Source organism: Geotrypetes seraphini, chromosome 8 (assembly GCF_902459505.1).
Source record: "Geotrypetes seraphini chromosome 8, aGeoSer1.1, whole genome shotgun sequence".
Lineage (NCBI taxonomy): Eukaryota > Metazoa > Chordata > Amphibia > Gymnophiona > Dermophiidae > Geotrypetes > Geotrypetes seraphini.
Genome location: NC_047091.1, coordinates 119,572,137 through 119,633,084, shown reverse-complemented (window position 1 = coordinate 119,633,084; position 60,948 = coordinate 119,572,137). Strand labels below are relative to the sequence as shown.

The 60,948-nt window shown below is 42.9% G+C and overlaps 1 protein-coding gene across 2 annotated transcripts; it reads left to right on the top strand.

Annotated features, from left to right (window-relative positions):
- The first annotated feature begins 20,108 nt into the window (after positions 1 to 20,108).
- Positions 20,109 to 52,849, top strand: CCDC124 (coiled-coil domain containing 124). 2 transcript variants are annotated; one of them, XM_033955312.1, is made up of 5 exons: positions 20,109 to 20,239; positions 31,577 to 31,754; positions 49,142 to 49,316; positions 49,671 to 49,785; positions 50,979 to 52,849. In XM_033955312.1, exons 2-5 carry the CDS (start codon positions 31,596 to 31,598, stop codon positions 51,181 to 51,183), a joined length of 654 nt encoding a protein of 217 aa, XP_033811203.1. In that variant the 5' UTR covers positions 20,109 to 20,239; positions 31,577 to 31,595; the 3' UTR covers positions 51,184 to 52,849. The 2 variants fall into 2 exon arrangements, with proteins under 2 accessions (XP_033811203.1, XP_033811202.1); XM_033955311.1 differs by lacking the exon at positions 20,109 to 20,239 and adding an exon at positions 20,749 to 20,860.
- The last annotated feature ends 8,099 nt before the right edge of the window (positions 52,850 to 60,948 follow it).

Genomic DNA, 60,948 nt, shown 5'->3' with positions numbered 1-60,948 from the left:
AGCTTCCAAGTCGTGTCCGATTTCTTCCGGCGTACCAGGTGGGCGATAGTACAGCCCCAGTTTTATGCCTGCACCCTTGTTTCCCGGCAATTTGACCCATAGCGATTCCAGCCCCTCTGCCTTCTTTGCCATATCCATCCCGACCGAGTAGATAGAGTCCTTTATATATAGTGCTATGCCTCCCCCCTTCTTGTGGGTCCTGTCTCTCCTGTAGAGCTTGTACCCCGGCAGCGCCACATCCCATTGATTCTCCTCTGTCCATCATGTTTCTGTAATTCCGATTATATCCAGGTGTTCCCCCTTGACTACGACCTCAAGTTCACCCATTTTGGCCATGAGGCTTCTTGCATTTGCGTATAAGCACCGCAGGTTCCGTCGTTTTTCCTCCACCTCCGCATTTACCTGGGCCGCCTCCCCTTGAATTTCGGGCAGTTCTCCTGTTCCCTGTGCTTCTGCTTTGCCCTCAGCCTTTACCCTCGTAGCTTTCGGCTTCCCCACATTTCCGCCACCCCACTCTCCCGCTTTTCCTCTAGGTTTTCTAGCCCTACCGGCCCCCTCCTGGGCTATCATCCCTTGAGCCTCTGTTTGATCCCCCTCTCCTTGTGGCACCCCTATATTGCCCTCAGTTTTCGCCCTCGTGCCACCCAGTCTCCCTGTGTCTCCATGCCCCTTAGTCTCCTCCCAGCAAGCTCCCTTTACCTGGTGTTTCCCTCGCTGTCTGATCATAAGATTTACCGGACTCTCTACTTCCTCCTTGCAGTCAGCCCGTTCAGCATCTGTTCTGGATACTGTTGTCCGAAGCGTCATCAGATCAGCTGTCGGCTTTCCCCCTCTCCTCAGTTTAAAGCCCTCTCGATCTCCTTCCTCACATTTGCTGCCAGTAGTCTAGTTCCCGCTGTGCTCAGGTGCAGGCCGTCTCGCCGGTAGAGCTTGCTCTTTCCCCAGAAGGACGTCCAGTTCCTCACAAAGTGGAAGCCCTCCTCCTGGCACCATCTCCTCAACCATGCATTCACAGCCTGGAGGTCTGCCTGCCTCTTTGCATCTGCTCTCGGTACAGGCAGGATCTCTGAGAATGCTATCCTCCGGGTACTCCGCTTCAGCTTTCGTCCCAGGGCCCTGAACTGGTCAGTCAGTGTGGCCATGCTGAAGTTCCTCCAGCTCACATCATTCATTCCGACGTGGATTATCACCGCAGTCTCCTCTGTCTCTGCTCCGTCCAGGATCCTCTCGATCCTATCAATGACATCTCGTGTCTTGGCCCCTGGGAGACAAGTCACTAGCCGGTCCTCCCTTCCTCCAGCTACGTGACTATCTACCTCTCTCAAGATCGAGTCTCCCACCACAATAGCAGACTTCCCTTTCCTCAGCAACCTCCTCTGTCTCAGGTCCGTGTCCTCAGTGTAATGTGGTGTCTCTCCCTCGGGGTCCCGGTGAGTCACGGTCTCCTCCTCTTGCGTGATTTCTCCGCTAGGTCCTTCCCCGGTGTCGCCCTGAAGGAGGGCGGGCATAGGAAGGAAGGAAGGGCATAGGATGAAGTCAGGTGAAAGGCTCAGGAGTAATGTAAGAAAATACTGTACTTCTTTACAGAAAGGGTGATAAATGCATGGAATAGTCTCCTGGTGGAGATGAAGACTTTTCTGAATTTAAGATAGCGTGGGACAGGCATGCGAGATCTCATAGGGAGGAGATAGTGAATAGTGTGGAAGGGCAGACTGGATGGGCCATTTGGCCTTTATCTGCTATCATGTTTCTATATAATTCTCATCCTTATCCATGTATGTGATAATAAAAAGAACCAAAAAACTCCCAAAAACTGAACTTCTGTTGCTCTTAAACTGACATGTTTGTTTAAGACAGTTTCCAGTCTGCTTATCAGGCTATCCCCTGTTAATATGCATAATAAATATATCCAAAAACTGGTCTTTGTATTCGTGTGGGCTGGATCCGACACATTCCGTGTTTTGAAAAACACTTCTTCCTCGAAAGGAACAGGCGTAAAAATCTAATTCAGCACTTTGTGTTTCTTAGTGCAGCACCTAAACAGGAGATTTTTACGCCTGTTCCATTCAATTTTGTTTGTTTTTTTCCAGGCTGGCTTTTTGATATGCTACGTACCAATATCCAGGACCCCTGAGGGAGAAGTGTTTTTCGAACCACGGACCGTATTGGGTCCAGTCCACACGAATACAAGGACCAGTTTTATTACATTTTTTTAATGTATGTTATACATGTTTTTATGATTTTTATTGAATAATTTCCTGTACTTTGTACATTCCACTGCAGTTTTGTTTTTTATATGAAAACCAGACCAATTTATAGCCCACCAGACCTGGAAGCAAGGCTCCTGCTACACATACCCATCCAGGCAGGGCTATATTATGACTTCTGTGGCCCCAGACACTTTTAACTTTGTGGGCCTCTTCCTCAGTGGCATTTAATATGACTTAGCTTTTAATTTTATTTGAATGTATATTTTATTTGCATTTGTATTCTATTCATTTGTATTATTTTCAAGGCTGAAAGGCATGAAAATAAATATCTTCTACTTCAAGTTTATTCTTTTTGATTTAAAACAAATGAAAACATTTTCATGGGCTCTAGGCACTGTGCCTATGGTGCTTAATGGATGTCTGCCTTGCACACTGGGTATCATTGCACCAAATTCAGATGACAATGTCATACAACTGCCTCACTCCTGCTGCTGTCACCCTGTCTTCTATACCGAGTTTGGATTTCAGGGTATCTATAATGAATAACACCCACAAAGATGTGTAAATACCTGCAGCACTGGGACAAATACTTCTTTATTTCAAATGAAAGACCCAACACTGCCAGTGTTTCTGCTGTTGGCCTGCCTCAGGGGTCTTTTTAATTATCATGCAATTTTCTTTTACGGAATTGCTCATCCCAATTTCAGATTAAACTTGGTTTTTATACCCTTGTTGCACACCCAGGTCTCTGTGATATTTCTCCAGCCGGCAGCTGATTAGTCTTTCATTTGCTGTGTGTTTGGATTCCATTTTTTGTGTGTTGTATCTATAATGAATATACATGAGACAAATTTACATGTAAAGCCTTCACTATATGCGCAGCATTCATGATTAATGTTCTGTAAACAAAACTGGTTAGATGTGTCCCAAGTACTGGGGTTCAGAACTACTGGTATACAGAGATGGTATGCACACAGTCAGCCTCCTGTGAAAATGTAGGGAGGCGTACCTAGAACTTTCAGGAGGGATATGGAAACAAAATACTGTAAATGACTCTTGAAGCACAAAAGCAGGTCTTCAGGTAGAATTCCTGTAGTGAGTAGTGGAGTGGCTTAGTGGTTAGGGCTGCAGCCTCAGCATCATGAGGTTGCAGGTTCAAGCCCAGTGCTGCTCCTTGTGACCCTGGGCAAGTCACTTAACTCCACTGCCCCAAGTACATTAGTCAGATTGTGAGCCCACCGGGACAGATAGTGAATGTAAACTGCTTAGACTATAAGTAGTGTATAAATACTTAAAGTAAATAAATTCCTCCTCATTCTAGAACCAGGTTCACTCCAAGGGCAAATGTTGCTAGTGTCATCAAAGCAGTGAAACTATGAGAACACTTTGGCCAGGATTTTTGCAGTGCCCCTGGGTCTTAAGAGGCCAGACACTCCCATTGGTCAGGCAGCAATGATCCCTCAAAGAGGTATGGTGCTTTCACCAAGACAGCCCACCACTATATATATGTTCAAATCACACTTTGTTCCTCAGAATGCCATACGATAGAATTGTGTGGTAGTCATCCTCACTGGAACTTTTTATATTGTGACATATTGAACAAATGTGCAATTATTTACTTTTTAAGTTATAATAATTTATAAAGTGTCAGTGCTTGTTTCTAAAACATGATAATCACTGTAAACTTATTCAGTACATGATAAATGACTTAGCTTTTAAACCGGATCTGCCTCATTCCCCACCGACGCGTTTCAATATTTCCTCAGGGTCGGGGACAGAGAGAGCTACAAAAAATATATAAAATAAATCAGTAAACCGGTAAAAAAGTATTCAAGCTAAGAAACAATTCTAGATATAAAATATTTACCAGAACTATCCGGTACTTTAGCAAACGCTAATTCTGTATAGTATTCGCTGGAGCTGTAAAATGGCTGCAGCGTTCAAAATGGGACTGATATAGTCACACCCCCCTGTCATGTGACCCAAACTGACCAATGAACTGACTGACAGAGCAAAAGTATGCAAGTTTGAATAAAGATCTCTAAATGAATGAAAAACTACAACAGCAGGGCATAGTCATGTGACAGATGTCATCCAGTCGCTCGTGAGGTTGAGTCCATGAGGACTCATGGTATTCAATGTAAACATCCAGCGAAGTTCTTTAATGTTTAACTTATGTTCTATATTGCCTCCCTCCCACCCTATGTGTACAGTATCTATGATCCACCATCGCAAGTCAGCGATCTTATGTTGTAGTTTTTCATTCATTTAGAGATCTTTATTCAGACTTGCATACTTTTGCTCTGTCAGTCAATTCATTGGTCAGTTTGGGTCACATGACAGGGGTGTGTGACTATATCAGTTCCATTTTGAACGCCACGGCCATTTTACAGCTCGGCAAAAACTATACAGAATTAGCGTTTGCTAAAGTACCGGATAGTTCTGGTAAATATTTTACATCTATAATTGTTTCTTAGCTTGAATACTTTTTTACCGGTTTACTGATTCATTTTATATATTTTTTTGTAGCTCTCTCTGTCCCCGACCCTGAGGAAATATTGAAATGCGTCGGTGGGGAATGAGGCAGACCCGGTTTAAAAGCTAAGTCATTTATCATGTATTGAATAAGTTTACAGTGATTATCATGTTTTAGAAACAAGCACTGACACTTTATAAATTATTATAACTTAAAAAGTAAATAATTGCACATTTGTTCAATATGTCACAATATAAAAAGTTCCAGTGAGGATGGTTACCACACAATTCTATCGTGTGGCATTCTGAGGAACAAAGTGTGATTTGAACATATATATAGTGGTGGACTGTCTTTTGAATACTTGATATTTAAACTCTAGTGCATTTCTTGAGATTTTGAGCTTTCACCAAGAGACATTCAGATTTGATTCCTAGATGTCAGCCAGGCCTGTCTTGGAGATGCTCCTGGCTTTCACTATTTTAAAGTTATCTTAATTACCTACCAATTTTCTTATTTGCTTTGTCTGCCTCTAGGACACACCCTTAATAGCTAAACTCATCCTTAAATTAAGCCCATGGGGCTGATGAAATCATTATAGAGAGGTTAATGTTAGGGGAGTGAAGCTGAAAGAGCTGAAATTAGCTCCTGTTCATGGAAAACGCGGGCATGCACCTGCACATCAGCTTAGCATGCCAAAGCATTTTCTGCTACCTCCCTGATAATTCAGGAGCCTCGCAGTCCTCCAAGTGCCACAGGTTTACTTAGCATGTCAAAAAAGTCCGTGCTGCTTCATCTCACGAGAACACCCAGTCCTTGTCATTATATAACCTACCAAAGTGAAATATGCACGAAACTAAGGATATTAAGACCAAAAGATCATGACAACATTGTGCTGGTTGTGTGTTAGAAGTGACACAGAAAAACATAGTACATGTATGACAGAAGTCTTCACACTCCTCTAGATTCATGTATCTGATGCAGCTACTCCAGGATAGGAAACAGCTGGGAAACAGAAAGAAAAAAACCCGCCCAAATCCAGGCCCAAGACTTCCTGTTTATTAATGCATTCTTAGAGCAGCCTCAGAAACAGACACTGTCCCAATTCAAGAATGCAAAACACCACTCTTCGGTACAGCTTGGTGCTTTTGATCAGGCCCCAGGCTGCGTGAATGCTGATGTTAAAGAGATTTAAACTTTCAGGGATGGAAATAAGAAGGAAAATGGTAGTCTGTGATCAGGGACAGCTCAACCTCTGGACAAGGTGAGGCCCTGGCCCAGGGCACCAGTAATAAAGGGCGCCAAAATCCTAGTCCGGTCTACTTTCAGACTTCTAGAAAGATAGATTTTGGCACCCTTTATCATCAGTGCCCTGAGCTAATGCCTCACCTGGTGCAGCAGAAGAGGGAGACCTGAGAGAGAAGATACCAGATCGCAAGTGGGGGAGGAGAAAGATACCAGATGGAGGGGGGGGGGGGGGAGCAATACAAAAGTAGGCTTAGAGCACCACAGTCCCTTGAGCAGGCCCTGTCTGTGACCTGGGGAAGCAAAAGATGGGGACTGGAAAATGACAGAAGTGAAAAAGTCACAGTGCTCCTTTATTTCCAAACAGAAATTCACATTAGGAATTCTTGAGAGTGCTAGCCAAATGCTTCCAATTTGATGGATTGAGCACATTTTGTACAAAAAAGGAAGTAGAACAGGGTGCCTACAAAAGTTTCCAAAAAACCCCCACCCATGCTAGCTATGTGTTTATGCAGGGCAGGATTTAAGGGTAGTTCAAGTAGGCACATGCCTTGGGCCTGAAGAGTTTAGGGGGGACCCAGTGTTCTGTAATACTCTGATGTCAGTGCACCTGCCTCCAGGCCAGACTCCAGACATCAAAGCACTGTCTCCTCCAGGCTTGTTCATTATTCAGTGCAATCAAACTTGCAGTCTTCAAAAGGCCACAGGCTGTTCCTACATGCTTTCGGTATCTGACCCGGAAGCCTTTCCTCCGATGCTGGGATTTTGCATCAGAGGGAAGATTTGCAGGTTAGCCACCAGCAGCCTTTTGAAGATTGCAAGTTTGGCTGCACTGAATAATGAAGGAAGGAAGAGGTGCTACTTGGATGTCTGGAGCTGGGCCTGAAGGTATACTCTTGAAGGAGGTGGGACATGGGGGCAGAGCCAGTGAACTTGGGTGCCTAGAGCCCACCAAAGAAATAATTCTGCCTTGTGTCTACGCTTCTTTATAAAATAGGTACCCAGAATCAGCCCTAATAACTCACAAATCCTCTGGACAGATTTACAGCTGCTCCCAGGCAGGTGCAGTAATATATATACGCTCTCTGAAATGCACATGTACATCATAACTTCACTTCTGCTCAAAGTACAACCCGGGATACCTCTGCTGCTGTGTGCCTACTTTATATACATATATGTCTCTGTGGAATATTCCATGCAGAAGATTCTTTACAAAATCACCCCCAAATGAGCAAAGGCAGCTTGGGATGCCAGAGAAAATCTTGATCCCAAGGAGCAAAAGAGGAAGAGACTAGGCTGCAGTGTTACTCTATTGTATCTGTCTATAAGTTCCATCTTTGCTACACCCCATTGTATTAAAATGTTTTATTGTGTTGACACCATACTATAGCATACTGTGCCATACCTTGTATTTGAATATTTGGTGACCTGTCAAAAGTGCGCCGCCAAAGCCACGCCAGTTGTGCACCGCTGCCTGAAGCCGTTCTGACCATTCCCATTAGCGCTGTGAGAGATGGTGTGGGGATGAACCCACCCCCTACATGAGAAATACTCATACTCACGTTGAGGGGTATGTGTGTGTGGGGAAACCCCCCAATACACCAAAAATCCCACTCTCCTCCCACTTTTCCGCGCTGAGGGGCGCATTTCTCAGTGTACTGGGGGCTCCCCCACCCCCCTTCACAGCGCTAACGGGAATGGTCAAAGCAGCTTCAGGCGGTGCACATTTGTCCCTGCATGCAACTGTCAGCGCGGCTTTGTCGGAGCGCTTTTGTCCTGCGCTCAAATGTCAGTGTACTGATTATTTTTACTGCTATAATTGTCTATTGCTTATGTTTGACTTAATCTTGCTGTACACTGCCCCGAGTTAATTCCTTCAAAGAGGTAAATAAGTCCTAATAAATAAACATATATACATGTAAGAAGGCTTAGGGGAAGGTAGACACCAGATGTGTGATCTTCCCATATGATCCAACCATCACACACTAAGAAACATAAAGTCTCTCCACCCCAGCTGTCTGCTCCACAAAGCAGATTACTCAATAACTAAAAATGGGAAGTAAAAACTGGCACACATTATATCATCTATTATTGTTTGAAAAAGATTGAGTTAGAAGTGTAATTTTTTCACCAGAGGTGTTTACACTACAATGTTTTTTGGGGACATTTGCTCCACAAAGCAGACATTCCTTTGTCACAGACCAATTGAAACACAGGGCATACATTGCATATATGCACCTATAACCACAAGCTCCTTGCCAAATTCAAAGGAGTCTACTCCATCTTCATCCTTCTTGATCTATCTTGGCGGGCTTCAGAAAAAATAGTTAATGTTTTATTAAAGAAATGACAATGTTGCATGAGGTAAAACTCTTTATAGTTTATAAATCTTTCCTTTTAGCTAAGTCTTAATAATAATATTGTAAGTTATCGCTAAAGAGACATATGATGAAGAAACTGTTTTATTTTACTTTTGTGATTATGATAAACACACCGAGGGCCTCAAAATAGTACCTGGCGGGTTAAATGTGGCCCCCAGGCCACAAGTTTGAGACCACTGATCTATGTGCAGCTTTTGACATGGTAAATGACCACCTACTCATCAATAAAGCTGTCCTCACTTGGATTTCAGGGCTCTGCCATCTATCTTTCTTTTCGCACCTTTACCATATGCTACTGTGGATTCTCCTCCATCTCCCTGTTGGTCATTCTACTACTTCAGGGTTCTGTCTTGGGACCATTTCTTTTTTCTATCTAAACTTCTTCCCTTGGTGCTCTAATCTCCTCCCATGTCTTTTATGTAATATCTCTATGCCGACAATTCACAGATCTCTCTCTCTGCACCTAAAATCTCAACAGACATTCCAATTCAGGGTTTCAATCTGCTTATCTGACATTGCTAACTAGATGTCTTGCCGCCATCTAAAAGAAACATGGCCATGACTGAGCTCCTTTTCTCTCCACTTAAACCTGTCTCTCCTCTTCCTCTGTTCTCTATTTCTGTGAACAACACTCTCATCCTCCCTGTCTTTTGTCTGCGCGCAACCTCGGGGTAATATTTGACTCCTCTCTTTCCTCTTCACATATCCAACAAACTGCCACAACCCATCATTTCTTTCTCTTCAATACCACTAAAATCAGACCCTTCCTTTCTGATCGCACTGCTAAGACCCTCATCACCTCTTACCTAGACTACTGTAACCTGCTTCTTATTGGCCTTCCACTACACCATCTCTCTTCCTCTCAATCTGTTCAGAACTTTGCTGCACGCCTCACATTTTGCCAATGTCACTATGCCCAGATTACCCTTCTCCTCAAGTCACTTCATTGGCTCCCTATTTATTTCTGCATACAGTTCACTCTTCTTAATGACCTTCAAGTGTATTTGCTCGGTAGCTCTTCAGTATCTCTCCTCTCCCCCCATCCAGGCACTCAACTCATTGGGTCTCTCCTATCTATACCTTTCTCTTCTATGGCCAACTCTAGATTCTGTCTCTGCATGCCTAGAACAAACTGCCTGACTCGGTACATCAAGCTCATTACATTTCTGGCAGTATTCAAATCCAGACTGAAAGCCCACTTCTTTGAAGCTGCTTTCAATTCCAAACTCCAACCCACCTGCTAAGCACCAATATCTGTCTTATCATTCTCTCTGTAATTCCCCCCCCCATCTGAGCACTGTGTAAAGATGCACCTTCTTGTCCAGTTTGTCTGACTATAAAAGCTCTTTTGAGCAGGGACTCTCTCTTCTATAGTATGTTTTGATGTACAACACTGCTTATGTCTAGTAACACCGTAGAAATAAGCAGTAGTAGTAGTGATTTCCTTCTGCTACTGATTCTTTGTGTTCTGGAAAGCTTTTCAGGCAATAGGCTCAACTATAGCACATGCTAAATTGGGGAATAAGCATGTGGAATGAATGATCAAGGTAGCTACAAAAGTCACAGGGGTGCCTAGATAGCAGACAAGCAAGTATCAGTACTTATCAGGACCTGCCATGCGCACACAGCTGGAATATTTGTTTTTCAGGTTTAGTCTGCATGCCTACAGGAATGATAACTACATAAGATACCTACACAAAACAGGTCATGATACCTCTGGCACTGTAAGCCCTACAGGGATGGGACCTCCCTCTCGTCCAATGTAGCCTTATTGTAAAGTAATCATTTATTGCAGTGTGTACATTGTCAGCACCCTGTAAGAACACAATGAGATCAACTGTTCAAGGAAATGTCCCAGAAAACACAAAACAGGATTTAAAAAAAAAAAAAACACCTTTGATAATTTAGCTCACTTCAGTCATTTCAGACTTTCAAACTGAAGGCAAAGTGCCAGATTCTCTGTAACACTGTCCAGCGGTTCCAACTGATTTATGGTTAATTACCTTGGTAATTGATAAAGCACAATTACTTACCATAACAGGTGTTATCCAGGGACAGCAGGCAGCTATTCTCACATATGGGTGACGTCATCTGACGGAGCCTCGATACGGACGCCTCACAAGCAGACTTGCTTGAAGAAACTAGAAGTTTCGAGTCGCCCGCACCGCGCATGCGCGAGTGCCTTCCCGCCCAGTGCACAGGGCGCGTCTCCTCAGTTCAGATAGCTAGCAGAGAAGCCAACCAGGGGAGGTGGGTGGGTTGTGAGAATAGCTGCCTGCTGTCCCTGGATAACACCTGTTACGGTAAGTAATTGTGCTTTATCCCAGGACAAGCAGGTAGGTATTCTCACATATGGGTGACCTCCAAGCTAACCAGAATGGGATGGTGGGAGTGTTGGCAACTTAAGAGAATAAATTTTGTAACACTGTTTGGCCAAACTGTCCATCCCATCTGGAGAAAGTATCCAGACAATAGTGAGAAGTGAAGGTATGAACCGAGGACCAGGTAGCAGCCTTGCAAATCTCCTCAATCGGTGTCGATCTGAGGAAAGCTACAGAAGCTGCCATTGCTCTGACTTTATGGGCTGTGACTTTACTGTGAAGTGGTAATCCAGCCTGGGCATAGCAATTGGAGATGGTGTGTTTAGAAATTGGATGTCCCAACTTATTTGGATCAAAAGAGACAAAAAGTTGAGGAGCAGTTCTGTGTGGTTTGGTGCGTTCCAAGTAGAAGGCCAAAGCACGTTTACAGTCGAAAGTATGAAGAGCTGATTTTCCAGGGTGAGAATGAGGCTTTGGAAAAAACACTGGAAGTACGATAGATTGGTTGAGATGAAATTCTGAGACCACTCTAGGTAGGAATTTCGGATGAGTAAGAAGAACCACCTTGTCATGATGGAACACAGTGAATGGTGGATCAGTAACCAAAGCTTGTAGCTCACTGACTCGTCGAGCAGAAGTGAGGGCAATGAGAAACACCACTTTCCAAGTGAGATACTTCAGATGAGCTTTATCAATTGGTTCAAATGGAGGCTTCATGATGTGAGAAAGGACAACATTGAGATCCCAAACCACAGGAGGCAGTTTGAGAGGAGGTTTAACATTGAAAAGTCCTTTCATGAATCTGGAAACCACCGGATGAGCAGAGAGGGGTTTCCCTTCAATAGGCTGATGAAAAGCTGCAATTGCACTGAGATGGATTTGAATGGATGTAGACTTGAGTCCAGAGTTGGATAGGTGCAAAATTAATCCAAAACAGATGATAAGGAGGAATGTTGAGGCTCCTTATGATGAGAGAAACACCATGTGGATAATCTAGTCCATTTTTGGTGGTAGCATTGTCTAGTTGTAATTTCGAGAAGCTTCTAAAATATCTCTTACAGATTGAGAAAATTGAAGAGGAGTTTCAAGTTTCAAGTTTTATTAGGATTTGATATACCGCTTATCAAGGTTATCTAAGCGGTTTTTACAATCAGGTACTCAAGCATTTTCCCTATCTGTCCCAGTGGGCTCACAATCTATCTAACATACCTGGGGCTATAGAGGAGTTATGTTGAGAGGTACCAGGCTGTCAGGTGTAGAAACTGCAGGTTGGGATGAAGCAGAGAACCTTAGCTCTGTGTAAGTAGAGAAGGAAAAACTGGTAGAAGGTATGGCTCCCTGCTGCTGAGCTGAAGTAGAAGGGAGTACCATGGTTGTCTCTGCCACCGAGGAGCAATGAGAATCATGGTGGCATGATCGTTCTTCAATTTGACTAGATCTTGAGAATGAGAGGGAATGGAGGAAATGCGTAGAGGAATAGATTCGTCCATTGTAGGAGAAAAGCATCTGCCTCGAGGCGGTGAGGAGAGTATATCCTGGAGCAAAACTGAGGCAGTTTGAAGTTGTGGGGAGCTGCAAAGAGGTCTATCCGAGGCGTTCCCCACTGTGAGAAAATGTGATGAAGAGACGAGGAATGGAGAGTCCATTCGTGAGGTTGTAGAAGACGACTCAAGTTGTCTGCCAAGCAATTCTGATCTCCCTGAATGTAAACAGCTTTGAGGAAGGTGTTGTGACGGATCACCCAGTCCCACACCTCCAGAGCTTCCTGACAAAGGGAGGCAGATCCTGTCCCTCCTTGTTTGTTGACATAAAACATGGCGACTTGGTTGTCCGTCCGAACGAGGACTACTGTGTCGTGAAGCAGATGTTGAAAAGCATGGAGAACTTTGAGGATCGCTCTGAGTTCCAACTGATTGATATGACACTGATGCACTTGCACAGACTCTACTCTATGCGTTTCGTGCTTGGAAGCCCGACCAGACACTCGCAGAGACTCCGCTCCCTGCATCGAGTGTGGAGGATCAGACCGGGGCACAGGCGGCTCGACCTCGCGGGAGACTTTTGTATGCCCAGGCTGAAGCAGATTAAGCAGTGTAGGTCCCATGGTAGTGAGGACTTTAAGAATCTGCTCCTCCAAAGAGGTCTGAAGCACAGCCGGTAAGGAGGGTACCGTGTCTGAAACTGGCCCACCTGCCTTGGCTGGAGGTTCTCGCACAGTGGTGTGAGAGTGTTTCGATTTGAGAGGCTTCGAAACTTTAATCACCACTGGCGGAATCGAGTGCTGAGCTATTTGACCTGAGGAGATAGGAGAAGATATGGCAGCCGAGGACGTCGAAACAAGAGCCGCTCCAAAAGACGAAGGTCGGAAGAGGCTCAAGGTGGAAGCAGTAGAAGGAGAGGTGTCGACCGGGGCCGATGCCGAAGACACCTTCAATGCCGAAAGAGGAGAAGACTCCATCTCGAAGACATTATCCACCAGGAAGCAACGACGCTTAAAAGCACGAAGCTTAAGTGTTTGGCAAGGCAGGCACGAGGTAGGATGATGATTTGGCCCAAGGCACTTGAGGCAGCGTCCGTGAGGGTCCGTAAGGGATATCGTGCGCTTGCACTAGCGACACCATTTGAAACCGATAACAGGCCGGGGCATAGACGAAAAGACAGCCGACACAAAGTCGAAGCCCGCGGGCTGCGGCCGAGCAGCCTGTACCGGACGAATGGATGGAAGTAAAATTATTTATTTTTTTTTAAAAGAAAGAAAATAAGTAACACAGCGATTTGTGAGAAAAATAAACACAAAACTGTGGTGAGAGAAGGCACGAACGACGAAGTAACCGGAGAGAGCCAAAAAGACGGACTTCTCGGCTCCGCGGAAAACTAAGAACTGAGGAGACGCGCCCTGTGCACTGGGCGGGAAGGCACTCATGCATGCGCGGTGCGGGCGACTCGAAACTTCTAGTTTCTTCAAGCAAGTCTGCTTGTGAGGCGTCCGCATCGAGGCTCCGTCGGATGACGTCACCCATATGTGAGAATACCTGCCTGCTTTTGCTGGGATAAAGTGAGAATATACCTCTGGATTCTAACAAGGTCACCTAAAATTAGGCATGGATCCCTGCTCATCACCCAAAATTGTTAATGGGCTCCAATGTTTTAAACTATTGAAGCTAACAAGCACTTAACACACTAATTACAATCTAGGGGCCAATCTGACTACATACTACTCTATAACAATGGTGTGACCATAGGAGAGGCATGGGTGGGTCAAGGGTATTCACATAAGATATGCAGTGTTGCAAAATAGTGGGGATCTGCACCGAGTTTATGCAACAGAATTTACACGAGATTTCAGCTTATATTAAGTCCTCACGCTCAATGCTATTCTATAAAGAGTGCTCAGCCTGGAGCGCCAAATTTTTGGCGCCATTTCTAGAATCTCATCCATAATGATGTTTCTGCATGCTTCAGAAACACACACAGGGATGCCCTCACTTAGGTTATTTCCACTCTGGCCATTTTCCTATGAGGATTTATTTAACAATTTATATACCACATAAAATTATGTGGTTTTTACATTTGCTATATACATATTATCCTGCTCGCCCTTTAGTTGCTTAACATTTGAAACAAAAGACAAACATAGATTTCCCATCCCCCAAAGAAAATAATACTATCTCGAAACAAATAGTAACAAATCATAATATCAATACAGACATAGTGCAATCATAATTTCCACGAAAAAGAATGCAGAAAAGCATTGAAATTACATTCAAGGCAGAGATATTCTTAACACTATTTCTAGAAGCTGAAAAGACTATTTAAACATAGGAAGGCATTGACAAATAGCTGCATTTTTAACATTTTCTTAAAGTTGATCCTCCCCGCACAGAATTGCAGAATGCCAGGCAGGGCATTCCAAAGTTTCACACCGGCCACAGACATCATTGATGCTCCAATCCTGACATGCACAATAGACATCTGGCCCTCCAAACTCAATTTCATTGTGTTTTCAGATCTTAAATTTCTTCTAGGTTGGTAAATTTCAAACATCTCTTGTAATACCTTTGGAGAAACATGATACAATATCTGATGAATAATTGCAAGAATCTTAAATTGCACTCTTTGCTACATAGGCAACCAATCCAACCATTTCAATACAGGAGATATATAAGCACTCCTTGGAACCCCCATAATCAATCGAGCAGCAGAATTAATCAACATCTGCAATGCCCTCAAGTTTCCCTTTAGCAACTCCAAGTAAAGAGGATTGCAATAGTCCACTCTACTCAGGATTAAAGCTTGGACAACACTGTGAAAATCGAAAGAAGGCAACAAAGGTTTCAATATATAAAGTAATTGCAATTACATATAGCCCTGCTGGATCGTTTTCAGAATTTGCTTTCTCATCATCAGACAGTTATCCAGATACGCTTCCAAAACAGTCATCTTCTTTTTTACTGGCAATTTCTCCCCCATCACAACCACATCTTCAATCTCAAAATTGTTTTTCTGGCTTTTTACCACCATTACCTCCATTTTATTAATGTTTAACTTCCAATCGTGCTCATCCATCCACTTCACAATCATTTCCATATATCTTTGTAAACAGAGTTGCATGTCAGAAGCATCATTAATTGGGAAGAAAAACAAAATGTCATCCGCATAAATTCTATATTGTACTCCTATCTCCTGAAATTCCCTCCCTAAAGAAGACATATAGATATTGAATGTAAGAACATAAGAATTGCTGCTGCTGGGTCAGACCAGTGGTCAATCGTGCCCAGCAGTCTGTTCTCGCCACGGCCCTTAGGTCAAAGACCATTGCCCTAACTGAGACTAGCCTTACCTGCGTACGTTCCAGTTCAGCAGGAAATTGTCTAACTTTGTCTTGAATCCCTGGAGAGTGTTTCCCCCTATAACAGCCTCTGGAAGAGCGTTCCAGTTTTCTACCACTCTCTGGGTGAAGAAGAACTTCTTTACATTTGTACGGAATCTATCCCTTTAACTTTAAAGAGTGTCCTCTCGTTTTCTCTACCTAGGAGAGGGTGAACAACTTGTCTCTATCTACTAAGTCTATTCCCTTCATTATCTTGAATGTTTCAATCATGTCCCCTCTAAGTCTCCTCTTTTCAAGGGGAAAGAGGCCCAGTTTCTCTAACCTCTCACTGTACGACAACTCCTCCAGCCCCTTAACAATTTAGTTGCTCTTCTCTGGACCCTTTTGAGTAGTACCATGTCCTTCTTCATGTACGATGACCAATGCTGGACAAAGTATTCCAGGTGGGGGGGCATACCATGGCCCGGTACAGCGGCATGATAACCTTCTCTGATCTGTTCTTAATCATTCCTTCTCCGATCCCCTTTTTAATCATTCCTAGCATTCTGTTTGCCCTTTTTGCAGCCAACGTGCATTGCACGGATGGCTTCATCGACTTGTCGACCAGTACTCCCAAGTCTCTTTCCTGGAGGGTCTCTCCGAGTACCGCATCAGACATCCTATTGGTGTGTATAAGATTTTTGTTACCGACATGCATCACCTTACACTTATCCACGTTAAACCTCATTTGCCATGTTGCGGCCCATTTCTTGAGCGTGTTTATGTCACATTGCAGGTCTTCGCAATCCTTCTGTGTCTTCACTACTCTGAATAGCTTCATATTGTCCACAAATCTAATCACCTCACTCGTACCAATTTCCAGGTTGTTTATAAATATTTTGAAGAGCAAGGGTCCAGAACTGCAGATAGGGCTGATCCCTCTCTTAACCTCAATTATTCTGGACACAGTTTCCTTACTTCTCATCCGCAAAACTCTTTCTTTTAAATAGGATGTAAACCATTTCAAAACATCACCTGCCAGTCCCAACTGTTTCAACTTCCCCAAAAGGGTATCCAAATTCAGTGTCAAATGCCCCAGAAACATCAAGGAATATCATCATGAATTTATTCAGTTTATCAATCCCCTCTCTCAAAACCTTCAATACTGAGAGCAGCACCAACTCCACACTATGTGCATGACGGAATCCAAATTGGAATTCGTCTAAACAGTTTTTTTGTAAGATATATTCATTTAGTTGATTCAACATTACTTTCTCAATTATCGTCCCCAAAAAAGGAACAATCTCCACATCCAATCCCTTTTTCTTTAACACTGGCGTTATTATAGATTCTTTACACACCATAGGTAATTCTCCTCCAACCAATGACTTATTAACAAAAGAGACCACAAAAGAGCTTAACGTCGAAGGTATCTGCGTAGAATGCTTGAGTTACAGGGATCCAAAACAGCATGAGTTGGAGAGATACGAGTAATTATATCACAGATCCCCTTCTTATTCACCAGCTCAAAAGTTCTCCACTGTTCAACAGATTCAGAACCATCAATCTCTGTACAAATCCCATTGATGGAAGCAGTAGGACAAGCCTCCCCTACCTTATTCTGTAAATAGCTAGCATAATTATTAGCATCAGATTGTTTATCACTATTCACGAGACATTTCCACTGTAGAAGAAATTTAATCATCTGAAATAATTCCTGAGACTTATTCTTTGCGTTATTAATTTTATCCCAAAAATATTTGCTACGTTCATTATCACACAGAGACTTACGTATATTCCATTAATCTAATGCTAAATCCATCTTTATTTCCCCCTGGCAGTTTTTGTTTCATTCAAAACATTTTTTTCCTATTTTAATAAGTTCTATTTATCTTGCATGCTGTCTGTAAATAATACAGGCTACAAAAAAAAAGAAGAAATGTAATGAATGTGATTTTTTTTTAGTTTATTTTGAGATGAATGCACACTTACTCTCTGGGATGCTAAATGTTAATATGCGTTGCATAGTCTGGAGCAGAGGCCCTAAGATTATGCAGCATCTTATTACTGATCAAAGCCTCATTTATGGCATTTGAGAAGTTGCTTTTACACCAGTAAAAATTACTGAGACCCTGAGGTAGTACACAATTTATATACTACCAAACTGCAATACTGTTCAGATCTACTCACATTACTCATTACAGAAACATCAAAATGATGTTTGTAACACACAAGTGACTCCACAGAGGAACTGGATCAGAAAGCTTAAGATGTGTTCGTTTACAAGAATGTATCAGACCTCTAAACTTGAATTCTGCTACAACAGATTATTCTAACAGAATAACTTTCTTGGTTTCCAGTTTGTTGGATGCCCCCTGTATGCCAAGGAATGTGTCTGCAGATTATCTGGCCTCACAGTGCCCTATGGTCATTGTACTTCACTGATCACTCTAGGCATAAAGTTAATCTAGGGAGTAAAATACCCATTTTGGCTCCAGTTTGCTTAGTGTTTATAAAAATATGTTCCTTTCTCCTTTTGCTAGAAAGTTGGATACTCTGTTGATAGCTGAGGTTTTACAAACATGTGCACTGAGTCAGCCACTAAGTAACAAAGACTCTATAATCCACTTTGGTCTGAATACCAAGAAAGTTTGCTTTTTGTAACCATCCCTAGTTATATCAATTATACTCTTCTTTCCTCCACCTATGAAAGTGAAAGTATGCTGCTGCTTGAGATGAGGGTTCTGCCCTTCTATTCCCAGCTGGAGTTTCACTCTAGTATATTAGCTGGTATGTCCACATTCTAGGGAATCCTCCCATGGCCTGGAGGGAATCGCTCCTTGTTATACGATTGTAATATGCGATTTACACCTTCCATCCAAAGCTGATTCCAATATGTCTCAGAATGCCACCGGCACTACTGTGCTATTTAATATAAGAGCTTGACTGATGCTTCTCTTCTGCAGGTTGTTTTTTTTTTATTATGGAATGATACATGAAGTTTATTATTGATTTGTCAAGGTTGTTTTAACCCACTTCCTGGTGTCAATAAATGAGTTTGTTTTCAGTTCCTGCCTATTCTCAAGTGACTCTATTGGAGACAGTTTATTTTTATTACTTCCTGCTTTGCTTGTAATACTGTTGGATGTTGTCATATTGCTCCCCATTTTTTTTTCTCTCACATGCTTCCTGTTGGTCCCCCCTATCAATGATGTTTGACAGGTTTGGAATTCTGCACAACTAGCTCCACTGGTTCACCAACATGCTGATAGAATGTCCACTTGAGAGCTGAGTTTGTTCTATGTTGTGTAAGATTTTGTCTCATTCAAATAAACACATTCAGTTCTGCAAAATCTAAAACATCCTTTTGCATATCTTCTAGATAGAATGTATCTTTCTTCCTAAAGCATGCCAGGAGTCTCACTGGAATTAGCTCAATGCAAGGTATCTCTCTTTCTTCCTTGTGAGCCCCCATTAACCATCCCTTGATTGATGAGATGAAGGTGCACTCCTTTCACTTCATCACCGAGTACTCTTCTCAAAGAAAATGTCTCCAAAAGTTAGTTATGCATATAGCAAGACAGTGATAAACCTCAATCCTAAATCAGATTATGCCGAGTATGATATTTGGGGAGAAATACAGGGATTACCCCACCACTCCTGTGGCATCCTGTTGGAGTGGAGTCTTCTTGCAGTGAGTGGTGTTAAAGGCTTCCTTCCACCACTCTGGCATTGTTGGTGACCCATGGGGTAGGCAGGGTTGTAGAGGCTTTCTTCACCAGTCATCTTATTTAAGTCCTGGGTTCTCTTTACTATTCTTCTTGCGTTCTATTGCAATATCTCCAAATGAGTTAGTTTTGTGCATAACATGATAGGAATGAACCCCACTCCTAAGCCATGGTATGTGGCATATGATTTCAATCTCTCAAATTTACTGTTAATGCTCACAGCAGCAGAACTTGCACTGTGCCAGAGGCAGCTTCCTTCTGGAGTTTATAAGATTAGTGATAGGCAGCTTATCCAGGAGTGCTTGGAAATTATTTTTGATCAAGCCTGTGATATCTAAATCAATGTGACAGAAAGATACAAAAATGTTTCCCAATTTCTTAGTACTGGATGATCTTCTTTCTCTCCATATGATTCACAGAATAATTACTCGGATCTGACACCTCTGTTTTTCTTGGGACAATTCTTCCAAATGGGTACTATTCCTGTGGTTTCCAACCTATGGAATGGAGAACCCAAATTGGGTCATATCATTAGTGGATGTGGTCATAGAAACAGGGCTGTTCCTCCTCCTTCTCAATCTACACTGTAAATGTATGCTCAGTAGTAACAGTGTGGAGTCTGTTGAATTAGGTTCTGCTCCCTCCTATATGGGCTTCACATCAGGGTGTGCAAATGCACACTGACAATAGGCAAGGCCCTTTGAGATCACTGCTGCTAGCAGTGGTAGGAGCAATACTATGGGTTGGATAGATGGGGGGTGATTTGAGGGAAGAGAATGCAGGTCTGCTAATTTTTTTCATCATCTGGGGTTACCTGAATTTTAAGTATTAAGATGGTGGAATCTCAACTAAAAGTTTGGGAAGTAGTTGTGGCCTCTCTTCTCCCACTCCCAAGAACCGCCTTCTTTTATTGGGAGTGGAAGGCCCTTCTCACCAGTCCTCCTGCACCTTATTGGAGTCCTCCCCTTCCTGCAGCTCCTGCTGGCTCTGCAGCTGCTGGATGCGGTTCAGAAAGTCGCCCTGGGCCTGGTTGAGCTTCTCCTGGAAGGAGAGCAGAAGCCGCTTGTTCAGGTGATCAGTCAGAGTCAGGCCCGTCCCCTCTGCCGGGGCATCCGAGCTGAGGCTGTTCTGTAGAGCCGTGTTCTCCAGCTCCTTGTGCCGCTTACTGCTGGGGGCCCCCTCCATGCTGGCCCCGGTTCCCAAATTCCAATAAACTACCTGCGCGGGGCCCGTCAAGTTGCCCAGGAAGCTGGCGCCATATTTGTGCGTGGCGTCCCTTCTCCGGTTCGTTTTACATCCTGCGTACAGAATGATTCATGCTTCCATATAGCTGTGGGCCAATTTCACTTCCAAGCTGTAAAATCAATAATGAGCAAAATAAAACTAAATAAGATACTAACGGTGGAGAACCAGTTTTCCCTCAGTACGCCCTCTACAAAGATGGCGGCGAAGGGCCCCGGCAGCAGTCCTTAGCGTTCCTCTGACCACAGATTCGTGTTGCGCCTTAGCAGCGGAGAGAAGGGGAGTGAGTGGTGCACACACACAGAGAGAGAGAGTGTGTGTGTGTGTGTGTGGTGGGGGAGGGGGCGTGCGGAAAGAGCGAGGGTCAGGCAGCTCTCAGGACAGCTCGATGATGTCATCAGCAGCGCGACAGCGCAACTGGCGGCTTCGGCAGCGGTGGCCGGGCAGGAGGTAGGAGGGGGGACTGCTGGTATCGGTGGTGGCAGTGGCTCGCCCTGGTTTACCTGTAATGTTAATAATAAGTATACCGGGCCGGGAGTCTGTGCAACCATTTCGGGGGAGCGGGAAACTGGTGGCTGTGCAAGAGCTTCTAAGTTATTCTTCTTGCACTAGCCTTTATTAGTGTATTGTGGTTTCAATGTGTTCACGTTTCGTGTTTAGTACTACAGGGTCCAGCATGCTTCTGGCCTTGGCAGAGTGCGTCCACACATATCTGACTCCCTCTACCCCCCAGGAGCTGAGGGGTATGTCGACTTCAGAGCTTCACTGGCGTCCTTGTCGTTTGCTATGTGAGCACAGTTTGATGCTTAAGATATAACAATTGAAAAGCTATGCAACAGTGTTTAGTTCCACTTGTGGGACCTATTCCTTTAGGCTAGTTAAACGTCATTTTACCAGTACTCAAACTGATGCAGTTTATCTGTCAGCCGATGGCTTTGGTCTCTCTTATTGACTTTATAGCTGTTCAGGGGAAGGGACAAGTCTGTGAAGGAAAAGCCAGCAAGAGAAAATGGTATAAAGGCTTTATAAATTTCAGAAGTTGTAATATTCTTATCATAGTTTTCCAGGAGTTCACTTACTCCCACCTAGCTTAACCTGCTCATCCTCTTTGTTTTCCTTAGCAGTTGCCCCAAATCCTTTTTTCTGCCTGATTTCAGCAGAAAGGTTATTTTTAAATACTGTTCCATGTTTCAGACAAAAATGGCCATGCTTTTTTAGTGGAAGCTGAAAACTTGTGCTTTGCACTGTGTATCTCCCTCCCCTTTCCCTTGAATAAGAGTTGCCTTTCCTCCTGGACACCCCCCCCCCCCCCCTTATACACATACACGCCTTGGCTTCCCCTGAACTTATCTTACAATTGATCACTAATGGTCTAGGAGTGTAGTTGGGATATGAGTGATTCCAAGTTACTCTTGCCCATTCCAATTCTCTCAAGATGCCTGCTGTGACTGGAACATTGTTCCTATCCTGACTATACCACTAGATTACCAGGGATTGTTTTTTTTTACTTTTGTATTGAAATTGCAAGTAATGAGGAAAGGGTTAGGGCTCTTCAGCTTGGAAAAGAGACGGCTGAGGGGAGATTTGATTGAAGTCTACAAAATCCTGAGTGAAGTACAAGTGGATCGATATATATTTATATATTTTTTTACTTCGTCAAAAATTACAAAGACTAGGGGACACTCGATGAAGTTACATGGAAACACTTTTAAAACCAATAGGAGGAAATATTTTTTTCACTCAGAAAATAGTTAAGCTCTGGGAATGCGTTACCAGAAGTTCTGGTAAGAGCAGATAGCTTAGCTGGTTTTAAGGAAGGTTTGGACAATTTCCTGGAGGAAAAGTCCATAGTCTGTTATTGAGAAAGATATGGGGGAAGCCACTGCTTGCCCTGGATCGGTAGCATGGAATATTGCTACTCCTTGGGTTTTGGCCAGGTACTAGTGACCTGGATTGGCCATGGTGAGAACGGGTTACTGGGCTTGATGGGCTACTGGGCTTGATGGACCAATGGTCTGACCCAGTAAGGCTATTCTTATGTTCTTATCTTACAAAATAAAATTTGTCATCAAAAGTGTTTAGCAGGCATTTAAGTCTTCAAATGATAAGCTCCATAGGAATTAGCCTCTCTGTGGAGTATTGATGTCAGCTGTCATTCTGAACATGGTGTAAAGTCAGTCACTGTAAAAACCCCATGGCTTTTAGTTTGTTTTCATTAGCTGTGGTCCATGTGTATGGAGGCTTTTTTGCTTGGAGGTAAAATACAGTCTTTCATTACAGTATTTTAATTATTATATTCTGGCTTGGATACTGTGGGTTTTTTAGCAGAGGGGTGCAGACTGCAAATTCTGACAATCCCAAGTAGCACTCATTGGTCCACATTCATTCAGCCAAACTTGAATTTTTTGTTTCAGCTTCATCTTCAGCTTTTGCTGCAGTTTCAGTTTTGGCCAAAAGCTTTCAGACAGTTTCCGTGGCAGTTTCAGTTTTGACTGAAACTGAAAAAAAGCAGTTTTGGTCATCCTCTGTTCCTTAAATTTTTATTCACTTCTATCTAATGCATAAATGATGGAGCTTTTATCCCCAAGACCCTGGGTGGTGTTGAAGGGCTTGATTAGATTGTGTACATTTTTGGTTGCTAGAACGCATTTCCAGGAGTTGCTGATGGATGTAAAGGCTGAAAAAATACCCACAGCCAGTTTGGGCACACTCCCCATTGTGATACAAAGGCTAGGAAGAGAAAAGCTGAGAGATCTTGGGTGTAATTTTAATGCTTGCAATTAATCTGCATTGTTTGGTGCCCCTTGTGTTGCTTTTAGTACACAAAATTGGTTCCTAGAGGTCATGAGCCTGCCAAAGTATGAGCCTTTCAACCATTTTTTTTTCTTAACTTGACAGTTTCCATGGGACTTTCAGCTTAATTGGTATTATGATACCATAAACTTAGATTTTTTTAACTGCTCCAGAAATTTTCTTCTTTATTAATTAATCCCCTATCAACTTACTTTAATCCAGTCTTTGGCACCAGTCCTTGACCAGCTTATCACAGGCCTCTAGGTATCATTGTTACACAATAACTGTGATTCTGTTCATAGGCCTGTAGGTGTCATTGTTGCACAATAATTGATTCTGTGCAAGGCTTCCTCTTTAGCACCCCTAATCTTGGTCAATTGGAGGAACAGAAGACCTAAGGCAGTAACTGAACCCAGTGACAGCACTGCCACTGAGCTTGTGGGAAGGACCCCTACTAGCCTTTGCTACAGGCTTAATAACCTACTCACTTTGTGTGTGTAACACATTGCTTCAGAATTGTAGTTTTCTAGTAGAAACTGAACTGAGTACAGTTGGACTCAGTGACTGAAGGTTCAGGAGCTCACACGTGGCTCTCTTACATTCCAGAACTTTTAAAACACCATTGAATGAAACCAGGGCTTAAATCAGGAGATTAAAGTGAAGAGAGAGAATAGCAGGCATTCAGAATTGGAATGACAGAAATTGAATGTTGTATTATACCCTAGGATGTCTCAGAATAATTTCCAGTTCTTCATATGAGCAATTTTTGGAAAGGCAGTAAAACTGTGATTGAATAAATAAACTTATTTCCGCTTTCCTCAAAATATCTAAACTTTGGTCTTCTGCAATTGATGGCTTGTGTGGGTTGCTTGTCTGAAATTGTCTGAGTATGGTGCACTCTGCTATCCTGCGTACAAAGGCTAAGAATATAAGAATAGCTATACTATGTCATATGGATGCCCATCTAGCCCAATATCCTGCTTCCAAAAGTGGCCAAAACGGGTCACAAGTACCTGCAGAATCCCAAAGACTAGAAAGATTCCATGTTGCCAAACTTGGGAATAAAGTAGACACAGTGAAAGTATTATTTAATAGTCGTTTATGGACTTTTTCTTCAGGAATGTGTCCAAATCTTTTTTTTTTTTTTTTTTAACCTTGTTACTACATCCTCCAGCAAAGAGTTCCAGAGCTTAATTCTTTGTTACATGAAAATATACAGTATTTTCTCCTGTTTGTTTTAAAGGTATTACCGTGTAACTTCATGGAATGTGCTTCTCATCTTTTTATTTTTTGAAAGAATAAACAATTGATTCAGGTCTTTCTGCTCTACTCAGGATTTTGTAGACCTCTGCATTATTCCTCCTCAACTGTCTGTTCTCCAAGCTGAAGAGCACTAATTTCTTAAGCCTTTCATCATATGGGAAGAGTTTATCATGGTCTATCATTTTTGCTGTTCTAGTTTCTGCCTGAGGTTGGTGGGGTGGAGAAGGGACTGAGTTTCGCACAAAATTTTGTCTTGCTCCTGAACCAGGAACAAGTCATGCTGCAGACTTTATTACAATCCCTGTAGGCTTTGTGGATCAAACAGAGCATTGGCCTAAGGTTTAACCCACTGAATGCAGGGACTTGCTTTTCTGAGGGAATACAGTGTATGTAGAAAATCAGAACTACAAATACCTGCAAACAGTGGGGTAAACCCGACTGGATCAACCTGGTGGGCAAATTGTGAGCTAGTTGGCAATCCTGGCATGTAGAAATATGTTCTACAACAGAAGATGGAAACTCCTTGACCATTATGTAATAACATTGATATGCTATGTCCCTGGAAACAGGAACACATAACTCTGTTCTCAGAATTAACAGTTGGTTGTTTTAGTTTTGAGCAAAGCGTTGATGTTTAGAGATTCTCTGACCACTCGTATTAAGAATTTGTATTTTATTTGGATCAAATGACCCCTGATGAAGGCATTTCTGCATGCCTAAACATGTCCTGTGTAGGGTCCTATTCATCCATCTGGTTACCAATTTACTACACCATTTTGTCATCTGATTTGCCATACTGCGCTTGGGAATTCATTGTCTGCTTCAATTTCATATAATAAGGTGACATCATCTGCATACGGTGATTACTCCCTTTCAGAAACTGGAAACCTAGGACTATTTGCCAGCAAAGCCCAAACAGCCAGAGACACAACTTTGTGGTTTAAATGTGAGAAAAGCATGCTCACAGACTTGAAGCCTATGCCCTCATCCCACCTACCCCTAGGTTCACATTACACTTATACTCCCATCTATCAACCTAAAACCTGCTAATCTATTCCAACCTAATCATTACTTCAAACCAAGTCCCCTTAGACTCTCTAAATTTGTCAATTACCTCCCATTCCAGCAAACAGAAATCAGGAACCAAGACCCATACTCTACAACTAGAAGCCTTACATCTCCCTATAGCAAAATAGCCACCACACTCCCAACTCATCATACCTCTCTCACCCATCAGTGGCTAAACCAAATCCATGAAGTGGTCTCATGCATTACCCATCTTCCTACTTTGGCTATTCAACCTAGCTCTAATGATCACCTACCAATTAATACCTCTTATCCAACATGGTAGCCTACACATCGCAACTACTACCCACACAGACCCTCACTACCTATTGACTAATACACCATGAATAAACGAAATTCAACTCATAAAACAATCTGCATAATCACTGGAAACCATCTAGCCAAAAAAAGAAAACCCCAAACTCCACCATACAGAATTGTTACCAACTTGCAAAAAATTCCCTTGAACCTATCTCCCCCTAAAGAAAAAACTACTATCCCAATTCCATGCATTTATATCGATGCCAGGTCAGTAGCCAACAAACTGCTACTAATAAATGATTTGATTTCCACAAACAATGCAGGCTTTGCTTTCTTTACAGAAAACTGGCTAAAAGAGACTGCAAGTCCAGAACTCCCCTACCTATGTCCACCAGGTTAAACAAACAGGGCCTCGCTTTGATCTACAAAAGTTCCTTCCACATTTCACTATCCAACCAGAAATAGAATACATGGTCTGTAAGTTGGAAGATAAAATCAAGCATACAGTCTAGCAGCATTGGATTATTACTGATGCATCCCCCTCCGAATCCTATTCCAACAGCGCCACAAAAATACAAGAAATTATCTCAAATATAACCTGTCAATATACCAGACAGATAGTCCTAGGAAACATAAACATCCCACTTGAATCTCAGGACAACACAATCTCCACAAACTTCTACAGTTTCCTATTAGACAGCCAACTGGACCTTGTCACAAGTCCGGCACTAAGACCAGCCTTAGAAACATAGAAATCGACGGCAGATAAGGGCCAAGGCCCATCCAGTCTGCCCACCCTAATGACCCTCCCCTGCCTTTACTTTGCGAATAGAACCCACGTGTCGATCCCATTTGGCCTTAAAATCAGGCAAGCTGTTGGCCTCAATCACCTGAAGTGGAAGACCATTCCAGTGATCCACCACCCTTTCAGTGAAAAAGAATTTCCTGGTGTCACCGTGCAGTTTCCCGCCTCTGATTTTCCACGGGTGTCCTCTTGTTGCCGTGGGACCCCTGAAAAAGAAGATATCTTCTTCTACCTCGATGCGGCCCGTGAGATACTTGAACGTCTCGATCATGTCTCCCCTCTCCCTGCGCTCCTCGAGCGAGTATAGCTGTAATTTATCTAACCGTTCTTTGTACGGGAGATCCTTCAGTCCCGAGACCATCCGGGTGGCCATTCTCTGGACCGATTCTAGCCTCAGCACATCCTTACGGTAATGTGGCCTCCAGAATTGCACACAGTATTCCAGGTGCGGTCTCACCATGGATCTATACAAAGGCATAATGACTTCAGGCTTACGGCTGACGAAACCCCTGCGTATGCAACCTATGATTTGTCTTGCCTTGGAGGAAGCTTGCTCCACTTGATTGGCAGCCTTCATGTCCTCACTGACGATCACCCCTAAGTCTCGTTCTGCAACTGTTCTTGTTAGGATCTCGCCATTAAGGGTATAAGTCCTGCATGGATTCTGGGTACCCAGGTGCATAACTTTGCATTTTTTGGCATTGAAGCTGAGCTGCCATGTCTTAGACCAGCTCTCTAGTAAGAGTAGATCATGCATCATATTGTCGGGCATTGAATTTTTATCTATTGTGCTTTTGCCCACTACATTGCTTAGTTTGGCGTCATCGGCAAATAATGTTATCTTACCTTGGAGCCCTTCTGCCAAGTCCCTTATAAAGATATTGAACAGTATCGGGCCCAAGACAGAGCCCTGGGGTACTCCACTGATCACCTCCGTCATTTCAGAGGGGGTTCCATTCACCATTACCCTTTGAACCCTACCTCCAAGCCAGTTCCCAACCCACTTCATCAATCTGTCGCCCAATCCTATGGAACTCATCTTGCTTAGTAACCTGCGATGAGGCACGCTATCGAATGCTTTGCTAAAGTCCAGGTATACGATGTCCAGGGACTCTCCAACATCTAGCTTCCCCGTCACCCAGTCAAAGAAGCTGATCAGGTTGGATTGGCAGGATCTCCCCTTAGTAAATCCATGTTGACGGGGATCCCGTAGGTTCTCTTCATTCAGGATCGTATCTAATTGGTGTTTGATAAGAGTTTCCATTAGTTTGCTCACTATTGATGTGAGACTCACTGGTCTGTAGTTTGCCTTGTGCCAGACAAATCTAAACACACACGTGTTAAGACAACAAGAGCTGATCAGTGTAGGTATGAAATCCGGTTATCTGAACTGAACCACTATCCTGAGATAGAGAGAGAATCAGGGGCTGAGCAAGACACTATACCATTCAAAAATAGATTGTCTGGTAAACAGCCAGGGAATGCCTACAGAAATCCACCTAAAAAACAGGGATTGTCTCCTTTAAATTCCACTTTGAGATTGCTGGCTAAGCAGGGGAAGAGCTCAGCAGAGCAGAGCTGCAGCCTTCCCCCAAGCAGAGCTGGGCAGGGCACCTGCACACACAGCCCGGTTGAAGACTGGCAGCTTCATTCAGAGAGTGAATAGGTTGAGGGAACAGATTCTCTTGGAGGAGTTCCTGATATAGCACAGCCAGAGCATATTGTCATGCTGGAACCTGAGGACTCTGTGCTGCTAGAGCTGGTGAATGTTACTGAACCAATGGAGATTATGAGCACTCCTGAGCAGCAGGACTGTGAGTCAATGGAAGTGAGTTGATTCTTTTTTGGTTTAAAAGTGTTTTGTTTTTTTGACTGCTGTACTGAGGCAGTGCTCAGTTTTTGGAGCTGTATTTTTGGACACAAGGACTGTAAGAATTATGTGAGCTAGTGAAACTACTAAAGTTTGTTTTTGTGAAAGCTTTGTTTTTGCTTTTTTTGAAGATACTTTTTTAAACACCTTTTTCTTTTTGGGTTATATACTTATCAAGTCATTCTATTTGTTTTGCTTAAAAACTCTAGAAAATTCACCTGAGCAGGGTCTTCCTCCTTCTTGGGGAAGCACATGGGCCTGGGAGTAGTGGCATCTGCTGTACCCTGTCAACGCCTAAGGGACGGCTGCGCTACAACCTGAAGTCATCACAAAAAAGGTCACACCCTATACTTCATATCTTCAAACCCCCCTAAGCTTATAACAGAAACGAACTGGATAACAGTCCCTTAAGAGGCAAGATTAACACCAACCAATTCTGAACAAGAACACCTGAAATGCTAAACACCGCTTCAACGAGCACCATAGCCTCACTCGATAACTGTAACAACACAATAGAGAAAGCCCTCAACTTCATTGCACCATTACATCCTAAAGCTGAAAATCAACCATAGTTCACAGATGCCCTAAAAACAGAAAAACAGTTTTGTAGAAGACTAGAAAGACTATGGCAAAAGAGCAATCTCCCAGAACACAAATCAACATGGAGATCGGCTATGAACAAATACAAATTCCACATTGCAGAAGCAAACCCCTCCCCCCCACTACACTCTTGTCAAAATGATTGCTCTAAGTTATTCTGTCCAATCCATACCACAACTTCACCCCCAGTCCTAGGTCAATCAGACATTGACTCCCAACCTAATGCACAGATCTTAGCAGACTTCTTCCAAAACAAGATTAAGAAAGTGCAATCAGAAGTCAAAAAAGCTACCACCACTGCCCCTATATCCCTCCAACCAAATCATATACCTCCAATTGAACCCAGAAAACCGAATCTGGAGCATCTTCCAGCCTTTATCCTAAACAGCCACTGCTACTCTCCTTAAAAAAACTATCAACTTGCAGCAGTATACTCGACCGATGCCCCAACCGTCTACTTGCAGAAGCCCCTGACCACATCATAGACTGGCTGACAAATCTCTTAAACAGTCTTCTTTATCAAGGCCAGCTACCTTCCCAAATGGGGCTAATTGCTCTCATGCCGATCCCTAAAGCCCAGAAGGTAGACCTCTGTAACCCCTCAAATTACAGACCCATAGCTGGAATCCTGACACTAACCAAACTTCTTGAAGTACACATTAGCAAACAGCTCTCTGCCTATGTTGAAGAACATTCTTGCCTCTGTTCTACTCAATTTGGCTTCTGCTCAATTCACAGGACAGAGATCCTGTTATTGACATTAACTACCAAAATCAAGCAATACTTGAGCATTGGTCACCAGGTGATCCTCCTCCAATTTGACATATCTGCTGCCTTTGATTCGGTAGACCATCAACTATTACTAGCCAGACAACAAAATAGGCATCATAGGAACCGTCTTGAACTGGCTCAAGGACTTCCTTCAAAACAGACAATATCTTGTATACAAAGATGAAGTTTTTTTGAAAAAACTAGCACGTGTTCTGTGGCATAAGGATCACCGTTATCACCAATCCTCTACAACCTGTACATGATCTTGCTAGGCAGTATCAAATTCGACAACAAGGAATGTATATTTTTATATGCAGATGACATTCTACTTATCCCAATTATCTGTGACTCTAATGACACAACACTGATAATATCAAATGGAATAGACAAAATACAGACTTGGGCCACATCCAACAAACTTAAACTAAATGCAGACAGAACCAAAATTTTGTGGTTTCATAATATTATACACATGGTTCCTAATGCTGTAACTCTAACCTCGGGATCAACGCTGGATATCAACAAGACGTCTAAGGTACTAGGTGTCATTCTTGACTCCACCCTATCGTACGAATCTCAAGTATCCAATCTAAGGAAGAAAACCTTCTACAATATGAGAAGACTAAGACTCATCAGGCCCTTTTTACAAGAGTGCCACTTTGCCGTGCTAACGCAAATGCTTATACTATCCCAGCTAGATTATTGCAACTCCCTCTATTCTGTTCTAAACTCTCCTGAACAAACTACAAATGATTCAAAACATGGCAGTTGGACTAATATTCAAACTAAAAAAATTTGACTCAGTCTCACCCTACCATAAGAATTTACAATGGTTTCCTGTCAAAACTCGTATCTCCTATCAGGCATAATGTAATGTAATGTAATTTATTTCTTATATACATAATGTTTCGAATATTATATGCAAAAACTGCTGAACCACTCTTAAACTTATTTGTCAACTAGAAAACTGAAATCACTTCAATTGCTACTCCCATCTCCCAAAGAGGTTAAATACAAATTCGTATTCGACTTGCTCTTCACATATCTTGGGACAAAGACCTGGAACAACCTCCCAACTGACATCAAGATGGAAATGTTCTACAAACGATTCCAAAAAAAATGAAAAACTCTCTTCTCTGAAAGTATACATACCATATAAACAACTAACTCAAAATATCTAATATTACTGAATCCTACCCTCTACTCAGTACAATCAAAGAACCTCCATTCTCTCATCTCTATTACCCTATTCATAATTCTGTCCTCAAACTACTATAATGTAGTATATTAATTCTGCAAATTGAAATATTGTAAGTCACTTTGTATCTGTTTAGGCATAGCGTGATTAGATTAGATCTGCAGGTCCTCTAAAAAATACAAAAGATATAATAGAAATTTCTTCCATGTTCAGAATCTTCAGCATTTGTTACTTAAATTCTGTGTACATTTCTACTGCAGTTTTCTGGAAAGTTGAAATGGTACATAGTTTAGTTGTAAAACCTTGGCCATCTCAGTTTGAACAGATTACAGATTCTCGGCTGTGGGTGGCCATTGCAGCCCTAAAACACAAGCATACAGTGCCATAACCTTCCCAAAGTGTCAGCTGTGAAATAGCCTTGTGCTTCAGCTGTAGCTGAGGTAGGTCTGTTGAGGCTTGAGGGCCTGCTGTCCTAAACTAGACTGAGTGGGATTATGGGTTTGCTCTGCTCATTACAAGTGTTGACCTAATGTCTTGCAGCTGCAGCACACCCTGAGGAATGCCCAAGAAGTTCCAGGGGGAGAATACAAAGTCTGCTGCTGCCCGGGCACGGAAGGCAGAGGCCAAAGCTGTGGCTGATGCCAAGCGGCAGCAGGAGCTGGAAGATGCCTACTGGAAGGACGATGATAAGCATGTTGCAAGGAAAGAGCAGAGAAAGGTAAGGAGGTGGAGAGGGGAAATTAAGTCTGAACAGCATTAAGCATGAGATAGTTGTATGTTTCTGAGCATTTTTAATACATGATGGGAACAGTTTGCATGGATGGTAGTTACTTTTTGTATTTATTAATCTTCTATACTCAGTACAGATTCCAGCTAGTTTTCGTCCTCCCCATTTTTCCTAATTTTTACGTACCTTTCTTTTTACCAGCCAAGGACTGGATGGATGGACCATTTTTGTTTTTTAGTTTAAACCTTTCTATGCTGCTTTTCACTAGCAAGGACTGGCAGCTTTCCCCCCTCCCTTTCCCTTGCCAGTGTTCGGGCCTTTTGTTTGATGTGATGCAGTATTGCAGCTGTGCCTTGGCACCCTACACAAATATGTGTTTAATCGTAATGTGTTCTGTGTTCTGTCACGTGGCACTCCTGGTGGAATTCTGTGTAAAAAATTTGCAAATCCTGCAAGTTTATATGACGACATTTAAATAATATTTTTGCTAATTCTTATCCAGAATTTCAGTAGAATTCATAATTTTCATTAAATTACACTAGAGAAAACAAAGAGCCTTTTAAGCTTTTCTCACTTTGGAGTGTGTGGCGCAGTGGTTGAAGCTACAACTTCAGCACCCTGGGGTTGTGGGTTCAAATCCCATGCTGCTCCTTGTGACCCTTGGCAAGTCACTTAATCCTCCATAGCCCCAGGTACGTTAGATAGATTGTGAGCCCACCGGGACAGATAGGGAAAATGCTTGAGTACCTGATTGTAAAACTGCTTAGATAACCTTGATAGGTAGTATATAAAATCCTAATAAAACTAGAAACTTAGGCCCCCTTTTATCAAGCTGCACTAGGGATTTTTATCGCCAGCCGCTATGGTTAAAGCTCCGACACTCATAGGAATTCAATGAGCATCGGAGCTTTGAACGCAATGATAGGTTTAACCTTAATGTGGCTTGATTGATAGAAGGGGGCCTTAGTGACTTTCTTCTAGCAGCACACCTTTGTAAAAGCCCACCTTAGTGAAGTTTGGATGATTTGTGTTCATAGTACTTCATTTTGCCTTTATGTTGTTGAAAAATATTCTGAAAGCTGACATTTCAATAAATTCAGAATAAAAAACTTTTTTCTATCTTTTGCTGTCTCAGCAGTTTTCCTTTTCTTTGTTTTTTCTTAACTACATTCCCAGGATCTCCTGTCCATTTTACATTTTATCCCTATCTGTCCTGTCAGCATCTGCCCCCCTTGTCTCTATTCTGAGCTTCTCCCTTCTGTGCACCTCTCCCTCTGCATCCATCCCTCAGTCAGAATCACCCCTTTTCAATCAATATCCCTGTGTCTAGCAGCCCTTCTATGCCCCTGTCTCAATGCTCTTTCCCCATCAAGCATTCTTGTTGTCTGTCCCTCTTCATGCCTAGCAATACTTCAGTGTCCCTGTCTTTACACTCATTCCCATCTAGGATATCTTCTTTATTTGTGTGCATCTCAGAGTGTAGGATCTTCCACCCCTGAGCCAGCCTCTCTACCCTACTCCCTCAAGTCTGCATCTCTTACTCATCCCCCCCACTCCCAGCCAGCACCTCTCATCCATGCGTTCCCCCCCACCCCCAGCCAGCACCTCCCTTTCCCTTGCTTTCCCCTCACCCCCAGCCAGCTCCTCCCTTGCCCCTGCTTTCCCCTCACCTCCAGCCAGCACCTCCCTTGCCCTTGCTTTCCCCTCATTCCCAGCCAGCACCTCCCTCACCCCATTGTCCACATTGTCCCCAATCCAGCAGTACCACAAATATGCCAATTCCTGAGGTAACCTGCTGCTGGCTCTGCAGGCTTCCCTCTACCACAGTCCGTCTGAAGAAACTGGAAATAACATCAACAAGGGTGGAAATACAATAAAGGGAAGCCTGCAGAGCCTTCTCAGGCTCCTGAAGATGTCGCCAGCAGTGATTCTGGCTCAGAGAGGAAGTAATTCTATGCAGAACACAGGTATCTCTGCATGTCTGAAGAATTCTGCACAAATTCTGTATTGCACAAAGTTCTGCCAAGAGTGATGGACATGTGATATTCCTTTAGTACAGGGGTGCCCAATACGTCGATCGTGATCGACAGGTCACTCGCTCAGGCGACCCCAGTCGATCTCAGAGCGGGTTCCCTTCTTCCCTTCTTTTTTTTCCCCTCCTGACTGGCCCGCTCCTGAATTCTGCTGTTGCCGCCGCTGCTCAACATTAAAAAAAAAACCGGCTTGGAGAACTTATGCTCTGGGGGCTAACGTGTGCTTGTACCAGCTTCCCTTCTCTTCCCTCTGAAACCGGAAGTTATGTTGGGAGGGGGGGAGAAGGGAAGCCGGCACGCACATGTTAGAGCACCGTTCGCGGGCTAAAGCGGGAGACAGGTCAGTGAAGTTTGCGATTTGCTCTTCTTGCTGCCAGGTCCTGCCTACTTTCTGTTTCCTCAAAGGTAGGACCCAGCAACATTTTTCCCAATAGGTCGATCTTTGGCCGATCAGCCTTCTTCTCCCCGACGTCAATTCTGCCGTCGGAGAGGAAGTTCTGGTCAACGGAATTTCCTCTCCGACGGCAGAATTGACGTCGGGGAGAGGAATGCTGGTAGGCCCGAAGCAGGGAGAGCTTGGCCGGCGGCGGGCGGCTTTTGGGGCCTGTTATCCGATGGCAGCGGTAGTGGCAGTGGCTTGGGGGAGGGCAGGGAGGGAGAAAGAGGGCAGGTAGGGAGACAGAAGGAAAGAAGAGAAACAGAAAAAAAGAAAGGGGGCATGAAGAGAGAAAGAAAGAGAGGGCAGGGAGAGAGAAAGAAAACATTGGGGGGGGGGGAAATGAGGTCAGGAAGCATACAGGCTAAAAGAAGGGAAGAAAGATTGGATGCACAGTCAGAAGAAGAAAGTGCAACCAGAGACTCATGAAATCACCAGCCAAGGTAGGAAAAATGATTTTATTTTAAATTTAGTGATCAAAATGTATCTGAATTTATATCTGCTGTCTATATTTTACACTGTGGTCCCCTTTTACTAAACCACAATAGAGGCTTTTAGCGCAGGGTGCCTATGAGCGTCGAGAGCAGCGCTGGGCATTCAGCACATCTCCCTGCGCTAAAAACTGCTATCGTGGTTTAGTAAAAAGGGAGGGGGGTATTTGTCTGTTTTTGTATGGTTATTAGTGAGGTGACAGTGCATAGAGTCATCTGCTTTGACCTCTTTGAAAAACCCTGGAATAGGAATGATGATTAACATTTTCTATGCGTACAGTGTGCTTTGTGTTTTTTTTTTTTATTTTATTGTTGGTAGATCATTTTGACTTGGTCATTTTAAAAGTAGCTCGCAAGCCCAAAAAGTGTGGGCACCCCTGCTTTAGTATATTATCATACTTGTTTCCTTCCCTACAATAACCCAATAATTGGCTTTGATTTCTATCCAATCAGACCTGAAGCAATTTACACAGTAAAAATTAGAAAGATATGGTAAGTTTCCCCAAACAATACAATTAATAACAGATTTGATTTTGATTTGGTTTATTAAGTTTATATACCGCCTAGAACAAAAAAAGTTTAAAAGCAGAAAACCACTCCTCAACCCGCAGCCCATATCCATCTTGTGGGGAGAAGCAGCATTTAACTTGCTCAAGAGAATATGATTTCTGAAGAGTGAATAAAAAACCATGTTATGTAAGTTACCTAGTCCTTGAATTCTATACTCCCTTCAGCTGTTCTAATGTAAGGAGAAGAGTTTTTTTCCACTAGATGGTGCTAAGATCTCATGGAGGCATTCATAGCTGGCAGTACCTTCTATGTGGTTGTTGTACGATTCCAGATCAGATGTGCTTTAGATTACCAGTGAGAAACCTTTTTTGACAGTTTTGTGTATGGTTATAAAAGCATGGAGGGGCAAAATAAAAAATGTGCCTAAGTCTGAGGTTGGATGTTTTGTGCAAGGCATTCACAAACCCAGCAGGAAAAATGTCTATTTTCAAAGCTGCCAAATGTCTTTCTTTTATTTTTGAAAATGAGCTAGGTATAAGTTTTGGTCCTTAAGATGCCTACCTTTTTTGCCCATTTTCAAAATTAAAATGTCCACGCGAAAAACGTACGAAAGCAAGTTTTGTAGACATACCTACCAACTACCTTGTCTGATCGCGGCAGAAGGAATCCCCATCAGCTGAGCCAGTTTAGGGGATTCCTGGCAGCTCAGCTGAGGAGGATTTCCCCTGCCAGGATCAGCATTGATCACAAATAATAATCACAAATAGTCTCTGGCTAGTGCTAATCTGGCTGATCTGTGATGCGGAAACATCTACCGTGTTTCCCCGAAAATAAGCCCTACCCCGAAAATAAGCCCTAGTCCCGGGATTCGCCGGGAACTCTTCAACCCTTCCCCCCCCCACCTCGCAGCCAAACCCCTGCTGACCCTCCATTCTTCCCTCCCCACCGACCGCGAACGAGCCCTACCGAAGTAGCGTTGGGCCTACAGCACTATAAACAGGCTGCTTGGCCTTGTCCGTCGAGGATTTCACTCTGCCGTGTTACTGATGACGTCATCAGTAACGAGGCAGAGTGAAATCTACGACGGACAAGGCCAAGCAGCCTGTTTAGAGTGCTGCTGGCCCAATGTTGCTTTGGATGAAGGTAGGGCTCGCGGTTGGCAGGGAGGGAAGGATGGAGGGTCAGCAGGGGTTTGGCTGCACGGAGATGGGGGATGCTCAAGGGTTCTGCACAAGGGATGGGAGGGAGGGAAGGATGAATAGAAGCTGCTCAAGGGTTCTGCACAAGGGATGGGAGGGAGGGAAGGATGGATAGAAGCTGGGCAAGGGTTCTGCTGCATAAGGGATGGGAAGGAGGGAAGGATAGAAGCTGGGCAAACTTCTGCTGCACAGGGGGATGGGAGGAAAGATGCTGCACATGTGGGAGAGAGAAAGGAAAGAGGAAGAATTGGGGTGAAGGAGAGGGAGGGAGAGATGATCATGTGCATACCCCGAAAATAAAACCTAGTGCCTTTTTTGGGCCCCAAATGAATATAAGACACTGTCTTATTTTCGGGGAAACACATTATAATCTGATCAGTTTTAAGATGCAGTAAACCTATTGCTGGCATGTTGTCAAAGTGGTAGAGAGGCAAAAGGTAGGTTAAACCCTACATGGTCCGTGTTTTGGCATATAAAAATGCTTTCTTCAGGGGTCCAATAAGAATATTCACAATGCGGTCTTATCTAGGAGGAGAAAATGGAAAAAAAAAAAAAAGAGATAAAGTAAACGAGAAAACAAACTGCCACCAAATGTGATACATTAGTGAAATATATGATAAGGAGGGGTTGTGTATTTTGTAACACTTGTAACTTATGATGTAATGGATTACAAATCAATAGAAAAATGAATATATGGATAAACATAAAGAGGCTGTTTACTAAATCACAGTAAGCACTAACGTATGCTTACCGCAGGTTAAAAAGTACTACTGTGAGGTACACTTGGGTATCCCATGGTAGTTTTGGAATTGGCACATGCTAAAATAGAGAATTTTGTTTTTTTAGCACTCGGGATGTGTCGGGGGGGGGGGGGGGGAGAGTAGAGAGTAGGTGTGTTCTGTGCTAATCGGTTAATACAGCTATATCGCAGTGTGCTAACTGAGTGAAAATCACATCTCAGGCATGTGTTTCTGACTGTGGCTCACGATAAAATGACAACATTCACATAATAGTTTGTGGGGGTGGGTGGAAATCAAAAGCACGCTTCTTGAGCATGTGTATTAGAGGTGTGTCTTTTATGCACACTTCTTGCATCTCCCCCTGTTGCTTTACGGCAGGGAAACCCGGCAAGCATGGGCTGTATATTTAAGCCTCTTTGTGGTGTATTCTGCACATGTGCCGATCACTATCACCATCAACTCATTACATGTGAATTTAGTGACCCTTCGTGAACCTCATTTGCATGCGTGTTTGGTTTTTGTTTTGTGTTTTTTTTTTTTGAGAATGACTCGTCTTTTTGAAATCGTTACAATAACAACTGCAACAGCGGCCATCAGATTTTACCAAGAGCATTAGAGAATCTTCCCCTTAGTCCTTTAGAGGATCACACCTAGCAGTGTCTTAAGTCCTTCTCTGCCCCTAAACATGCCTATTTTGGAGTTAGGCATCATGCAATACGTGCCTGTCACCTTTGTAGAAGGTGATTGTAGAATCGCACCTAAGAAGATAGGATCCTATCACTCAATTAATTTTTATTCAATTATGAGCTTGTTAAAGCTCAAATTGAAGCCAATTTACTAATTAGGGGCCCCTTTATCAAGCAGGCCTGTGAGGTAGTTGCTCCGATGCTCAATCAATTCCTATGAGCGTCAGAGCATTTATGTCACCAACCCGCAATAAAATGCTGTATCGCAGCTTGATAAAAGGGGGCCTAAGTTAAGCACCTGTTTATTTAGGAGCCTATTATAGAATTTTCCCCCTTACTGCCTAGGAAATAAGTGTTGGTAAGGACTCATGTGGTAATGGGGAAATTAACGCATGGCCATTAATGGGAAATGAAAAATAATACATTTATGCACACTCATTAAAAAGTCATAAAAAGCTTAACTGTATAAATAACCTCTCTGAGTAAATGACAAATGAACTAAAATATTATTATTAACCTGGATAGGTGCATTATTGCATCATAAATAATCTACATAAAGCAGCCAGCTATCTAAGCTTGAAAACTAAAAAATACAGCTAATACGCCAGTCTAGAAATGTCCAGGAGAAGTGGAAAGATATGCAGGAAACATTACCACTATATGATGTACTTAAGATAAATAAATAAGCAGGGTCACTGTTAAATGTACTGAATGGAAAAATGGTGCTTACTGCTACACCTGGATTTAACACATTTTAAATGCATTATTAAATAATTGGTGAATGTCTTGGCAGTAGTTTCTTTTTATATATATCCCTTGGAGTAGTTCATGTGTGGGTTGGGGTTTTATCCCGCCAGATTTGTTTTTCTATAAGACAAAGCTCTTGGCATGAAACCCAAAGCACCTTTAATAAAGCATAAAACAGTCCAAATAATAACAAATTGCAGTCACTTTCTCTCAATTACAAGCAGTCTTTTTCTCTCGACACGGTCGTGTTCCTCTATCTTGATGCTGATTCCAGTCAGACCATTGTTTCTATAACACATTCATGGCTGGTTTTACACAGCATTGCTGTCCATTCTCACCAGCATGCCTTTTTATGTGTTATCCATATATTGCTTTTTATTGATTTGTAGTCATTTAATTCTGTCAATTTGATGTTTTCATGAGTCTTTACAGGGCTTTCTTATTAAATGCCTTAGATTTTGCAGTTACCTCATCTTAATAAATTAATGGGAGGTAATGGCAAAATTAACGTGGCAATCGCTTTGGAGTGTGCTCAGCACGTCCTTTGCAGACCCCTTGTTAAAATGTCCATTGGCATGTGATGCCCTGGTTGCATTTGTGATAACTGCAACCACGACTGCAACAAAAATTTGACATTGATAAATCTCAAAGTTATAGGTGGTTGCAGTTGAAGCAGGCCATTCAGGATGGGTTCCCTGACTGGAAAAATCTTAAAAATCAGTATAGTTTGCCATTCCTGTGTTTCCAGGCAGATTTCCTGAGTCACCAGGGCGCTCAGTGGTATAAATTAATATTTGGATTTTTGAATAAGAAACCAAAAACTGGCCTTCATAACATTTGGAGCATTGAGATAAAGCATCAGATTACTGCATCTCAATGGCCACGAATCTGGACTTGGAGGATGAGATGTACGGTAGCTGCATCTGAGACAAACTTGGGTTTTTTTTTTGTTACATAGAGCAGTTTGGACCCCAGTTCGGTTAAGAAATTAGATAGTTCCAAGTCTAATGGGTGTTGGCACTGTCATCTTGAACCTGGGACATTAGATCATTTATTATTTTATTATCCCTTGATACTTCAATTTTGGAGATCCATTTGGGGATCAGATAAACAAAGTAATGGAAAATCCAGTGGCACTAACATACGACACTGTGCTATTTGGCACTATGATGAGAGCTAAAAGCCAAATATCATCTCACAATAATCAGCTTCTCTTTATTATGACAGGGGTTGCCATACAGCTTATTTTAAGGAATTAGAAAAACTGGGATAGACTGAATTATACCTTTTGGTGGGAGTCTTTGTGTCACGTTTTTAAACTGGAACGTACTATGGCTATACAACAGGGACTTTACAAAAAGTTTCTGAGGATTTGGGAGCCAGTGACAAAATTTTGTAAAGAGTGATTGTTGATTTTGCCCTTTGGTCATGCACGTCCAGGGTGGGGGGGAGGGGGAAGGGGCAGGTTGGAAAACATTTTTAAAATTTTTTAATTTGAGTGTAATTTTTGAATATTAGTATGGGGGTGATATATCTATTTGTCATAGATTAAGATTTGATTGATTTTAAGTGCTTTTATAATAATGTGATTGTATAGTATGTTGCACTTATGTATGGCTTAAAAATGAATAAAGATATATATATATATATATATATATTAAAAAAAAAATTAATAAACATAAACATACTAAACATTTAACAACCTTCCTTGGGCAATACCATTGCCAGATAACATGCTGTGCAAAAGTAGCGATTGTAATACATAAACAGAAACCATTCGTGGCATGAAAACCTATCCTTTGGTTGCAGAAATCATTTGCATGTAAATGTGAAAAATGGCACAAGAGGGATGAAAAAAAGGAATAGGAAAAAAGTAATTAGTCTTTTCCTATTTACACACTGGGTCAGACCAATGGCCCATCTAGCCCGGTATCCGGTTGCCAACAGTGGCCAATCTAGGTCACAAAGTACCTGGCAGAATCCCTTAGAGTAGCAACATTCCATGCTACTGATCCCAGGGCAAGCAGTGGCTTCTTCCATGTGTCTCTCAATAGCAGACTATGGACTTTTCCTCCACAAACTTGTCCAAACCTTTTTTCAACATAGCTACTGTTGGACAATATCATTTGCTTCTGTGCATTTTTTGTCATCTAGAAGAGCACAAGGCTGCTGGTATGCTGGTCTCTGTGTAGCACACTCCTTCTATTGAGTTTGGGTGTTGGTATTAGGGATTCAGGGACAATTTTTTTTTTTTCCCAATTCGATTCACTTTTCTTGCCCAATCGGGTGCATTTTCCAAACACCCCGATGGGTTTATTTTGTAGCCTTTTCACCCCACCCCTTTTCCCTCTCTAAACCCACACCAATGCTGTGGTATAAAGAAAATAAAGTCTTTTTTCCTTTCTCTGTTAGGTTCTAGCTCAAGCTCGCTAACACCAGCTCTGGCAGGATACACATTTCAAATCTAACATAGTGTATTCACAAAATAGAAAATAAAATTAGTTTTCTACCTTCCACTGCCATATCCAACATTTGTTTCTTTCCCACTGTCTACCAACTATCTGTCTCTCTCTTTTTTTTTTTTCTCTTTCTTTCTCTCCTCCCCCTCTCTTTGTGCCCTGGGTCAAACATCTTTATTCCCTTCCATGCAGCATTTTCCCCTTCCTCCTCTCCATTATGATGTGCAACATTTCTTTCTCTCTCCCCATGCACCATCTCTCCATGCCTTCCACCCTATGTCCAACATTTCCCTCCTCTCTTCTCCATGCATGTCTCCCTCCCCTCCACCATATGCAGGATTTCCCCCTCACCCCTTTCTACCTCTTTTCTTCCTTCCTCTCCCATGTGCAGTATCTTTTCTCCCTTCCCATCCCCCTTTGCAGTAGTTTTCCATCCCTCCATCCCATCCCCTGTGCAGCAGCAACCCACCGACTCTCCCACCGTGGCCTTCTAAAGCAGCAGTGGTGGTGGCGGCAGACAGTCAGCAGCAGCATCGCTCTGAACGGGCTACTCTTGGCCTACCCTGCCAGGACTTCCCTCTGCTGTGTAATCAGTGATGCGGCAGAGGGAAGGCCCTGGTGGGGCAGGCTGCAGAGCAGCCCATTCAGAGCAATGCCACTGCTGACTGTCCACCATCGTCGCCGCTCCTGCTTTAGGAGGCCTCGGAAGTATGTTAGATCTCACTGGGGGTGGGGTATTGGTCGCCGAATCGGTGAGTCCGATTTTTTTCAGACAATGAATCGAATCAAATCAATTCATCGAAGTGAATTGGTGAATCAGACAGCACTAGTTGGTATACACTTGTGGCATTCCTGTAGGGGGAAGGATTTTCTGCTAAAAGACTAGATTGATGACAGCTCACTTAATACATACTTTAGAGGCTGCTTTCTGAGCTGTGTATCCAATCTCGGTTATCTTCAAGTCCATAACCTTTATGACAGCAGTGATAGCCTCGTGATCAGTTCATTCTACCTTTCTTCTCTAAAAATGGAAAACTGCTCTTTTGTAAATAATGATCAGCGCTTGGTGCAGTGAAGCGGAACATTTGCATTTTCTTCTCTGAGAAACCTTTACTGACTTTGAAGGGGAGTGGAGGAAGGTTGTGCAGCACTTGAAATAGGCATTCTGTGACCTCCTTTGATCTACACAGGGCAGAGAGCGTCTTTTGGTATTGGATGTTAATAAATCTGAGCAGTTTCATGCCCAGAGGATGAGTCCTAGTCAGCTAATAGAGCAGAATATTGCCAGCCTGCTCTCGCTGTGCTTTTAAATAAGGTAACATGATTAAGGGGTCCTGGGCTTTCCTTTATTGTAGTATAGTGCACTCTGATGTCTCAGGAACCAGAGCTCAAGGTGCTCTTTGTTCTGATTTAATTTCTCAGTTTTCTTATATTGATTGCTAATCTATCAGTGCTGCTTGGTTCTTCAGAAAGGGTAGCTGGGGGCTGGGGGGATATTCTGTGATATCGGGGCAGAAATAAATCACTTGACGATAGAGATGTCAAATGGAAAAGCTTTAGTAAAACCTGCTTAGGAAGCCACTATATACAGTTTTTCTTCTGTAGTGGCTCCCCTACTCAGTCCCCATGTCTGTTCCTCATCATATACCTCTGTTACCATCATAAAACATCCTTCTATTCATTTTGCATTCATCTGAATTGCACCTTCTCAGGCTTCAAAGCTTGTGGTGTGGCTAATGATCTGTTGGTTTTATGCCTTTTTGCTGCCTTTACCCTTACAATCCACAGAGGGAAGGGGTTAAATGGGTGACAGTTTGTACCATACTACCAGTGGGTTCCTTTGGGCTGCCCCTTGGTGCTCTGTTATCATCTGCTGACATAGGAGCAAGATCTGTGGGTGCTTGAGTACAGAGAGGTAAGTTCCATTGGGTTTAGCACCCCTAATTATTTTGGAAAGTCGGTTCTCGTGGCCCCTGACAGAGGGGCCAATGCAGAAAGCCACGCATTAAAGCTGTGTGCGAATAGCTGAGTGCACAGTTTTAATGCCAGTTAATGAGAATGTTTCACTTGCCGATGCAGGAAGCTAATCTTTAAATTCAAAGCAAATCTTTAGTAAATTCAAAGCAAAACTTGGAAAGGGATTGGGACTTGTATACCATCTTTTTGTAGCCTGATAACTACATTCAAAGCAGTTGGCATACAGATACTTCAAGCATTTTCCCTATCTGTCCTGGAGGACTCGCAATCTATATGTACCTGGGGCAGTGGAGGCTTAAGTGACTTGTCCAGAGTCACAAGGGGCAGCACTAGTTTTGAACCCACAACCTCAAGGTGCTGAGGATATAGCTCTGTGCTAATTGGGGTAAGTCGCCTGGACGCATAATGCGCTGAGGGCTGCTAGCATTGTGCGTATGTCTGAGGAAAAACACAAGTATCTGTGCATATCTACATATGGGCTGGAATGTTATTGTACCTGTACATAACATAATTCTTTATTTATATACCGTACATATGCCTTTTGGTTCAAGGCGGTGCACAAAAGAATCTAACCAGGAGAAATAATTAACATTGAAATTGGTTAAACCATGTGGTGGTATAGCACACAGAATCTTTCAGTCTGTCCCAAATAGGAATTACAATCTATGCTAAGGTGCCTGGAAAGAAATGATGAGAACTATGTACGAAAAAAAAGAGTAGACAATATTATGATCGAATTAAAAGAAAGAAGAAAATGAGAGCAGGAAGAGAATCACAACCTAGGAAAATGAAAATGAAAAAGAAAAGAAATATAAATAAAATCTTCTCAATAACCGGTCAATCAGTTACATTTTAGTGAAGGCCTTAAATACAACTGTAACTATGAAAAATAAAATAAATAATGACAAAAACAAATGTAAGAAGAAGAACAGAAAAATAAACGGGGAGTAAATTGAAATCGGTCATTAAGGCAGCTCGGCCATCACAGCAGGACAACCTCTGCAAACGGATGGCAGATCTCTGCAAGGGAAGGCGCCATTGCCCAAATCCAGGAGCAGCCGAAGGTAGCAGAGAGGCAGGAAGGGCCCAACGGCCAAAGGAAGCAGGAAGGTTCATCGATGAAGCCAATCTCTAGGACACATGGCATCCGAAGGCAGGCACCTCCCAAAGCTGAAACCGGAGTGCAAGTCCCCCAAGGAGAGAGGACGGAAGGCGGGCCACAGGAGATCCTCCCAGATGCCGGCATCAATACATTAGCCAGCATCATCCCAGCTCAGCGTTCTCCAAGATGCGCCACCCAGTTGAGCTGCCATGAAGGAGCCGCTCCTCACTGCACTGCTCTGCAGCACCCCACCAGGCACTGACAGCCTAAGATATGCGATCCTCAGACCCAGGACCACAAAAGGCAGTTATTAGGCCTCGCCGACCAAACTGTGCCGTTGGGGAGCTGAAGGAGGTGACTAAGGATGCACCCAGCCAACAGCATCTGGCTGTACAACACCCTGACGTTGCCAATGGGCTGTGGCACATTAATCAGGCACCGGTCAAAGATAGCAGCAGGGGAAAAGTGGCAGAAATCAAAAGGCACTCCCTGGCACACCGCACTGCACAGGCCCATCATAGGCAGAGCTAGAAAGCATCGAAGCAGGCTCGTAAGATTGAAGAATTCTGCCGTTAATGGTCATTCCTGGGTGGTTTAATTAAAGACAAAATTAATGATCGATCTAAATAAAATTAAAATTAGAAGAATAAAATAACACAAAATAGTAAAAATAAGAGAAAATTAAAACAAAAATGACAAAAGGATGGCAGGAGGCACTACAACACACAACCTAGCCTGACGCCATCTTAAAAAAAAAAAAAAATTGCAGTGCTAAAATTTATTCACTTAACGTTTCTAATTCATGCACAGATACAATTTTTTTTTTCTGCTTGGACAAAACCATCACCTCCTGTTCTGTCTTAAAACTCCTCACAGCAAACAGAAAAACTGGTATTAAATTCTCTGAAACCCTATTGCAGAAGACTTTGGGCTCGTTTTACTAAGGTGCGCTAGCGTTTTTAGCGCGTGCTGCAGATTAGCGTGCGTTGCTCCCCGCGCTAAGTGTAAAAACTAACGCCAGCTCAATGGTGGTGTTAGCGTCTAGCGCGCGTGCTAAACCCTCTAGCGCACCTTAGTAAAAGGAGCCCTTTGTGTCCAGTTTCTCATCTTCAAGTCTTCTGCACAGTTCTCTGCATCGGGGCTGATTAATTAATGGAGTGAGCAAAATAGCCTAATGCTTAGTGTAGTGACCTAAGAACCAGGGGGGAACTGTAACTCCTTGTGACTCTGGGAAAGTGACCTAAGCCTCCATTGCCACAGATACAAAACTTAGATTGTGAGCCCACTAGGGAAAGAGAGGAGTACCTGTATGCAATTTATGTCAATTGCTTGTACCACTGAAAAGCAGTGCATCAAATCCATGACCCTAATAGCCACATTACCATTCATTTCAATATGCTGTGTGCCAATGTGCTATGTGTGAATTCTCTTACTGTTATCTCTGTGCAAAACACTTCTCTGCATCGTGTGGCCATAAATCTGTGTGCAGACATCTTGCTAACCATGCAGTTCTGCCTGCAGTACTTTTCTACTTTCTGCATCAGCCTTTAGTTAGGTCCTAGTTACTCTCGGATGGCATGGAACAACAGAGATCATGATCAGAGGGCTGAGATAATGCAGGCTGCAGCACTTGCACAGTCACCAAATGAAAAGAAATGAGGATTTGTTTTAATTAACCGATACTGATGAAAACCATCTTAACAAAGTAAAACAGGCAGATATGGACTTTTGCCTCCTTTTTGTATAGAGAGGGCATGCAGTGTCTAATTCCAGAATAGATTTCTCCTTGATGTTGCTTTTTGTGTATATGAAAATAAAGTTTAAATATAGTTGGTGCCAAGACCAGATTAGATTTTATGTTCTCAAGGTGACTGGAGGTACTCTGGAGGAATAGTTCTCAACTCAGTCCTTAGGACACACCTGGCCAGTCTGGTTTTCAGAATACCCACAAAGAATATGCATGAGATTAAATTTGCATACAGTAGAGATAGTGCATGCACATTTCATGCATTTTCAGTGTGGGTATCCTGAACACCTGACAGGCTAGGTGTGTCCCGAGGACTGGGTTGAGAACCCCTAGAATAAAGGAAAGAAAATGAACAGGTAAGCAATAAACCCTTTCACATTAATCCTATATGCCAAATCTTCTTTTCAATTGAGAGAGACCCGCCTCAGAGGCTCTGATAGAGCTGGATCAGAAGAAAACTTCTGTGCCCTCCAAAACATAATCGGACGAACCAATTCATGGCATGGAAGCTTGTAATATCAGTAATATTATCAATTTTGAAATCAGCATTTGAGGTGACAAGTAAAGAAACCTCAGAAACAACATACCGTATTTGTCGCTCCATAAGACGCACTTTTTCCACCACCAAAAAAGGGGGTGGAAATAAGGGTGCATCTTATGGAGCGAATACCAGGCATTCCTGCCTGTTCAGCGCTGCTCCCCGATTGGCTGCAGTCAATTCTTGGGTGAGAACTGACTGCAGCTAATCGGGGACCGGCGCTGGAGCAGGCAGGAATGCGAACAGCACGCGTCTGCCTTCTGTACTGCTCTACCCAAACCGAAGAAGAGCCGTCCGGCAAGGGAGACAGGCAGGAGTGTGGAAAGGGGACTTATAAAAAAGATACCGGGGGGGCTGCCTATGGGGGGTGGGGTGCCGTTGCTGCCTATGGGGGAGGGGTTGTTTTGCCTGTGCTGCCTATGGGGTGTGTGTGCCAGTGCTGTCTACAGGGGGGGGGTGCCTATGCTGCCTACGGATTTTTCGCTCTATAAGACCTTGTCCCAGTCTACCATTAGACCACCAGAGGGGGTACAGGGCAGGGCGGTGGGAAATTTTGTTTTCCCTGGGTTTTCCTCCTCTACAGGTGGGTGTGTCTTATGGTCCAGTGCATCTTATAGAGTGAAAAATACAGTAAATATGTGGATCAGCTGTGAATGGAAAGAGCATTTACTCAAAGCATTGCTTCCCTAAGCTGATTTTCAGGAAACTTCAATGAATATGAGCATGCACTGCCTCCATGCAGATTTCTCTCTTGCATATTCATTGTGGATATCCTGAAAACCTGATTGGCTGTGAGGTCCCCTAGGTTCTGTCCAGAAGTTTAGTTTATTTAGTGGTGTTTATTAATTCTGATTTTTTCTTTAATCGAAAGGCAGAACAAGAGAGTAGTTTACAAGAACCGAATGAAATAAAATTAAAAGCATAGTGAAGCCAGGAGAGTAAGCATATATCAGTGGCGTACCGAGGGAAGTTGGTGCCTGGTATCGCTGCCCCATGCACGCCCCCCCTTCTGTTATTCCCCGATGTCCTGAAATTACTTTGTTGCACCCTCTCCTTGTACCTCTTTTCCATCTTTGCCAGCAGCGAGCAGGCTGGAGTAGCCACTGCTCCTGCCAGTTGAGGCTTCTTTCTGTTGTCGCTTCTTGGCACTGATGTGGAAGTGATGTGAAAAGAAGGCCAAAGATGGCTCGAGCAGTGAGTAGGACAGCTTGCTCACTGCCGGCAAAGTTGTAAAGAGGTATGAGGGGGGGGGGTGGAGTTGAGCAGGGTGGTGAAGAGGAGAGGCTCCAGCACCCTCGCCAAGTCCCTGCCTGGGATGGTCTGCACCCCTCAGCCTTACTAAGCCACTGACTTACATCTAATTCCTCGATCCCAACTGACCAGAAAGAGCAGCAATCAAAACTCCAGAAAAGCCTGAGAGAAGAGTTGTTTAACTAGATTTAGATTTAGAAGGGTCAGATCTTAAGGTTTTGAGAAGGGATTGGAGGATGCTCCAGAACTTGGGGCGAGGAAGAGAGGCAGGAATAGGTGAAAACAATAGTGGCCTCTTAACACCTCAGCTAGGGGAGCTGCAGCTCTAGGTCCTTACTAAAACCTTCTGTTAACATGAACAGGATCAGTTTAGACTTTTTAGAGATTTGTTCTGTAGCTGAGAAGAAATTCCTGGGCAAAAACATTTTTTGCATGTTTCACTCAAGCAATGGTGCCTGTTGGAGAAGGTTGGTTTGTCTATCTTTCTGTCTGTCCTCAGCTTGTAGCAGGGTGGTGAGTAATGAAAGCCAGGTATGGACTGGTTTTTGAATCTCTACTTTTTTATTGTTTGGAAGAGATTGCAGGCAGGGAGTGAGGGAAATAACATTGAGGAGGTGGCAGCTGGTGGAGGGATGAGAGCATTTAAGTAGTCAAGAGAGACGTGTGTAATTTACAGTAAGAGTGGCAGAGGAGCCTCCTTTTTTTTTCTGCTCCCATTCATTTCTCTGGTTTAAAGTGGAGGTCCATTTAGCACTGCCAGTGATGCAGCAGAATCCTTCCAGTCCTCCCAGTGCTTGACTGCAGCTCTTGCATATTTTAGTCCCTGTATGTGAGCACTGGGTGGCAGATGGTTACTTGAACACATACCATTTTCAGTCGTATCATCTGCTGCAGTCATTCACAATTGTTTGAGTCTGAATGGCTGTTAATGCCTGTGGGTGATATTCCTCACAAGCTTTATCTGGCTGGGACAAGATTTAAGTACTCTGAGAAGAAGTTAACATTTTGTGCTTTGAGCCTCTTCTTAAGAAGGTCCACTCTGTTCTAGATAGAGCTTGAAGGGATCCATATGCTCTTCCTTCAGACTGGGGTACTGAGCACTACTCTGATCCCCTGTCGTGGCACCAGCACTATGAGAGAGGGTTTGGATCCCAACTCATTGTTTGAAAGCCTCTGCAAAAAAGTCTCATTCCGTTAAGACAGGGAACTTGCTGGTAAAATGTCACATGAATGCTATCTATGTATTAAAAGAAGAAAATGAGCATGGATTTCAGCTGACTCATTTGTAGACCTTGCCCTTGATGCACCTTGGTAACTGCTGGACCGAAAAGACCTGGGAAACAGCAAAGTGACATTGGGGCATGCAAAAGTTGAATGTGCTTGTTTTATAGAAAAGGCCGAAAGGTGGAGAATGTGAGGTGTTGGCCCCTGATCCTTCTTATCGCTTTTTTCCACTTTGCAGGGTGAGAAAGAGAAGAAGCGCCTGGACCATCTGGAGAGGAAGAAGGAGGCCCAGCGGCTCTTGGAAGAGGAGGACTTGAAAATAAAGGGAAAAATAAATAAAGCAGGAGCTCCAGGCAAGGTTACTCGGGCTCAGATTGAGGAAACGCTACAGAAAGAAGAAAGTGAAGAAGCAGGTTTGTTGTATCACCTTTTTGCAAATAAGCTCCAGGTCATAAAGGGCAGGCTGAGCCTGCTCTGGGTTTCTCCTGCTACATCTCTGGCTTTGTGGTTTTTGCCTGCTTCTGAGAAATTGGAACATTTAGCCCATAGATGCATGGGGATAAAACCACGACTGACTCAACCCTCTCCCATGTCGTGTGGAGACTTGTCACTCTCCCACCCTCTACCAATTACTGCTCTGATTCAGATAGATGTCATTGCACTGCAAGCTTCACTGTTTTCAGCAAGTTTAGTGGGAGGCTGACTGGCTGGCTTGTAGAATTTCCATTTTTATCAAAGAGTCTTAAATATTCTTTTCCTTTCTCTAGTACCAAAGCCAAAGAGCCACCTGGAGACACCTCTGGAAGAGAATGTGAACCGTAAGGTCTTGGAAGAAGGGATGGTGGAAGCTCGGACCATTGAAGATGCTATAGCTGTCCTCAGGTATCGACCCTGGCACTTCTGTCTGATAAAAAGATTCCACTGGCTCTTTTTTTTCACAGGTGGACAATAAACTGTGTCAGTTGCAAAGCTATACCCAGACAGAGGTCGTACAAGCAGCAGGGAAACACTGGCTGGTGGCAGAATTGTGAGTCTCTGGTACAGAATTTGTAAAGCTTAACCGCCAAAGCATGAGAATGAAATAAACAGAAGGTGCAGCTGCTGCCACCCATTGTCTTCCTGGCTTGGGTTTTATATGCTCCAGTAAATACTAGGCTTGAGAACAATATGTTCCTCCTGGTTTGGGTCAGAGGGTTTTGTACAGTGAAAAGCTGCATATAAATAAAGCCATGCGCTATCACAGTAAGAGCAGCACTTACTTTCCCCTTCATTTTCTGCAGCATCGCTCACCCAATGGGGAGGACCAAATGGGGAATGGGACTCGGGGCTTCGCGCACTAACCTGTTTAGTGACTTTTCCCCTTCTATTTGTTCTGGCTCAGAGGCAGTGCTGTTCCTTTCTGGATAGGTGAGGAAGTGATCGCAGCTTCTGGGGTGTGGGTGCCTCAGTCATTAGACAATGGCAGCACATAGAACATAAGAATAGCCTTCCTGGGTCAGACCAATGGTCCATCTAGCCCAGTAGCCTGTCATCACAGTGGCCAATCCAGGTCACTAGTACCTGGCAAAAACCCAAATAGTGGCTGAATTTAGGGGCTATGGTTGCAGGGTTCTGGATGGAGCAGTGGTGCATGGCCCCTGGCCAGACCCGTTGCTGCATTGACCAGACCCGATGTGAAAGCTTGTAGTGCCTCGGCCCTGTCTGATAGTCTGGGAAGCCTAGAGGAGCAGGAGGACACAGAGTAACATGGGGGCCCGTTTTGAGGTATGTTGCTTTCTTTTATGTCTTATTTTTATCTGATTGTCGAAATAAGCATGTCGCACTCACCTTGTGCATAAGTGGAATATTCTTTTTGAAAGATATAGGAGATATACTTTTTGAGCTCTATCAGTGGATCTCATAGGCTGTCATCTTAAGTCTGGTGCTTATTGTTTCCATCTGCTTTATTATTCTTGGAAACTGCATGGACAAAGCCCATCTCCTGCATGTGAGAACCTACCTTTCCTATCAGCTGTGCTCTGATCTTGTATTCCCCCCCCCCCTTCTTCTCTTCTCTTTTCTCTCCCCTGTAAAAGCATGGGCGATGAGCTAGACCGCCACCCTGAGCGCCGGATGAAAGCTGCCTTCACTGCCTATGAGGAGCTGACCCTGCCACGCCTGAAGCAGGAGAACCCTAATATGCGACTGTCCCAACTCAAGCAGCTCCTGAAAAAGGAATGGATGAAATCTCCTGACAATCCCATGAATCAGAGACATGTGGCATTCAATGCTGTGAAGTAAAGCCACCAGTGATGGGAGGTGTATGGGCAACGAACTCTGTGTTAACAGATGAGAGCCTGTCTGCTCCTCATTCAGAAATGTAACGAGAAAAAAAACCCAAACTTTCCATTCACTTTTATTTTGTCAATGAATTTAAGGTAAAGATCTTTTTGTTTTATAATGTGTCTTGACCCTTGAACCTGTAATTGGTGCCCTGATATCAAGTGCTGTAATGTCCATTGTGCACTACAAGGGCTGTCAAATTGCAGTCTTTGTGAGATGCAAATTGGTCTGGTTTTCAGGATATCCTTCATGAATGTGGATCCTGAAAACCAACCTGACTGGTGGTGCTTGTGGGTTGACGGCCCTACCTGCCTATACTGAGCCTTCAGTATTTAGGTATCCAACACCAGCAGAGCACACCATCTTGCATGCTCACTAGGGCTCTTTCGTTTCCCTCAACACCATTACTCACTTTTTGGATGCAGGGGAGAGGTGTAGGCTGCAGTATGGCGTCATAAGTCATCTTGTGCTAGACAAGCAAAATTGGAGGTGCTGAGAGAAAAGCCCTGAGCGGCAGGGGTATGCAAAATCGACCTCCTGCAACCCCAGGCACATCCAGTTAAGAAAAGTTCATCTGCCCTAGTGAGTTGTGCACAGAAACACACACACACACCTATACTCTCGTACTTGAAGAGCTGCTCTCTAAACTACCTGCCCCAAAAATGTATGAAATGATGTACTCTGCAGCTGGTGCAAGGCTTCCTTTCCTTTTTCATGTCCATGGCTGTATGGGAAGTTATGTTCTGTTTCATTGTGGAACTGAATATAAAATAGAAGAAAAGTATTAAAAGTAGCACAGAGTCTTCCAATTCCTTTGTTTTTTGTTTTTTTCTGGGTATCTTTGAAAAGGTGAATGTAACCCCCCTCATCTCCCAGTCATATTGACCAATTCTGCTTTATGTATCTTGTTGGACACTTGAGAGACAATTTGTTAAAAAGGATCCTTGTTGTTGGATTTAAGGATGGAGGAGAAATAGTTTTAATTAAACACCCAAGGAAATTGGGGTGTCACTGTGCTGCTAACAACACCCCAACCATTTATGCACAGTGAGGGGATAACTTCTGTTAAAACTTCTGTGTTTTTTTCAAAGCCGAGGAGTTTTGGGCAGGTTCAGTATTAGAGAATAGGTATAGAAAGAGCCAAAGTATCACACAAAGAGAAAATTATTAAAATATATTTCAAGTTATTTATGATCAGAAGCATTTTAAGTAGTTAATAATGTCATGGGAGGCAGTCAGGCATCTGAAAGGTCATGTGACGAAGTAGGCAGTTCCTACTTTTAGGTTCCACGGACAGGTTAGGTTTTCAAATATACATATTTACAGTGTTAAAAGGCTCCAGCTCAAGTCATTTAAATGTATTTATGGTATGATAAGAGCTTAGGAGAGAAGACATGGATCATGCATAAACTTCTTAGACTAGATGGCAAGTACTCAGAACTTGTCCTCTGTTTGTGGGGGTTGGTCTGCCACGCATTGGACTGGATGGATTTATTCCCCATTCAAGTCTTTCTAACACAGGTAGAATATGGGGATACTGTGTCTATTGAATTGTGCTAGACTTCTCTGGCTTCTCTTGCTTACTGGGGCTATCCCTGTTCATAATAAAGCGTTTCCTACTTGATTTGTTTGTGTCTTATACTGCTTCCTACTGAAGCATTAAAGTGACTTAAAATAAAATTTAAAAAAATCAAAAAAATAACCAACAAATATTCAGAATAGAGCTGCTAATAGTGGAAGGAAACAGGCTGAAAGGCAAGTAACTAACATGGAGAAAAAGACCTCAGTGTTTCAAGGAAACAACCAAGAAACTATATGTTCAGTTATAAACTGCCATACAAAACACATCCCAGGTCAAAAAACTCCATGGAAAAGATTCATAAAGATACAGTTTAAAATACACAAGTTAAACTGCAAAAAAACTGTAAAAACTTGCACTTATCTTCCATTCATCTCCCACAAGCAGTGGAAATAAATATCCGTTGCTCCAATACGGAACCAGACACACTTTTCAAAGAATGAACTCAGTGTGTCTGGTTCCGTATTGGAGCAACAGATATTTATTTCCACTGCTTGTGGGAGATGAATGGAAGATATGTGCAAGTTTTTACTGTTTTTTGCTGTTTTTTTGCAGTTTAACTTGTGTATTTTAAACTGTATCTTTATGAATCTTTTCCATGGAGTTTTTTGACCTGGGATGTGTTTTGTATGGCAGTTTATAACTGAACATATAGTTTCTTGGTTGTTTCCTTGAAACACTGAGGTCTTTTTCTCCATGTTAGTTACTTGCCTTTCAGCCTGTTTCCTTCCACTATTAGCAGCTTTATTCTGAATATTTGTTGGTTATTTTTTTGAATTTTTTGGATATTCAGCTTGTATACTTTTTGATAAATTAAAATAAAATTATACATAGGTATGTTCAAAACAACTTATAGTATGTAAAATAGTGCCCAACAAAATAAAATCATACCATAAAATAATAATAATAATAATTTTGATGTATATTGGAACCAAACCAAACAACCAGGAGCAAAGTTGTAGTCAGTCAGAGCATTCCATATAAAGCAACATTTTCAGGGCCTTTCTAAAAAAGATCTGAGTGTTCTGGTTGGCTCATAAGCCCTCAGTCTACTGGGTAAAGAAAGAAACCAACTAACAAACCAACCAACCAGGAACCCTTAACTAAAATGCCTTCTGAACCAAACAGAGCATTTTAAACTTAAGTCTTTGAGGGACTGGACACCAGTGTCATTTGACCAAAATAGGTGGAATATGGTCATACTTTCTTGTAGCCCTGACTGTATGTTTAACTAGCCGTAGTCTATTAAAACAAGTCTGAGCAAGATCTACCGGTACATCTAATGGGATGCAGTCGTCTGATCTTGAAGTGACAATCCCTTAAGGGAAAGACAGAACATGAATCTTGTTTGAGTTGCTTGGGAAGAGGTTAATATAACATTGATGAGTTTATAAGGGAAAGAATAGGAAAGGGGTTTTGTGAAATAAGTCCCAGCTCATTTTAATTTTGTACCTTCTATTGGCTGCCTCCTCTAAAGGTTTTGGTATTCTGTAATTTCTAACGCTGGTGGGATACTGTAACAAAGCTTTGACAAGTGACAACTTGACTGGCAATTATCTTGATTCCCTCAGCAGATCAGAAATTTTATGGATATGGAATTGTAAACAATTCTTTATCTGTTGCTGGACTAGAGGAGAAGTATCCAAAAATGCTGATTTGCATGATAAGTGCTTTCTGGAAATCAGTACAACCTCTGGGTCATTCTGACAGGATTGCAGTCTGCAAGGAATTTGGGGTTTCTCTAGAATTTCATTACGGTACTTTGTGAATATTTAAAAATGGTAGCTCATGTCGTCCTCAATAAAGGTTTGGCTATTGATGCATGTGTCGATTACTGCGCAAGCTACCTTTTGGTGAGGGGAAATAATTCAGTGTAACAAGGTTGATGAACAACAGCGGGTTTTTGTACTCTAAGAGTTAGAAGATAGCATTTAATACCCCCCACCCCCACCCACCATTTACCTATGCCTAACAAAAAAAAGTCTTCACAGACTCCAGCTCATCCAGAATACTGCGGCCAAATTGATTTTTGCTAAACGCAAATTTGATCACGTCTCCCCCTTACTTACCAATCTTCACTGGCTCCCTGTACTTTCCAGAATTCACTTCAAATGCTCCTGTCTAGCTTTCAAGATAATTCATGGCATCCTTCCGCCACTAATCCCTCTATCCTTCCTCGCCCAAACGCCTGCTACCACCAGATCCGCCCACAGACATAAACTATCCTTCCCCTCTCTACATGGCATCCCCCACGCAGGCAAACTGGGAAGATCCCTCCTCTCCAAAATCACGGGCCTTTGGAACGATCTCACTATCCCGCTGCGGAACCTGGGCTCTCTCCAACTGTTCCGGAAACAACTGAAAACCTGGCTTTTCTCTAATATATAACATCTCCTGCTTACTTCCCCTCTTTTTCATATGCTCTTGTAAACTCTCTCTCCCCTCCCTTCTTGTATTTTTAAGCTTTGTAAACCGTGTCGAGCTCCGCTTCCGTGGAGATGATGCGGTATATAAACTTAAGGCTTAGTTTAGTTTAGTTTAGTTTAGAATAGCCTTGGAGTTCGCAGGTGCAGAGAGCCCTGTCCCACAAAAACTGCTCATAGATCTGGAATGATAGTTGGCTCTACTTCTTCCTTAGTGAGATCAGCACAAGCCCAGTTTTCCACTAAAGCACACCGGGCTGGCTGCTGCCATGCTGCAGCCTCCCTGGCAGTCACTGCTAGGTTAGATCTGCAGAGTGGCACTGGTTCAGTATGGACAGCCTGAGCCACTGGGTTTGCTCCTCTCCTATTTAGGAACTTGTACTGTTTTGGGGTTGTTGTTTTTTAGAGGGGGAGGGTAGTGTGAAGCAAATGTCCATGCATGCAGTGGGAACAGTGCTAGTGCCAGGAGTATTGGGCACCCTGGGCAAACCTTTGACCTTATGCCCCCCACCCCACCCTTAGCCTATTATTTATTTAAAATTTGATAGTCATGTTCATATATTTGAATCTGAAACTTTGCTCTGTGTGTGAGAGAAAAGGTACCAAATAACAAAGATAAAGGCTATAAAAATTTAGAGGGTCACTTTTTTTTATACTTAATATTTTATTAAAAGTAGCACTTGTATACGATAGGGATAGTGGAATAAGACTATGCACTTTTTTCATAACTTTGATGTTTTCATGTTCTACAGCCTGAAAACTGCAGGTACCTAAAGTGGGGTATGTGATTTCTGTGGTTAATTGCTTTTTTTTAATTGATGTAGGCATTAGTCCATACCTGAGGCTGAAATTTGGTAGCATTATGCAGTTGATATTCCTCTATCTTGAGGTATAAGTAAGTCACATGCCTGACTCTTGGTACCTTTTCACTCAGATAAGTTTGAGTTATTTTTGTACCTAAATTTTGACCACTTGTTATTTATTGCATTGCACAACATAGAGCTTTACCAGGCCCCGCGGGAGATTTTTTTGCTAATGAGGTTCTCCGCCTGAACACCTTATGCCACAGCTGAGGCGGTGGGAGGGCTTTGTCTGATGCTTTTCCTCCAGTGTTGGTTCACTTGACTCGTGTTGTAGCTATCTGTACTTTTTTCACACAATCCATGTGAATGTGCTTTATATATTGATAGTGGATTTTTCACTGCTTCTGAGTTGTTTATTGTAATACTAGTCGTTAAGCCCGTTACATTAACGGGTGCTAGAATTTATGTCTGTCTGTATTTTTCTTTCTGTCTCTTTCCTCCCTCCATTTCCCTGTGTAGCGCTGTCTCTGCTTTCTTCCTCAGTCTGCACTCTCAAGCTGTAACATTACTGCTTAGCTTTTTCTCCCTGCAAGCATCTCTGCTCTCTTTCTCATCCCAAGACTCTTTGCTATTTTTCTCTTCTTGCAGGGGTCTCTGCTCTCCTTTCTCTATATGTTCCTGATTCCTGCAAACTTCTGTTTTCTCTGTATGCTCTTGATCCTGTGTTTCCCTGTAGGTGTCTTTTCCCTTTTTTTTTTTTTTTATTCCTTCTTCATGTATGGTTGATTTATTAAAAGTTTTTTTATTTTTCCTATTTGTTGCATGCCTGTTTCCTTGGCCGCTGTATGTTTCTAATTTTTTGCTTTGTGTGTTTGTTTGTGTTTTTTTTGCTGATTGTCTACTTGGTCGCTGTCAGTCTGTCTGTCTCATTGGCTGCTGTATGTCTGTATGCCTTTTTTTCAGTCTAACTCCTTGGCCACTGTATGTCTGGAAGGTTTTTTTTCCTGAATTTATCCTTGGGCATTGTAATTTTTTATTTTTTTCTGTTTGTCTCCTTGGCTGTTTGTATTTTTTTGCTCTCTGTCTGTCTACTTGGACGCTGTATGTAAGTATGTCTGTCTCCTTGGCTGCTGTATGTCTGTTTGTCATTTTTTTTCCTGTGTCTCTCTCTCCTTGTCCTCTGTGTTTTGTTATTTTTTCAATCTGTCTCTTTAGCCCCCTGTCCTTCTGTGAGTGTCTGTGTCACTCTCTCTCTCCTTGTCCTCTGTTTTGTTATTTTTTCAATGTGTCTTTAGCCCCCTGTCCTTCTGTGACTGTCTGTGTGTCTCTCTCTACTTGTGCACTGTTGTTTGTTTGTTTTTTTCAATCTCTCTTTAGCTCCTGATCCCCTCTCACTGACCCTTGATCCCCTCTCACTGACCCTTGCGCGACTGCATGTAATTCCGGTTAGGTTTCCATGGCAACCCTGCTCGCGGGTCTGTGAGTGTAGGGCCGTTTTGTCGGGTCTGGCGGCGCCGGGTTGGGAAGAGTCCTGGCTCCTTTTTTGGTTTGGGCCCATGCAGAGGGGCTCAACAGCGCACCTTTCCTTCCCTCCCTCCATCAGGTGCAGTGCAGCTCCACCAATGTTAAAAGCAGCCGCGTCGAAATCGGAGCCCTGCCACTGCCGTAGCACTTTCCCCTCTGCCTTGGTCCCGCCCCTTCTCTGACATATGGGACCGCGGCAGAGGGAACTTGTTACGGTGGTGGCAGGGCTCCAATTTCAAAGCAGCTGCTTTTAACATAGGCGGAGCTGAACTGTACCTGATGGAGGAAGGGAAGGAACGGTGGGGCAAATTTGGTCAACGGCAGGAATTGTTTGGCGGACCAAGCACCGTGAAACCGTGAGGAAGGCCGTCGCAGCCTCGCAGCTAGGTAGGGGGACAACAATGGCGCTTATGCTCAAGCCCCCGCCGCAGTTCCTCTCTCGATCCTGGTGCGGTTCGAGAGAGGATTCGTGGCGGCGGCTTGAGCATAAGCGCGATTGTTGTCCAAGTTGCCGAGTTTGGTGACGTAAACCCGCGCATGCGCACTAAAAAAAACGCGACGGATCAGGGAACACGTTTTTTTTAGTGCGCATGCGCGTCCTACCATTTTATTATATTAGATATACTAAAACACAAAACAACAAAATCCAAATAGAACCAAAAGGTTCCACAAAGGAAATGAAGCAGCAAAATAACAAGAAGATTGTGGAACAGAAGATCGGTTGTACCAGTTTGTAGTTTAATAAGTGTCCAAATAACTTAAAAACAATAATCATAAAAACAATCCACAAAGAGTATATACAGTCACAAGTGACCCACAGGATAGAAACCAAATAATGCATACAAAAAAATGACATTATATAAAATGTGAAAAATTGGAGTTTGCCACTAATAATCTAGTTCCTCACAAGGTTAGCAAAGGTTAGGAGGTAGCAAAGGTCACCGAGGTTAGCAAAGGTAGGAGGAAGTGCCTCAGAGTACCACGCAAAAGTTCATTTTTTTCACCTTAGACACTTGTGGTAATAGTTGTCATTCATTGTAAAGAACAGCAGTTTGTCGGATTTTGTGTATTTACCTTTTTGAGCTACGAACCTTATGTTATTCCAACCATGAAGCATCAAAGCAAAGATAAGTAAAAAAACTTTCTGCTTGCTTATAAAGTTATACGGACAATGTTTAAATGCAAGATTTGCAAGCAGTTATAAGGCAAAATAAACCTGATTGTCTAGGAGGTGGAATTTTTTTTATTTAAGGAGCATATAGTGTGCATTTTTGTATGAAGAAACCTTTATTAAATATTAAATTTATTAAAATATTTATTAAAAAAAAGCAAGAAGAAAGTAGATAAAAAGTCTGAAAAGTTTAAAAAAATACAATTGATATTTATTTATTTAATTAAGCTGAAAGAATTGCGGCACTATTAGTGGAGGTTGGGTCAATGAATGACAACTATTAATTACCACAAGTGTCTCTAAGGTGAAAAAAATGAACCTTTGCATGGTACTCTGACTCACTTCCTCCTACCTTTGCTAACCTCGGTAGTTTCAGAAAAATAAAAATGCCTTCCTCAGGGGTCTTATAGGGTCCTTGGCTGACTTAAATATAAAAAACGTTGTTTTGCTGTAATGTTTGTATGTGTAACATATTGTATAAGTTATTTCATAAAGTCATTTACCCAAGTAAATGGCCTATTTGCAACTTTCCTACCTGTCTTCCTGCAGATAAAGTAAGTGCTGTTTGGCTTGCTCTGCTTCCCTTTAGAATCTGCCACCCTATGAAAGGAATAAAACCAGGATCATGTGTCCCACAACTCTTAAATGAAAGAATGAAAACGCCAGTCAAAACAGGGACTTTGTAGAAAATTAGAGAGTGCTTTTAGCATAAATTTGAGTTAAATTCATGTCAGATTAATAGAGGGTTTTGCAAATGAAAACCATACCCCAACTGATTGTTTCCATTCTGTAAGAGCAGGGACTTTTTAGAAGGACAGTGTTCTTTAGTGTGCCTGTCATACAATAGGGACTTTTTAGAAAGACTGAGTTACTACTATTTATTATTTCTAAAGCGCTGTACATTTTAACATACAATAGACGGTCCCTGCTCAGAAGAGCTTACAATCTAATTTAGACAGGACATTTCGGGGTTGGGGAGATTATGGTAGAGGAAATGATACAGCAGTGAGTGGGAGTTAGGAGTTGAAACAGATTCAAAAAAGTGGGCTTTTAGCTTGGATTTGAATGCTGCTAGGAAGGGAGCACAATATATTGATTCAGGTAGCCTGTTCCAGGCATACGGTGCCGCAAGAAAGAAGGGACAGAGTCTGGAGTTGGCACTGGAAGAGAAGGGTACAGATAAGAGGGGCTTGCCCGACGTACGGAGATCACGGGGAGGAACATAGGGGGAGATAAGTGAAGAGAGATATAGGGGGGCTTCAGAGCAAACGCACTTGTAAATCAGCAAGAAGTGTTTAAACTGTATTCGGAGATGGACGGGGAGCCAATGAAGCGACTTGAGGAGAGAGGTAATGTGAGAATAGTGGCTCTCACGGAATATGAGTTGCGCAGCAGTATTTTGAATAGATTGAAGAGGCGAGAGGTGGGCAAACGGGAGGTCTGAGAGAAGTATGTTGCAGTAGTCTAAGCGTGAGGTGACGAGAGCATGGACAAGGGTTTTAGTTGTGTGTTCAGAGAGAAGAGGACAGATTTTGGTAATATTATAGAGGAGGAAGCAACAGGATTTGGCGGTCTGTTGGATCTGAGCAGATAAGGAGAGAGAGAGGAGTCAAAGATTACCCCAAGGTGGCGAGACAGGGAGGAGGAGGAGGATAGTATTGGGGGGAGGGGAGGATTTCCCTCTTCAGCCTGCTATAAACTCAGTTCCTGATTGGTGGCAGTTTTTTCTGCAAGGACAAAAGGGCACACAGCCTGCCCTGACTAAGCACTCATGGCTTTCTGGGTGCCAGCATAGCTGAACTCCAAAGCACTCTACTCAAAAATCTGCTTAGGCAGTACTACACCAGTTCAGCCAGGGGAGACCTGTCAAGCACTACACTCAGTAAGTGTGCTGACGTCACTGTGGACAGGCAGTAGCAAACCAGTAGTTGGAGAAATTCTGGTTTGGGAGCAAAAGAACATTTTTCCCAGTGTGCCTTGTTTAGTAGATTTATATTTGCAGTTTGATCAGTTTTGCTGGTCTGGCATAGTCCAAGTTACACAAACGGATCAATTTATAGATTATCCAACCCACATTTAATGTACCCATATATATACAGGAGCAGTAAGTAACAACCCTGATGTGATGAACCAAAACTCCGCTTCCAGGTCCGAGATAAGTACCCTCACTGTAAAAGATTCGCTAGGAGACTCTTTGGCCCGGACGGGAAACTATCCACATGG

What these genes read in the sequence shown, in the direction of transcription:
- CCDC124 (XM_033955312.1), top strand. Translation starts at nt 31,596, where the DNA reads ATGCCCAAGAAGTTCCAGGGGGAGAATACAAAGTCTGCTGCTGCCCGG. An exon ending in AGAAGAAAGTGAAGAAGCAG is followed by an intron (nt 49,317 to 49,670) that starts GTTTGTTGTATC and finishes TCCTTTCTCTAG; the next exon opens with TACCAAAGCCAAAGAGCCAC. An exon ending in GATGCTATAGCTGTCCTCAG is followed by an intron (nt 49,786 to 50,978) that starts GTATCGACCCTG and finishes CCCCTGTAAAAG; the next exon opens with CATGGGCGATGAGCTAGACC.